The sequence below is a fragment of the Lontra canadensis genome, unplaced genomic scaffold (genome assembly GCF_010015895.1).
Source record: "Lontra canadensis isolate GAN:19392208 unplaced genomic scaffold, GSC_riverotter_1.0 scaffold23, whole genome shotgun sequence".
NCBI lineage: Eukaryota > Metazoa > Chordata > Mammalia > Carnivora > Mustelidae > Lontra > Lontra canadensis.
Window position 1 is genome coordinate 13,152,678 of NW_022631017.1, and position 59,799 is coordinate 13,212,476.

At 38.3% G+C, this 59,799-nt stretch overlaps 1 protein-coding gene across 1 annotated transcript; it reads left to right on the forward strand.

Moving 5' to 3' along the window:
• The first annotated feature begins 7,895 nt into the window (after positions 1-7,895).
• On the forward strand, positions 7,896-36,181 carry NUS1 (NUS1 dehydrodolichyl diphosphate synthase subunit). The gene is made up of 5 exons (XM_032862392.1): positions 7,896-8,434; positions 22,678-22,803; positions 23,743-23,892; positions 29,586-29,685; positions 33,356-36,181. The coding sequence occupies exons 1-5, from the start codon at positions 8,020-8,022 to the stop codon at positions 33,444-33,446; spliced, it is 882 nt and encodes a 293-aa protein (XP_032718283.1). The 5' UTR covers positions 7,896-8,019; the 3' UTR covers positions 33,447-36,181.
• Positions 36,182-59,799: the final 23,618 nt, after the last annotated feature.

Here is a 59,799-nt window from a genome sequence, read left to right on the forward strand (position 1 = left end):
AATTCCCAAGGTATGAGGGCCTTGAGAAAGAATCTAGTCTTTTACAGATGTGAGAATGCAGTCTCAGAGGGGTGAAGTCAAGGTCCAGTTCATACACATAGAAAATGGCAGAACTAGTACTTGACTGCATCTGTTTTTTGTTTTTGTTTTTGTTTTTGTTTATTTTGTCCAGTACTCCTACTACAGAATTTGCTGTTAAGATTCACTTAGGACACTCTACTCACAAACAATGTCCGGAATACTAGAATGTTCCATTAGATATGTGAATTCATCTGCTTTGGTGACCATAACAAAATACTACAGGCTGGTATTTTCTCAGAGTTCTAGAGGCTAGGAAGCCTAAGATTAAGATGTCATCAGCGGGGGTGCCTGGGTGGCTCAGTGGGTTAAGCCTCTGCCTTCGGCTCAGGTCATGATCTCAGGGCTCTGGGATCGAGCCCCGCATCGGGCTCTCTGCTCAGCAGGAAGCCTGCTTCTCCCTCTCTCTCTCTGCCTGCCTTTCTACCTACTTGTGATCTCTCTCTCTCTGTCAAATAAATAAAATCTTTAAAAGAAAGCATTAAAAAAAAAAAAGATGTCATCAGTGTTGGTTTCTGGTGAGGCCCCTCTTCCTGGCTTGTAGACCACTGCCTTCTTGCTCACAAGGTCTTTTCTCATGTGTGTGTGGGCATGTGCACACTGGGAAAAAGTGAGAGAGATCTATGGTGTCTCTTCTTCTTCTTTTTTTTTTAAAGATCTTATTTATTTATTTGACAGACAGAGATCACAAGTAGGCAGAGAGGCAGGCAGAAAGAGAAGTAAGCAGACTCCCTGCTGAGCAGACAGCCCAATGTGGGGCTCAATCTCAGGACCCTGGGATCATGACCAGAGCCGAAGGCAGAGGCTTTAACCCACTGAGCAACCCAGGTGCCCCATTGTGTCTCTTCTTCTTATGAGGATACCAGTCCTATTGGATTAAGACCCCACCCTTATGACCTCATTTAATGTTAATTGCCTCCCTAAAAGTCTTATCTCCAAGTACAATCACACTGGGGGTTAGGGCTTAATATAAGAAATGTGGGGGACACAATTCCGTCCATAACAGTATGTGTATGTACGTATAACGCATGTTTGTATCTACCCACCTACTTATACTATCTCAGTTTTGGGCTCTTGATTAAGTTTATTGATAAACTTACAAAAAAAGAAATAAGAAAAAGGTAAAGGCGGGGGAGGACAAAGTAGAAAAGGATTAGGGAACTTTAAAGCCTCGCTATCACACATTTATACTTACCTAGAGTTTTTTAAAGATCAGGTATTTAGCTACTACCCCAAGAAGGCCACTAGAGGGCAACGTTGAGCTATAGGGCAGGTAAAACTAAGAAAGATGAACTATAGACTGAGATGATCCTTCGTGATCCCAGAAGGTGGGTGTAGGTTGAGTGTCACTGGAGTAGGAGAAGGGACCGTCATCTTGAACACAAGGGTCCATTTAATGCCTGAAAAAGGGGATTCGTTGGTGGTAAATAAGGAAAAGAGGAGATAAACTTCCTGAGACTAGGTTTTCCTGTGTTACCTTTTAGTGCCACTATGCCCTTATTTGTAAAGTGGGGACTGTAATACTAGCTCCTTGCGCCAATTCTTTTAAATTAAACCCATCTGAAAGGAAAACATTTTCTTAATTGTCCCCATAATTTGCAAATCTTCCTCCGTCTTTAAATGGAGACATTCATTGTTCTATACCCCAGATGCCAATCATACAGTGGCATATGTAAATGACGCCTCCTGGGATTACACAGAGGATAGCATGTGTCTATTCTGAAAGTGTTTTTATTCTCTCACTGCTTTCCTTCTCTCATTTCAAAGTATGTCTGCTTAGACCTGCCAAAAGTCAGAACCGAACCACCAGTGGCTGCTCCCTTGGTGATACAAATCCTGGTTGAAGTCTTTAAATCGCCCACTGTAAGGGCTTCATTTGTCTTAGATGAAAGACTAGTATTCCACTCTGCCTTGGGGAAGGGAGTGAGAATAGCCAAAATGAATGAGTAACTGAAATGAATGATCTGAACAGAAGGCACGGATGCTCCTTTCTGGCACACACAGGGTCAAACATAAAAGTACTACTTTTATCAGGGTGGAGAGTCTCATTCAGGAGAATTCTTAGTTTCTACTTGGAAATGCTCAGAATGTATATAAACTTTAAAGAGTTTTTCCCTCACAGACTTTATAACTTTCTGTTATCCCTTTTTAAAAAAGATTTTATTTATTTATTTGACAGAGAGAGGGGGATCACAAGTAGGCAGAGAGGCAGGCAGAGAGACAGAAGGGGAAGCAGGCTCCCTGCTGAGCAAAGAGCCTGATGCAGAGCTCAATCCCAGGACCCTGAGCCAAAGGCAGAGGCTTAACCCACTGAGCCACCCAGGTGCCCCACTTTCTGTTATCCGATATATGCAATAGCAGGAACTCTGGACTTGCCTTCTTGAGATGTGTAGGCTTTCTGCTAATGCCTTTGCAAAGGGGCTCACAAGTCTCAAATTCTCTTTGTTGCATCTCTGAGACTCCTCCCTGACTTCATGTGGTTCAAGGACACCCTGGTTTTAGATGGGAAAGTTGTCTCTAAGGCTAATGCTCAAGAACTCTCCTTTCTCTAAAAAAGTCCTTAAAAAAAAAAAAAAGAAGTCCCTCTTTTTCTCCAGTTGATCATTATGTCCCCTCATCAAATAATGTGCTGGTATTGAGGCTGTAACCAAAAATGCTGGTCTCCTCATTATAAAACAACCATGTTGGGGGAGGAGAGGGTCAGTTGATACTTAATGCTTTCATGCCTTTTAAATACAGGCTGTATGGGTTTCACCAGGCCTTAATATCATTATTCTTTTAAAGCTCTGCTGTACCAGAGGTCACTGCTCAGTTATATCACCATCATTTAGTCAATTAGATATTTTGCTCTTAGCCCAGAGTGCTTAAACAAATGTCCTCATAAATGAGAAACTACCATCTTTACAAGTCAACCAGAAATTCAATGGTTTTCCATCGTATAATGGTGTAGTGAATGTTAAAAATTGGATTCTTACCAGCTTATCAGTCTGAAACTTCAGGGAAAGGTAAAAGTGTCCCAAAGCACAGTTTTTAAAGAATGAACTTTGTGGAATTTGTATCATCCTAGTAATAATAATGGATTATCTTAACAGTGTGATTTAGTAACATTACTAAGATTGTCTCTGAATTCTAAGATTGCCTTTATTCTATATGGTATCTGTTTTTGACAGGGAAGAGCTAGTATGATGGATTTCCCTATCTTTTTCTAAGGTAGAATATTGTTCTCATATTCCTATAGGCTTTCATAAAACACTGTTTTTAAGAATCCAATGCAGAGGATTTTATTTAATAGCCACTATTCAACTTTTAAAACAGTCACTGACAGTTGCCCCTAGAGTGTTCTTATTCTAATTTATCTTGGTTTTGGAAAAATACCTAGGATATAGTTATTCCTTCCCACCTATTCTCTTTCCACAACACAAACTTCTACCCCGTGTTGGGTCATTCTTATTGAGATTTACAGTACTCATTTCTGTTTTAGTATTAATTTACCAACCCCCGTTTTAAAAAATGTTTCACAAATGCCACTGAAAACAACACTGTCTGATAGACAATAAATGTCCATGTATTATATGAAAAGTAGCTCATGATAATTGTTCACTTGGAAATGTAACGAAATTTCAAAATGGATCCCTGTGTTATAGGCTATGTGTATTGTTAATTATAATCTATTCTACCAGATCATTTTACAACGATTACCTCCTCCAAAGGTATCAGGTCAGCAGCAATGTTTGTAGAGACCCATTTCTACATGGTCATCAGAATTTACCCTTGGTCTTTACTTTTTGCCAGTCTGGTGAGTGAAAAAACAGTATCTCGTTGTTTTGGTTTTCACTCTATGGACTAATTGGGAGGTCGAGCACGTTTTTATATGTTTGTTAGCCTTTGGGTTTCCTCTTCTGTTAATGACCTATTCATCCACTTTATCCATTTTTAAAAAATTCAGGTCTTTGTCTTTTCAAAAAAGCAATTTGTAGGATTTCTTCATTTAGTAGGAATATTACCTCTATTTTGCCGGATATATTATTAACATTTTCTCCAGGAGCATTGCTTTTGTTTTGACTTGGTTTATGATGTTTTTGGTCTTATAAAAAATTTAACCTTTAGGTAGTCAAATCGGCTCATCTTCTTTTTTAAAGATTTTATTTATTTGTTTACTTATTTGAGAGGGAGAGCGAGATTTCAGCTCAGGTTGCTCAGGAGAGCGAGAGCACAAGTGGGATGAGGGGCCAAGGGAGAAGCAGACTCCCTGCCGAGCAGGTGGGGGTTTGATCCTGAGATCATGACTTGAGCCAAAGGCATATTTATATATATATATATATATATATATATATATATAAAATGTGTATATACACTAAGATACATTTTAGTGTATATGTGTGTGTTTATACAATATGTGTATATGTGCATATATATAGTGTACACATAAGATATATATCTACTCTGTGGATAGCTATATAACCTGGTGACATATATTTCAGTATTCTATGTTACTTAGAAGTTTTCTGTGTAACTAATAACAATTAATCAAGTAACCTGATCTAATATTATTTCCAACTGTAAAAGTTAACAAAGGATCTTGGAAATTCTCTTTAAAATGACATACTACAGATCATAGTTAGTGTTGACATACAAAGCTCATCAGAATTTATATAGTGCTAAATTGTTGAACATATAATTTTGCATTTTTCTTAATTTTAAACATTACGTAGGAGTAAATGTATCTGATCAATAACACAGAGCAAGAACTCAGCAAGTTCATGTTAACCAGCCTCTTTATGAGAAGACAAGTCTAGGGAATAATCTTACAGACTTTTTAAAAACCCATACTATCAGACAAGTATGATTTACCTAAACATTTTGGGTACTTTTTTTTTGGATTTTGGACCTAGCAGTTTCTGTGAGAGAGGGACTTTTTTTCCCTTTAAGAACCTAGTACATAGTGTTGTTTTGTTTTCTGGGAATTCAAGGAAGATTAGACTTACGTATTTTATAGCCTCTAGAGACCAATCAGAATAAGGTTCCTTTTGTTTAAGTAATTTTGTAATCTAAGCCAGATTGGTCAATTTCTAATTTAAATGACCTAAGAGTACATATATGAGACATCATGGGCTTAAATCTCTGTTGTAACTACTCAACTCTGCCATAGACAGAGTCATAAAAAAAAAATGGGTATGGTTGTGTTCTAATAAAACGTTTTAAAACCTGGTAGCAGGTGTATGGTTTATGACCCATCATGTAAGGAGCTTGGAAGTTGTCAGTCTGTTGTAACAGCAAATAAAAAACCTGAACAAACTAAAAAATCAACCTTTTTTCATCTGTAAGAGGAGTGAGGTCACAAGGCAGACTGCTGCTCCCCACATTAGAGAGACAGGTGAATGCAGAGAATTGCAGTTTCACTGGAGCCAAAAGTCTGGAGCAGACACCTCGGCGGGAACCAGTGCTATGGCAGAAAAACCCGGACTGTAATTGATAAATTATTGGGATTTGTATCTGGTCCAGGGGAGGGGACATACCCAAATCCAGCCCTGTCTAGCCATCCTGGCCCACAGAAGAGAGAGTGGGTTAGGGAACTGAAAACATTGGTGGGTTCATGGACGACAGACACAGCCTCACTAAGAGTTTGAGTCCTGATCATAGGATTACAGAACCCTTCCTGCTTCCCGTCCTCTGCAACTCATTCACCACATTACTAAAGGACCGTTCACAGAGCAGTTGCTTTTCCCCAGTATATCATGTCCTATCCTCAAATAATAATTACAGTGCATTCTAAAAAGCAAAAACAATGAACAGAACAAAACAAAACCAGTTTGAAGACAGAGAGAGGAGGCATCAGAACCAGACTGATATACAAGGAATGTTGATAATATGACATATCAAGAATGTCATACACTTGGAATCACACAGTATGTATGTCCCCATAATGTTGGGGACTTAACTATCTTTCTGAGGCTGTGAAATTCTTCCAGCATTTTTCTATCCCTGGTAGGACTTGGGTGTTGGGAATTATGCTTAAGAAGTCCAAAATGTGTATTGTATTTATATAAACCCCTAACATTCCTAGAAATGTCACATTTGCTACTTTTTTGGAAAATGACAAAATAAGAAATTCTTTAGAAAAGAGAGAAGGGACACCTGGGTGGCTCAGTTGGTTAAGCCACTGCCTTCAGCTCAGGTCATGATCCCGGGCTCCTGGGATCGAGTCCCGCATCGGGCTCCTTGCTTGGCAGGGATCCTGCTTCTCTCTCTGCCTCTGCCTGCCTCTCTGCCTGCTTGTGTGTACTCTCTCTCTCTGGCAAATAAATAAAAATCTTTAAAAAAAAAGAAAAAAGAAAAGAGAGAAGTGCATAAACTTTGGATTGAGTGGATATTCAATACCTAACAGGATATTATGTTTTCCTGTTATTCCATAATTGTGGCAGAAAACAAAAGGCATCAAACCTAACTCCTTTTTAAAAAATTTTATTTTATTTAAATTCAATTAATTAACATAGAGTGTATTATTAGTTTCAGAGATAGAGTTCAGGGATTCATCAGTTGCATATTACACCCAGTACTCATTACATCACATACTCTCCTTAATGTCCATCATCCAGTTACCCCATCCCCCCACCCACCTCAGTTTGTTTCCTACAGTTAAGTATCCCTACAGTTATTTCATTTTTCTGATGGCTGAATAATATTCCATGGTATGTATATACCACATCTGCCTTATCCATTCATCTGTCGGTACACATCTGGGCTCTTTCCATAGTTTGGCTATTGTAGACATCGCTGTTAGAAACATTGGGGTGCAGGAAAACTACCTCCTTCTAAGCACAGAGAAGTAGCCAGAATTTGAGAGCAACCACCAGACACTGAAAGATGCCAAAGAAGAAAAGTGGGAGCCCCCTCCCTACTCCCTTGTAGAGGTTGAACATTTATTTATTTATTTATTTATTTGAGAGAGAGTATGGGGCTCAATGTGGGGCTCCATGTGGAGCTTGATTCCATGACCCTGAGATCACGATCTCAGCTGAAATCAAGAGTCAGATGTTTAACCAACTGAGCCACCCAAGCACCCGGGGAGGCTGGTCATTTTTAAGCCAGGAGACCTGTTAACCTACCTCTGGCTACTCTCGGAGGAAAAAACCAAACACTTGAGGAGAGGAACCAGGATCTGCATGTTGGGCGCTGTGGTGGGTACTATCAGATAGAGATGGGGCCAGAACCCCTTTGCTTAAGTTTGCAGTTCAAGGAAGTACAAAAGTTGTAGCCCACATGTGCCTGCAGACCTGGGAGTTGGCCATGGGGAGAAGAGATTGATGGCTTTAATCTTGTCTCAAGTGGCAAACACTGGGGCTAGAGTAAGTCAGAGAAATGTAGCAGTACTGACAGCGGGCTTCCTTCTATTCCTAGACTGTTTCTGGCGTTTGTAATTTCTAATCCAGTTGGGTCACTTCTACTCCTTAGAAACCGTTTCTGGCCGGGCCATGAAAGTAGGCAGTATAAGACTCCTAAGTCCCCCAGGGACACGGAGTCCCTGAAACCGCCCGATCCAATCTCTAAGACGTGTAACTTTCTGGGATCCTGCGGGCAAGGGTTGGCGGCGTCTGCACCTCGCCCTCCACACAGTAGGGGGTGTGCTTGGGTCTCTGGCCCGCTTAGTTCGCAGGCGCTCGCCCTTCCTTGCCGCGCCGGATTAGGCCACATCCTCGGACCCAGAGGCCGCGTCACAGTTTCGCACCGGCCAATCAGCACTGTCCATGTACTAGCGGGGGCGGGGCTGCCAAGGCAGGAGGAAGATGGCGGCGGGGGCGAGGTGAGGTGTTGGCAGCAGAAAGGGGTTCGGGCGTGGGGGGCGGGGGAACGTGGAGCGATGGCCCGCGCCGGCCGCAGGGCTGGATAAAAGCCGTCGCGCCGCGGGTGTAGGAGGGAGGGAGGTGAGGGCGCCACGAGAGTATGACGGGGCTGTACGAGTTGGTGTGGCGGGTGCTGCACGCTCTGCTCTGTCTGCACCGCACGCTCACCTCCTGGCTCCGCGTTCGGTTCGGCACCTGGAACTGGATCTGGCGGCGCTGCTGTCGCGCCGCCTCCGCTGCGGTCCTAGCGCCGCTCGGCTTCACGCTCCGCAAGCCCCCGGCTGCCGGCAGGAACCGCCGTCACCACCCGCACCCGCGCGGGAGGCCGGGCCTGACCGCCTCCCACCTCCGGCTGCGCTGGCGCGCGGACGGCCGTTCCCTGGAGAAGCTGCCAGTGCATATGGGCTTGGTGGTCACCGAAGAGGAGCAGGAGCCCAGCTTCTCGGACATCGCGAGTCTCGTGGTGTGGTGTATGGCTGTGGGCATCTCCTACATTAGCGTCTACGACCACCAAGGTGAGGTCCGGCGCGGGTAGGGGGACCGGGGCATCTTCGACCGCCGGGACCGCACATCCGGCAGATGTATCCGGGGCGTGCCGCTCACCGCGGCGTTCCAGGCTCTTCCAGTTGCCAAGTCCCGTGGCCCTAAAGTGCATATTACGGTGCCAGCGCTTTCGAGGAAGGGAGAGAGGATTTACTAACACCTCCTAAGTCCCTCTATTCGATTCAGTCGTTTTCTATGCATCTAAAAACATTTCTTGTTCTTTACAATGCCCCGGTAAGGTAGATGGTATTTGTATACCCTTGTTTCACAAAAGAGAGACCTGAGGATCGCCAGCATCTGTGCTTCTCCACGTACTTGCCCTTTTGTTGCACCGCAGTGTTTCTTCAGATTCCAGGAACCGCTCTTAAGTCATTGTCAGGCTGTGAAGGGTGAGAGACGTAAGCTGAGGGGTTGGGGCCAGGTAGCAGTTGAACTGGGCCTGCGAGACGTCTGTGAGACTGGATAGGCAAAAATGAAACTAATCACTTAGTCTTCAGAGTTCTGGGGTAGTGTGCAGTCCTTGATCCTTAGTGGTTAACACAGTCCTGGAGAGAATAGTTCCCTTCCTTAAGTTCTGATGAAGGGAATGAATTTCACCGTGGGGGATTTTGTTAAGTATGAGAGTTTAACACTTACTGGGTAGCGACAAACTTTCAGCACTGTGCTGAGCACATTCCTTGTGACTTTGCATTTGACTCCGTGGACTGTCAGGCTTATGGAGAGTAGACAAATACGTAAGTGACGGGGTTAATAACAAGAAGTGTTGAGAGTAAGTAAACACTATGAGATTGGGGGAGAGGAATTTCGAATGGAGGAACTTGAGATGTTCAGGCAGAGGAAATGGGCTTTCAGTGGGACATTTTGAGTTGGAGATAAGGTTGATGAATGTCAGGCTTGAGTTCAGTTAGATCTTGAAAGCAGTGGAATATTTTTTAGAGAAACAGGTGTCGTAACAATGATTTAGATGTACTGGTATGATGGAAAGGAAACTAATCTTGAAAGCAGTGGAATATTTTTTAGAGAAACAGGTGTCGTAACAATGATTTAGATGTACTGGTATGAAGGAAAGGAAACTAATATTTTATTCTCTGTTCAGTAATGTAAATTACTTGTATGCACCATGGAAGCTACAGTTTGATTTTTTTTCCTTAGAATCTTTCTCAGATAGGTGGGTGTCAATTGGGGGGTTTTGTCAGAAAAATAGGGTGAGGTCAGACATAACTCTTAGAGGGTATTAGTCTTTAACCTGGCATCTTCCTTGCAGTCAGCAAGGAATAGGGTGACTCAGCCTGTCGTCATCAAATGATTTAACCTGTAGGATAAAGTTTAATGGGGACTGACGTTTTATGGAACTTCCCAAAGAAGTCAGCAGACCAATAGAAATCACAAGACTGTTAGGAAGGGACACTATCGTTGCTTAAACCAGTGCAACACAAATACTGCCTGGGGAAAGAAGCGAAGCAGAAATGGAAATTAGTTGAAGCCATTAAACAATGTGGTGAATTGACTTATAAATGAATCCCATATGTACAGTTGATTCTTTTCAAGCAAGTACCTATATATTCCAGAAGGAAAGGCAGATGTATAGCTAATAGTTTAACTTGGTGATTGTACCTACAAAGATTGTAATGTTGCCACACTTCCTTGTTCCATCAGTTCCTGTTAACGAATTGCTGATGTGGTTCAGAAATATCTTGTGTTACATTTGCTAAAAGAAAAATGATTGTTAATGAAAAGGAAGAAGTCAAGCTAACCAGATACTGACAAAAAAAAACAGAAAGGACGTTTGGTTTGGTTTTTAGATTTTATTTGTTTGAGAGAAAGAATGAGCCAGAGAGCATTGGCAGGGGGAGGAGCAGAGGGAGAGGGAAAGGCAGACTCCCCGTTGAGAGGGAGCTCAAGGAACAGGACCTGAATAAAGAGATTTGCCAAACTTGTCTCCATGATTATAACTGAAGAAATGACCATAATTGGGGTGGCAAAAAAACTGGAGTTTAGGGGCTTTGGGGTGCTATGCTTGCCTGGGTCTCACTTGAAGTATGCTTAATTCCACTTTACCTGGGTATGTATTATTATCTTCAGTGATGGGACCTGTTCTTACTGCCCAGCTCTATTGGTACCATGCGGAGACCTTGCTGTAGGGCAGTATTTTTCAAAATGTGGCCGAGGGACCATCTGAGAATGAGTCATTGCGGATGCTTATAAGAAACAGAGATTAAGGGGCCCCTGGGCCACTCAGTCGGTTAAGTGGCTGCCTTCAGCTCAGGTCATGCTGGAATGGAGCCCCACATCAGGCTCCCTGTTCGGTGGGGAAGTCTGCTTCTTTCTCTCCCTCTGCCTGCCCTTACCCCTATACTTGTGCTGTTTCTGTCAAATAAATAAATAAAATCTTAAAAATTAGAGATTGAACAGTTATAAATCAGACTGAATTAGGGGAGTGGGACCTGAGCATCTTTGTTTTTATCAGACTGTCTATACACCGCCTCTGTGCACTGAAGTTTGAGGCTAGCACAAATTGAGGGATACTCTGCTACTTACCTTACTTCAGATTATTCATTCTTAATGTTCCTTTTCATGAGGGAGGCATTCTGGGTAGGGGCTTAATATTAGTTAGCATAAATTGGAATGTTCCAGAATTGTCTTCTGTGTGAAGATTCAGCAACAGGAGAACAGAATTCTTTTGTGTTGCTCTTTCTGGTGTTAACTTCCATCGTTGTAAAGTTGTAAGTCTGGACTAGGTATCTTCTGAAATTGTTTTTGGGTACAGATTTCTCACATTGGCATTAAAAATGCCTGCCCAGTGTACTCCCAGCCTTCCCAACCTACTTCTCACTATCTTACATATCTTTTGCTGCATCCATGTTTAGGTTACTTGATGTTCCCTCTCACTGTCTACTGGCTGTCTTCTAGTCAGAGGCTCTCATTGATCGTTGTAAGTCCATCCTTACTATGATCTCTTACCTAGCCTGTCTTAACTCTTCCATTCTTTTATCTTGCTTTATCCTTGGATATCCTCAGAACTTTGTACATCTCTGAAGGTATTTCTTTTCTAAAGTAGTAGTCATGTATGTGGGCCTGAATCATCTTACTAGATTGTAAGCTCCACAGATTTATCTGTCCTTTTAATTTTTGCTTCTCCTACAGTGTGTAGTTTGGTGTTGTACATGTAATTTGTTTCCCAGCATGAATACCCAGGACCCCTGAAATAATGGAGGGAAATGAATATAGTTTGTCCGAGTTGTATTTGGCACAGTGACACAGATGCTGTTGGGTGGTATGGTTTTACTAAGTACTTCTTGTTCTCCTCGTATTGAAATACAGAGTTGGAAGAAGTGTTGAAAGTCCAGTTGTATTGTGATTATATCTTGTTATAATGAGCAATACAAACTAGGGTGCTTGTCTTCCTTCATGGGGAAACTCATGTATGGGAGCATCTGTTCCCAGTCTTCACCTTTGTGTACTTTTTGTCCTGTACAGAATTTCACATGTACCTTAGCATCCTGGAATGTCCTCTCTTTGTGCCACAAAGTTAGGTACCCAGCGAAAGGCTACCATCAATCCTTATAATGTCCGCTCTGTTACTTTTAGTTAAGGTCTTGGTTATTCAATCCCCAATTTTGCTGACTTTGAAAAGCCTTACTCTGCTTTTGTTAACTTTTGAAATGACCTCATTCTCTTGAGTACCTTTCTTTTTTTTTTTTTTTTTTCCTCTTGAGTACCTTTCTGTTTAGGCATAGTACTGGACCCGTGTAATGGGTCCAGTTTATGAAAATAAACCTTGGGGCGCCTGGGTGGCTCAGTAGGTTAAAGCCTCTGCCTTTGGCTCAGGTCATGGTCTCAGGGTCCTGGGATCGAGCCCTGCATCAGGCTCTCTGCTCAGTGGGGAGCCTCCTTCCCCTCCTCTCACTGCCTGCCTCTCTGCCTACTTGTGATCTCTGTCAAATAAATAAATAAATAAAATTTTAAAAAAAATAAACCTTTACTTAATAGGAATAATTAGTCTCTGTTGAAGTCTTACTATGTACAGATACTATGCAAAGAAGTACATTAAATCCTTAGCAGTTTTACACATCAAGAAACTGACACTTAGAAAGCCAAGCACCCATATCTAGTAAGAAGCAACTCTAGAATTTCAACTAGATTTTCTTGTAGAGGTTTTGTACTTAACTGTTTTGCTATACTGACCTCCACTGGCAAGAGAATATGACTATAATATAGTCACTTTTAGTATTATTCCTAATTATGTTGGGTCATCTTAAAGCCTTTATTAAAGTGGTACTTATCTACAGGTAATAGAAATAATTTGTAACGTAATTGAAGGCAAATAGAATTTTCTTCATACCACTAATACAGAGGTTAATCCTATGAATTATAGGACATACTTTCTTTACTTTCAACCAAATTTAATTTTATGGAACTTCTGGTCTGTGTTGAATTATTTCTTTGTCAGGTAAGCAGAGTATGTGAAGACATTCTTCTCATTTTTAAGATGTGCACCGAGAGGCTGAGAAATCCCGTGCGGTTTGTTAATCGCACACGTCTCTCCTGCTGAAGAGCTGGGCTGGGAAGCACAGCACTTGTCACGTTTGCTGTGCCGCAGTCACAGGTCTCTTCCCTTGCTACAGTGTGCTCATTCCAATGAAGTATCCTGGGGCTCTCCCTTAAAGTAAAATTGTTTAATGGCATATAAGATTTATTTTGTTATGACTACTTCAGTCATGTAAAATTTTAATGGTAGTTTTTTAAAATTTTAAATAATTGCTTCATAAGTATATGTTTTTTTCTCTGAAGATTGCTTCTGATAGAGTAATTGGGTTGTTAGAGAAATTAAATGAGGGTAACCACTAGGTCACTTACGTGTCTAGTTTAAAAGGATAAAAGGCCACTTTGAAGGATGGACACTTAGTAATTCCATAGCTGGTTATGCTTTATAATTAGGAGAGATTATTTTAGTGTTTATCTCATTTTTCTCTCTTCCCTTCCCTCGTCGTTTTTTTTTTTTTTTTTTTTAAGATTTTATTTATTTATTTGACAGAGCACAAGCAGAGGGAGCCAAGCAGGGATCCCCATGTGGGACTTGATCCCAGGGCCCTGCCTTGTAAATACCTGCTGTAGATGTTTCTTGAAATCTGTTTCTATAGAAGGGAGGGGATAACCATGGTAAAAATTCTAATTTCAGATTTAAAAGAAGATACATTAAATAGGTGCTTTAAAAGTCTCATTTTATGGAATTGATTATTCATTTCACATAAATTTTTAAAAAGAAGCAGTGTTTAAGGAATACAGATAAGATTTGCTGAGTGAATACTTGTCTAATTAAACTTCTTAGGGGCGCCTGGATGGCTCAGTGGGTTAAAGCCTCTGCCTTCAGCTCAGGTCATGATTCCAGGGATCTGGGATTGAGCCCCACATCAGGCTCTCTGCTCGGTGGGGAGCCTGCTTCCTCCTCTCTCTCTGCCTGCCTCTCTGCCTACTTGTGATCTCTGTATGTAAAATAAATAAATAAAATCTTAAAAAAATAAAAAACTCCTTACTTGGTTACCTTAATTTGGAAAAAAGTATGTATGTCATGCTTGTATTACCCAGTTAATGTATGCATGCTTGAGTGAAAGCGTAGACTAAATATTGAAATCTATAATTCTTAAATGTCATTTTAATTAATATAGTAGAGATTTCAGGAAAACTACAGTAAGGGTCCTGAATATAGTATATACTCTAATAGGTAGTTAGAGCATGTAGAGCATACTTAATTCCACTCTCTTTGAAATATTTCTGTCTTGGCTTTGATGCTATCATATATGCTTGGATTTCTTCCTGTCTTGCTCTGTTCCTTCTGAGCCTTCTGGCTTGTCTTCATTTGTTCCACTTCTAAATGTTGGGGTGTCCTAGAGTTTTGTGCTGCTTATATGTATATATGCCTTGTCATTCTCTCATTCATGCCATCTTCTAGGTCAAGGGTCAACCAGCTTTTTCTTAAAGGGTCAGCTAGTAAATATTTTAGGCTTAGTGGGTTAGAGGTCTCTGTTAAAACTACTCAATTCTGCAAGTGAGTCCAAAACTCAGTCATAAGTGAGTGGTTGAGGCTGTGTTCCCAATAGCAGTAGTTTGTTGACCCCTATACTAGATGATTTCTCCATTCTTACCACTTTAGGTAGCCTTTAAATGCTCATACCCAGATTTGTATCTCCAGTCTTGATCTCTCCTGTAATTCCAGCTCCTATATCCAACTCACTGCCTAACAGGTTCACTTTTATTCGACATCTCAGATACATAACATTTCCAAAACAGTACTCTTGAATTTCCCCCCTACCCCAGACCTGCGTCTCTCAGTTTTTCTTATCTTAAAAAATACTAGCACCTTCCAACTAATTGCTCAACTAAAAACTTAGATGTCTTCTGTGAATCTCTTACATTATATTCCACCTGTAATTCATCAACAGGCCTCCTTGGCCTTACTTCTAGAATATGTTTCAAATTGGACACTACTTTTGGTTGTCCATTGCAGCCACCCAGTTTGAGTTATTATTTTTCACCTGGATTATTGCTGTAGCCACCTGATAGATCTTCATTTATATTCAGGCCCCTATATAATCCATTCTTCACTCACCAGCAAGGTGATCTTTTCTGTTAACATCATTCGAAACCTGAATAAAACCTTCCAGCAGTTTCCTGCTGTACTTGGAATGTTTTCTCAGCTCATTACTAAGGCCCACAGACCCTTTTATATGACCCTTTTGCCTACATCTCTGTCTGACCTCATATAATGTTTTTTGTTCCACTTAATTTCTGTGTTCACCAGTTATACTGGCATTTTTCTTTTCTTGAATATGATGAAAACCTAAATGCTGAGAGGATATGAAGTAGCTATAATGGTAACGATCTCAGTTTTGAAAGTATTGATTTTTGTATTTTGAGAGCTGAATAAAATCAAAGACTTTTTTGTTAAAAAATGCAATTGTTACAATAATCACGAGATTAGCACTGAGGAAGAATACATGTTACACAAGTGAAAAAAAAGTTGTATGATCCTATAAACCAGGATTACACATGCATGAACAAAGACTAAGAAATAGTAAAAATTGGAAGTGTAATGATGGTAAGGTTGGGGGCATTCAGTTCAGGGTGGATGGTTAGGGGACATTACCTTACCTTGTTGTCTATACTTTGAGCATTTTAAGTAGATTTGAATACTAGAATTTGGCCCCCAAAGTGCACAGCTAATGTTTATCAAGAAATACCAAAAACAGCCTTTCTGAGGTCCAGTTTTCTTAGCATAATATTTTATTTCTTATTGAAATTATAAATGTTCATGGGTGTGTGTACATGTGAATCTGTGTGTTTTTAAAAATAGTTCTTCCATATTTCTTTTCTGTCTATTTACAGGTAGTTTACACTTAGGAAGTTGAGAGTACATGATATATACTTGTAGAGCAACAAAACACAATACAAAATTCTTTAAATTATTATTATAAAAACTTATTTTAGATTCCTAAATAATTCTTAAAGAATTTAAAGAACTGTTAGCCCTGGGAAACCGTCTTAAAAACCTTTTAAAAAGGAGCTCTAGTCCTAGTTTTTTTTCAAAAGATGTGACTTATTTGTGAAAAGGCTAATTGTATATATTTAATAGAGTTCACCTTTGGGGGAGGGGAATTCAGAATGTAATGGGTATATTAGTAAAGTGGGTTTAACATTGTGTGTTTATCAGTGTTAGAAATAGTTACTGAACTGAGTAAGTAGAATCCAAGAGATCTGGATTTCAGGCCAACATTTTAAATACTCTTAACTAACAAGGACAATTGCTTAACCTTTTTAGGTCTATTTCCTCATCTGTAAAAAGATGGGATAAAACAGTTATTTCATTTTATTACTGTGTGATTCTGTAAAGTTTTTTTTCTCAAAATGTATTTCTCAAAAATGTATTTGCAGTTGTTTTTCCCTTAGGTAATCCCTTAGGTAAGTTATTTCTGAGTGATTATGGTCCCAACTTCCTTTTACATAAAATGACTTTTGTGATAGTTTCTTTTATTACATTTTCGCTTTTCTTTTCTCTTTTCTTTTCTTTTCTTTTTTCTTTTCTTTTCTTTTCTTTTCTTTTCTTTTCTCTTTTTAATTATGTTGTTAGTCACCATACAGTACATCAGTAGTTTTTGATATAGTGTTACATGATTCATTGTTTGCGTGTAACACCCAGTGCTCCATGCAATACATACCCTTTTAATACCCATCACTGGACCAACCCATCCTCGCACCCCCTTCTCCTCTAAAACCCTCAGTTTGTTTATCAGAGTCCATGGTCTCTCATGGTTCTTCTCCCCCTTCCAATTCCCCCCCTTCATTTTTCCCTTCCTTCTCCCAATGTCCTCCATGCTATATCTTATGTTCCACAAATAAGTGAAACCATATGATAAGTGACTTTCTCTGCTTGACTTATTTCACAACATTTTGGCTTCCGTTGAGAGCCTGTGAAGGCAAAAAAGATGAATTATGATATGAGAAAAAGAACTCCATAAGTATAAGTACTTGCGTAATATCATACTATGATATTACCAGAGGAATTGCCTGTCTTAGTCAAAGGCAGTCTTATATCTTGTTGCATTTCTTGTGTATCATGTGAAATACGTGTGGGTGCACATTGAATCCTGAAGTAAATTTTAAGTTGATAGTATTGCTTATAGGAAAGTGAGATGGGTGTGGTATACAATCGGGATTTCTGGAGGGGGCAAGCTATGAGGTATCAGAAATCCTTTTGCTGATACTGTGCTTTGTCTGTATTTAGCACTTCTCAGAAGCAATACCTGTATATTTAATTTCTCCATCCAAATCAGCCAAGACAAAGGTTGTGTTTAAAATAACTTTATGAGCATCCTTATAAAAGATATTTTGTAACTGTGCCTCTGTATTCTTCCCTCTTAACAGAATTTCTGCCTGTGTGCATTAAGGAAGTGCCTGCTTTTATTGTGAGAGGTTCCTGGAAACTTCTTAAAAATTCCATTCAGAGACCTGTCCAGTTAGGTTTTGTTGTTGGTGGCACTTTGTGCACTGATAATTCAGTTTATTAAATAAACATTGAACTCCTGCTATGTGGAAGGTGCCTTAGGGGAAAAGAGATGAATAAGACACAAGTTCATAAGTAAGACTGCAATTCAGTAGGGGGATTAAGCTATAATTAGAATAAAAAGTAGAATATTTTTTATTACGGAGTTTGAACAAAGTGTGTATTTGGTGAGGATGAGTCCAAGGAGGAATGGGGCATATCTGGCTGGGGAATTGGAAAGGGCTTCTTGAGGGTAAGTGATATTTTAGCTGGCTTATGTAGAGTTTTGGTAGGCATGGGGCTGGGAAGGTCACAAAGGATGGACGTTGGACTTACATCATATGTTTGGGTGGGGGGCATAAGGCAATTCTAATTTTGCTGGGAGTAGCATACTACAGAGAAATAGTCATTTGTTTCATAAACATTATTTCTACCTACCATGTGTGATAACATCGGCTGCAATCTTTTTTTTTTTTTTTTTAAGATTTTATTTATTTGTCAGAGAGAGAGGGCGAGCACAATACCAGGGTGAGCAGCAGGTGGGCAAGGAGCCCGACGCAGGACTTGATCCCAGGACATCAGGATCATGACCTGAGCTGAAGGTAGATGCTTAACTATCTGAGCCACCCAGGCGTCCCTAGGCACAACTTAATGCTGATCTGAGCAGTATGTTCTTAATACATTAAGCACTTGGGGGGGCCTTCGGAGATAATAAAATTGGAATATGTCATCGTTGAAGATGAACCCAACAATTAATCTAGTTGCCAACCTAGTAATAATACATGTTAGAAGGGGCAGGAAAACCCATTGGAAGGTGATTGTAATATTTTAAAGAAAAGAATTGCTTGACATAATTGGGGACAAGGAACAAATGGAAATGGATATAGGAAATACTGCTGTAGGAGAGATAACGGGTTTAGCATATTAGTAGGGCATTGGAGGTGGTAGTGAAAATACTAGAGAGTAGAGAAGATGCTTTGGTAACTGGGTAGGTAGTGATGCCTTTATTAGAAATAGAACAACAAAAAGGGCTATGGCTTTTTTTTTTCTTTTAATTATGTAAATAGCTTAACAACAGTTACAATTTCAAATCACCCGTTGTCCCATCATCCTTATACATTCACTATTCTTATATTGCCTGTTCCCTTCAGGCCGTGTCCCTAAGTGCATATAAGTTTTACATTTATGGTGCTGTCCCATTAAAACAAAGAAACAAACAAGCTTGATGTAAGTATTTGAGAACTAGCTTTAAAAGATAAGCTGCCAGGTTTTAGGTTTGTTAATTTTCAGATGTTTACAGAACTTCTAGGTAGAATTAGATATTTGAAAGAACTGGAATTGTTAACCAGATGCTAATCGTGTTTTTACTTAAAATTTTAATGTTTTGTTCATCGTGGATGTTTTTGCATTAAGTTGTTAAAGATATTGCATTAAGTTATTATTTATCTTGATAACTGAGTTTTTTGGTGCCCCCTTAAGTCTTGCCTCACTCATCTTACCCTTGTCCTGGTCCTGAGTGGTTGTAAAGTCCTGTGAGTGACTGGACTTAGAGAAGAAGAAGCACATGGACAGAAAGAGAAAGTGGAGATAGGAATTCTAGGAGTAATCTCCAGTTACAGGTGGGAAGAGGGAACGGATGCAGTGAAAAGGGAGAAGGTGCCATTCAAGAAACAGGTTGGGAGTAGAGCTAAGAAAGGGTATTCAGACAAGCTGGGGTAAGGATAGAATTTTGAAAAGGAAGCAGGGTAGTCATTAATGGTTAACACTTTAGAAAGATTGAGAAGGAAAGGTATAGATTGAGAAGAGGTGGTGATATTTTGGTAATAAAGAATATCACCCATTGATTTGGAGAGAGCAGGAGTTCCTGTAGCGTGTTACCACTCTCATCTGGAAGCTAAGGCAAAGATGAGTGAATTGGTGAGAACTGAAGCATAGATCTTCAGAGTATCAAAGGAAGGGACCAGTGCGGTGTAAATAGACAAAAGCAAGGGTTCCTACTGGTAGGTTACTGTTGAAATGAATAATCTTAGCTCATGTGAGAAATAGATTTAACATTTTAATAAGTTCCATATGTCCTGGCAGGAGTATTATGGAGATTTTGCATTGTTTTTAAAATTCATATGTCTTCCATAATTTATACCTATGATATAGACCAAAGTGTTGTCTAAATTATCTTTTATTTGCATAAATAATTGGAAATCTTATAACATTACTAAATCTGTATTATATAGTTGTTTTGAAGTATATGCCTTTGTGTCATACATGTGAATTTTGTGATTTACTCGAAGATGTTCATATCCTACACATCTCTGTTGATGCATAAGTATTATTATACTAAACATTGTTTTTCAAATAGCTTCTGATATTAATCACCTGCCTTAAAAAATTTTGGTTGTATTTGGGACTATATTTTTTTGTTTAATTTCACTCTGGGTATGGGTACTACTACACAATGTTTGCATAATTTATATTTCTTGGCTTTTGATCTTGTGATTGTGGGCTTTCATAAAGGAGCCACAACCTTAGCCCCTGCTCTCCCTCATGTATGTTTCCTTACCTTTGGAAATCTTTTTTTCTCACTTCTTGTGTGTACCCCTGAAGAATTTTCCTAATTCTTCCTGGGCCAGTTGAAATGTCATTTACCCTAAAGAGGTTTTTTGAAATCCCCTGGCCAGTCTCTGACCTGTTGTCTTCTTTCAGCAGACGTTTATTTGTTGTCTTCTCTGTGCCAGGCACTGTGTTGGCCCCCTTAGAGCAAAACAGTCAAGATCTAGATCTACCCACATGGTACTTACAGGACCTCTTTTGAATGACATTTCCTCATGTGTCTTAATCACTTTTTTGGTATCCCCTGCCTAAATATTCTGTCATCAGCTCTCTAAAACTAAGCTTATTCTCCTTCAAACCACTTTTCTGCTAGAATTTTCCCACTTTAAAAAAAAGTTACTATTTTCTGTTCGCTAGGATTAAAGTCTTGGAATTTTCTGTGTTCACCTCTAATTAAGTCACGCTCTTCATTCTGTCAGTTCTTCTTTTATAATGAACTCCTTCCATTGCTTCATCAAGTTATGAGTGGGCTCTTACAGTACTCTCCTGCCTGCCTTTCTCTGTAGTGTTGTCAGGTTAATTTTCCTGAAATTCTAAATTTCCACCATTACCACATTGCTTTGGAATTGTTCAGTAGACCCCATGAAGTGAAAAATTAGGTCTGTCTCCTTTTCTCAAATCCTTTGCACCAGCAACATTTGTCTGTCTTTTGAATTCAGGTTTTGTTTTGTTTTGTTTTTCCCTGAAAAACAGTATTCTCATTTTTTTAAGTTTCTCAAGTTAGCTTAGCTCAAGTCTTGCTTATTTTACAAACCCTTTCTTTACTAAATAAAGGAGACTGCTTTTTTATCTTTGAATTGCTGTAACACATAACACCACCAAGTTGACATGTGTATACAGCAGATTCTGTGTAATTTTATATATATTTACAGTGTTCTCTCTCCCAGTTAATCTTTGAAGTGCTTTCAAGTGAAATCTGACTGAGAGTACAGAGTAGGAACACTTTAGATATAAAGTAAAAAAACCACTGGCCATTGGAGAAATGCCCCTCTGAAAACAGCTAAAAATTTGTCACTTGTTTTTAGAGCTCTCTTTATTAGTTTTATATTAAACATACGTCACATAGTTCTTCATCCTTTTCAATGACCTAATAGTAATTAAAAGTTTTAACTTTTCTGTGCATGGTTGAAGGAACAAACACAGTTTTGTTTTTGTTTTTAAAGATTTTATTTATTTATTTGTTGGAGAGAGATCACAAGTAGGCAGAGAGGCAGGCAGAGAGAGGAGGAAGCAGACTCCCTGCTGAGCAGAGAGCCCAATGGGGGACTTGATCCCAGGACTCTGGGATCATGACCTGAGCTGAAGGCAGAGGCTTTAACCCACTGAGCCACCCAGGCGCCCCAAACACAGTTTTATGTAGTACATTTTCCATGCTTTGTTTGAATTTACTAAATTCTGGTTCTGTTACTTTGTGTATTCTCTCTGCTTTTTACATAATTCATACTAGTTCGTCTTATCATTAAAAAAACAAATAAAGGGGCGCCTGGATGGCTTAGTTGATTAAGCATCTGCCTTTGGCTCAGGTCATGATCTCAGGGTCCTGGAATCAAACCCCGCATTGGGCTCTCTGCTCAGCAGGGATCCTGCTTCTCCCTCTCCCCCTGCCTTCCACTGTGCCTACTTGGATTTCTCTCTCTGTTAGATAAATAAATCTTTATTAAAAAAAAAAAAACAACTAATCAAGGGGGTCCTGGGTGGCGCAGTTGGTTGGGCCTCTGACTCTTGGTTTCAGCTCAGTTTGTGGTCTCCAGTGTGGGATCAAGCCCACTGGAGCTCCATGCTCTCCCCAGAGCCTGCTTGAGACTCTCTCTCTTTCTTCTCCCTCTGTCCCTCCCTCTGAGTGTGCTCATGCTCTCTCTCTCAAATAAATAAATAAAAATCTTTTAAATTAAGGTAATAGTACTGAGTGTACATAGTGGATCCGCAAGGAAAGTTCATTGGACTGGGAGTCAGGAAGACAAGGGCTCTCTCCAGATCACTGCTGTAGTTTTTAAATTCTAGGACAAGTCTCTAAAGGACTTTGTGTCTCAATTTCTTAATCTGTAAGTAAAGGTTTCAAGTAAATGATCTCTTAAAATGTCTTTCTCAGGGGTGCCTGGGTGGCTCATTGGGTTAAGCCTATGCCTTTGGCTCAGGTCATGATCTCAAGGTCCTGGATCTGGCTCTCTGCTCAGCTGGGAGTTGGCTTCCCCCTCTCTCTCTGCCTGCTTCTCTGCTTACTTGTGATCGATGGATCTCTCTCTCTCTCTCTCTCTCTCTGTGTCAAATAAATAAATAAATAAAATATTTTTTTAAAAAGTAAAATGCTTTTCTCAGTCTAATTTTATCATATTCATACTGACTAAGTAATCACCCTTTTTTTTTTTTTTTTGTAACATTAGCCTGACTCTAGACTCTTATATTAACAAAGTTTTGTTGTGTTTTTCTTTTAGATTCTAGTTAGGTTCGGTCAGTCACTGTTTCATTTGGGATTTGTCCAATTCTGGGAGAAGTGTTGTTTTCACGACAAACATCCATTAATTGTTGATAAATTAACCTAGTTGGAATTTACTTGCTTTTTTTCTTTTTAAGGTATTTTCAAAAGAAATAATTCCAGATTGATGGATGAAATTTTAAAACAACAGCAGGAACTTCTGGGCTTAGATTGTTCAAAATACTCACCAGAGTTTGCAAATAGTAATGACAAAGATGATCAAGGTAAGCATGAGTATAAAATTGAGTATCTGATTTACGCAGATATGTTTTATGTTTCAAGGTAAATTCTGTCACTTTATTGTCACCATCTTTAATCATCAGATTTAGACTATTCTTTCTTCATCTTGTTCAAAGATAATTTTCAGAAAAGGATAAAATTATGATTTTCATAGATACTAAAAAATAAATACATGTTAAAAATTTCATTTAATTCATAGACAAACCAGGAACCAGGCAGATTTTGTAACCAGTTCAAAAGAGAGTCCAGAGAATGGACACACAGGTCAGAAATACTGAAATGAATATGTAAATGGAGGCAAAACTGGTTTGTCTTTTGGGTTACAGAGAAGATAATTGATCCTCTACTGGACAAGATAGAATTTGCATGTCAGTAGATAGGAATTTGGCATTGCTGGACTTTACTTACAAAAAAGAATTTTGCATATCAGTAGAAAGAATTACATATCAATAGATAAGATAGAATCCTATCAATTATAAAATAGGTCCAGTAGAATCAGAGTCTGATAAAGTGGACAATACCTATTCCATTGAAACACATTTTTTTTCCCTACAGTCTTCATTTTGATCTTCTCTTATGTTATTGCTAACTGTACTGTGATTGTAGATGACATTTTAGATGAGTGAAGATTGTAAACTAGCCTATAATTCCTGTTTTCTAGAGGATTCATTCAGAGATACAAGGTCTCTGAGCACTCAGAGAAAGGAAGGCGATATATAAATATACACAAATGTGATGTGTGAGTCCTTTTAGAGGAGAGTAAATAGGTATGTTTTGATATTGAATTTGAAGGACTTAAATGATTCCTGTTTACTAGAACAACTGTACTTTTATTTTAGTCTGAACTTAATGTTTCTTGAAACAGATTTTGAAATATGTCTGGAACAGGATGTTTTATTTAATAACTTTGGTTTTTCCTCCAGTTTTAAATTGCCGATCGGCAGTGAAGGTGCTCTCCCCAGAAGATGGAAAAGCAGATATTGTGAGAGCTGCTCAGGATTTTTGCCAATTAGTAGCCCAGCAGCAAAAGAGATCCACAGATTTGGATGTAGACATGTTCGACCGTTTACTTAGTAAGTCATACATACATACATACATGTATGTGTGTGTGTGTAGTTTTGTCCCACAAGGGTACAGTATGAAGGAGAACATCTAGGTTCCACTTGCATGATAACGCCTGATTTTGTTGTTTTTACACTTGTGGTGTTTCTGAAATTTTAAAGACCCACATGTGAAAATGGTTTTGAGATATGGAATTTGTAGTCAGCTCACTTGCATGAGGACTAACTGGTAAGGAGAGGATATGAGAGGATTTTGGGGGGCAGTGATGAATATTCTTGAATACATTGTCACCAGCCTTCTGGGACAGTGAGTTCTCCAGTTCTCCAGACACCACAGGAGTGTCTAGCAATTCAGTTCACTTCTGATGCTAACCACATGGAGTCCGTGTTTGATTCTCTGGGTTTAAAGGCTCAGTCACACAAGACTGTCCCCACTTCAGAGGCCAGTTACAGTTCTCAGCCACCTGGGCCGGCTACCTGATCAACTGCTTATAAATGGGGGGGGGGGTTCCCGTGATTGTCGCCTAAGGTTTGCTAGTTTGTTAGAGTGGCTCACAGAACTTAGGTGGGGCCTTCACTTCTGTTTACCAGTTGATTATAAAGGCTACAACTCAGGAGCAGCCCAGTGTAAGAGTCTAGGACAAGGTCTTGGCAGGGGAGGGTGCAGTCATTTTCTGTGCCTTCTCTGGGTGAATCACCCTCTCAGCACCTCATTGTGTTCACCAACCTGGAAGCTTTAAGAAGAACCCTGTCTTTTAGGGGTTTTTAATGGTGGTTCATTTATGTTAGCATGATTAATTAAATCAGTGCCTCTTAGGATTTGAACTCTGTCTCCTGCCTCTCTTCCCCTCCATACCTGGAGGTTGGAAGGGAAAGTGGAAATTTTCAGCCTTCTAATCACATGATTGGTTTCTTTGGCAATTAGCTCCCTTCCTAAAGTTATCTAGAGGTCTAGAGGCTCACCAAGAGTCATAATTAACATAAACTCAGGTATGGTGGAAGGGTGCTTATTATAAATAACAAAAAATACTCCTCTCCTATCATTCAGGAAATTGCAAGGATTTTAGGAGCTCTCTGCCAGGAACCTTGACAGAGACCAAGTATATATTCTTTATTATATTATAATATCATACTCTTCTCACTGTGTCTTTTTAGTTTGACCTATCTGATAAGTTTGAATTTAACAGCTTTTTAGGAGGCATTCCAAAGAATATGATGTTATCATTAATCATCGCTCTATTTTTCGGACTTTCTAATACGTGATACAAAATATACTTACTATATTTGTCATGTTGTACCAAGTATAACATTATACTTTTTTTTCCCTGTAACTATTTATAAAAAAGCCTTTAATTTGCTAATTCTCTGTAGAGCCCCCTAGGAACTTTTTGCATTAACTTTATGGTTCTTCTGCTTACTGGCATTATCCTTGATCCTTTTGAATAAAGGCAGCGCTTCTAACAAGTTCATGTCCATTGATAGCTTCTATAGCCATACAATTTCAGACATACCTTTTTTTGTTCATTCACATAGAGTTTCCACTTAACCTTACTCATTAATCATGCGTTTTCTGTCTAACTGAGTCATTTGTTTGACTCCGCATTCTTGTTTCTTCTACTTTGACACGTGTTCATCCCAGCACGTAGTCGCTCTCTGGCCATGTGGCCTCACTAAGTCCCAACTTACACTGACTGCTCACTTCTTCCCCGACTCTCCTGTTCTTTTCTCATTGCCTGTTGTATTCAGTATTCAGGCTGAATGAACAGACTTAAAGTAGACTGTTGCGGCGGCTCAGGGTAGGTTACTGGAGAGTTGACTGTTTCCTGGATTCTGTAAGGCCTCAGCCAGAGAATAATTTATGAGGGTATCCTGAAAGTGATGCAGGGACCAAAGGTAGCCTGTGGAGAAGTGCTGAGTGTTGAGCCCGGGTGCTGTCTTCAGGGTAGTAAACCCACAACAAGTGAAAATGTACACAATCCATACGTTAACTTACTGATCGGACAGAAGCGAACCCTCTGAATACGGTCACCCCCAAAAGTTCTCTTGTGACTGCAGTTAATCACCGTTCCTACTCCCACGCAAGGCAACTGCGTATCTGCTTTTTGACTATACTTTTGTCTTTTCTGTAAGTTAGATATAAATGGAATCATACATAGTCTTTAATGTCTTGCTTTGTTTCCTCGGCATATTATTAAGGTTCATCCATGTTGCATGTATTAATAGTTCATCACTTTGTGTTGACCAGTGTTCAGTTGTATGGATGTACATTTTGTTGGTTCATTCATCAGTTGATGTGCATTAGGTTTGTTTGCGCGCTGCTGCTGTGACCGGTCACATACAGTCTCTGGGCAGACCTGTTGTCCTTTCCTTGGTACATAGCTAGTAGTGGAATTGCTGGACTGCATGGTGAGTGAGTGTTTAAGAAACCGCCAAACTGTTTTCCAAAGAGGCTATACTGATGTTTATATTCCACCAGCAATGTAGAGGAGTCTAGATTCTTCACAGCCTTGCCAAGGCTTAGTATTGTGTGTGTGTGTGTGTTTAATTTTCGCTGTTCTAGTGGGTGTGTAGTATCTTATTATGGTTTTAGTTCACATTTTCCTAATGACTACTGACATTGAGCTTTTTTCGTGTGCTTATTTGTCATCTGTATCTTCTTGGTGAAGAATCTATTCAAAACATTCTGCCTGTCTTTAATGGGTAGTTTGTCTTGTTACTGAGTTTTCAGAAGTCTGTATATTTTGGGTACACATCTGTTTTCAGTAGTAAGGTATGATTTATGAATGAATACTTTCTCACAATCCATTGTTTTTTTTTCCTTAACTGTTTCTTTTAAAGTGTTTACTCTTTAAGAAATCCAGTTTATCATTTTTTTCCTTCTGTGGATCACACATTTGGTGTCATATTTAAGAAATCTTGGCCTAACTCTTAATCTTAGGAAGCAAACTGAGGGTTGCTGGAGTGCAGGAGGGTGGGAAGGATGGGGATGGACATTGGGGAGGGTATGTGTTGCGGTGAGCACCGTGTATTGTGTAAGGCTGATGAATCACAGACCTGTAGCCCTGAAACAAATAATACATTATATGTTAATAATAATAAAAATTTTTTAAAAAGAGAAATCTTTGCCTAACCCAGTTCTTGTTTTCTAGATTTTTATCACTTTGGCTGTTATGTTTAATTCTGTAATCCATTTCGACCTAATTTTTGTGAATGGTATGGGGTAAACAAAATCAGTTGTTCTTTTACCACCATTTTACCACCATTTTTTCTCCTTGAATTACTGTGACTCCTCTGTTGAAACTCAGTTTACCATAAATCCTTGAATTTATTTCTGTACTTCTTATTCTGTTCCATTGTTCTGTATTGTCTGTCCTTCAAATGCCACACTGTCTTGATTACTGTAGTATCTACTGTGGTAAACTTTGAAATCATGTAGGGTAAGTCTTTCAACTTTGATTTTCTTTTTCAAAGTTAAACAACTTTGGTTACTCAGGGCCCTTTCATTTTTATGTAAATTTTAGAATAGGTTTGTCAGTTTCACGGAGACACCCTGTTTTGATAGGGATTGAGTTGAATCTAGCTCAGTTAGGGGAGAATTGCCATCTTAACAATATTGAGTGTTCCAATCCATGAACATGGCATATCTCTCCACTTATTTGGGTCGTGATTTTTCTTTTAACAGTGTTTTGTAATTTCGGGATTTGGGTTTGTGCTTATTTTGTTAAATTTATTCCCAAGTATTTTATTCTTTTGGTTGCTATTATTGGATTGTTTTCTCGATTTGTTTTTGGATTGTTTGTTGGTAATATGTGGAAATATAGTTGCTTTTTAAATATTGATTTTGTATCTTGCCACCTTACTAAAATTCATTTAGTAGTTCTTGTAGTTCATTTTTCAGAGTCTTAAGATTTTTTAAACACAAGATGATGTTGTCTATATATAAAGATGCCAACTGCTATCTCTGCTCAAATTTTCTATTTTTTATTTTATTTTTTAGTCTGACTGCCTGTGTCTAGTTTTATGTGTCAGATTATGATATACACACTGGTTGTGCTCAAACAGTTTGTAAGGCTTCCCTGATTTCTGTGTGATGTGAGAGTGCATTCAGAGTTGCCACAGTTCTCAAGTCTTCTTGGCGGTTTGTTTTCACTGGGCTTTCTTGATGCCCTCTTTCCTCCTTTGCATGTATGCAGTGTCCTGGTCAGCTGTGGGTGTGTGGAGAGCTTATCTGAGCCCTTGTTACTGGGATCTTCCTGGTAAATTTCTGACCATTATACTGCTTGCCCTCACTGGGGCTACAACATCAGGCCAACAGGCTGTGGCTTTTCCTCATTTGTTCACTTCCGAGTTTTCCACTTATAGTTGGCAAAACCCTAGGTTTTCATCATCATCATCTGCCCCTCCCCCCCAATCTCCAGTTCCAAACTGAGTGTATACCTTTTGTCTACAAGCACCAAATCTGCTAGTTTTACTCTGAGCCCCATCCTGGTAAAAATGTGGTGCTCTCCATTTGACTGAGGGTAGAGGCATGGGGAGTTAGGACCATTCCCAGGCAGGAGACAAGGACCCTTACCACTGCTCTTACCTGACGCTCTGGCTGGTGTTTTGTTTTGTTTTGTTTTCTTGTTATTAAAAGAATGATTGTCTGCTTCTGGCCAGTACCCAGTCCCCTTAAATGTTTGGCTTTGTCCGGTTTTATATGTTTTTTATGGGGGAGGATTCATCACCTTCACACTACCATTCGTGAGAAGTTCCTTCTTGCCATTTTTAATTTAATTTTTTTTTTTTAAACTAAAGAGAATTTGCTTTTTACCATGCCGAGGAATATATATTCTTCTTAGTCCACTTCTTTACTAATATGGACTTTAAAGAAACTTTGTTACAGAAATAATTCTTTATTACTGCTGGATGAGCCTGTCTCATCTAGTCTCCTTACTTAACAAATGAAACAACTAAGCCCTGGGGAGGTTATGTGACCAAAAGTTAGTGGCAAAACTGAAGTTATTAGAAACTGTTAGAGCCTGGGTCTCTTGGATTATAGCATCTTTACTGTTCTACCAGTGACTACTTTAATTTTTTAAGTACTTGCACTATCCTTATCCCCTCTTTTTCTCAAACCAGGCCTTGTATGGAAACCGGGTTGTGAGACCAAGCGGCCATGCCTTTGTTGAGGCAGGTGTATAGTGTTTTCCCTCCAAGGGCAGGGGCTCTGGAGAAAACATTTATACTGGATATCTGGGAGCTGATCTTTGTGGGTCCTTAGCTATAAAATGGGTATTGGGGAAGGAAATATCGTAGTTACTTTTATAGTTCCTTTTCATATCTGAAGTTATATGAGTCTATGAACTTACATGATTCTGTAAGCACTTGTGCCCCCAAAGCAGTGTGCTTCCCAGAATGCCAGGAGAACTCTTATGTTGAAAGATGGATGGGATTTGGGGGCTACCTGTAGGGTTTAGAATGGGAGTGGGGTTAGCCCTTCTTATCAAGTAATCAGTTCAGTTAAATGGTCTTTAGAGAAAACTTTGACATATGGAAATAGCATAGATATTAAAGTATATGTTGGGCAGTGTGGTGGGGGTTGGATAAACCCTCTAAAGGAAACACCCTCAGAGCATAAAAAGCCAATTTGATTAACAGATTTTGCCTTCGGTCATTTTATCTGTAAGCAATGCATGTTAAATTCCTGTTTATTTCTTTTCAAGGTTCAACTGGTTTTCCTGATCCTGATTTAGTACTGAAGTTTGGTCCTGTGGACAGCACGTTAGGCTTTCTTCCCTGGCACATCAGATTGACTGAGATTATGTAAGTAATTAAAATGTGCTGACTTTGGTTCAATCCAGCAAGTGTTTCTCGAGCCTAGCACTGTACTAGGTATGGTGATAATTCCCAGAGACAGACAGTATTGCTCCTTTCCCTCAGGTATCTCACAGTATCAATGGTAAGGTAAAGATATATGTAGAGGACTGACACAAGAGAGTATGCTTGTGCAAGTGTTTGGTACTGATACACATTGTCATAGGAGACCAGGAGGGAGAGACACCTCTCTGGGCCAGAGTTGTTGGTTTTACAAAAAAAAAAAAAAAAGATGTAACTTGCTCTGGGGTACGTATGTAAAATGGATAGCATTTCTATAATTAGAAAAAAAGGTGAGAAGTGTAGGGGATGATGGTAGGAAAAGGAAGAAAACCTGGGAGGTGAGCAATGAACATCTTGTTTTCAAGAAATAGGGAACTGGTTGTACCAGAATGGAGACTTAGCATGATAGCATTAGATGGTAGAATAATTGATCCTTGAACAATGTGAGTGTTATGGGGGCCCCCTGATTTCAGTCAAAAATCTGCATGTAACTTGACCCCCTAAAAACTTAACTATTTATAGCCTACTTTTGACTGGAAGCCCAACGAATAACACCAATTAATACAATTACTGTATTCTTACAATAAAGTTAGCTAGAGAAAAGAAAATGTTTTTTAAATTATAGGGAAGAGAAAATAAATTAATAGTATGATACCGCATTTATCAAAAAATACCTTTGTGTAAGTGGACTTGTGCAGTTTAAACCCATGTTGGTCAGGGGTCACCTCTGTAAGGTGTAAACACATAATTTGGGGGTATCGATGCTAGGAAGGCTTTAAATACCAGCATGAAGAATATGTATAACAGTTTTGACAGGAAGTAGGAAGCCACTGAGCCTGTGGATAGCATGAAGTGTCTGATTTTAAAAGATTTGTTTGGCAGTGTGTACTAGAGTAGATTCAGTTTGGGAAAGGATGAGGTAGAGAGACGAGTGGAAGTCCATAACTATGATTTAGGAAATCATACAGTGATGAGAATGAAATTCCTTGTTTAGAAGAGAGTTGGCCAAACTTTTTGTATAAAGGACTAGGTGGTAAATATTTCAGGTAAGTATGTGGGCCATACAGTCTGGAGCTACTCCTCTCTGTTGCAGCTGCTCAACATTGGTAGTGTAGCTAAGCAGCCATGGATAGTACATAAACAAATATGTGTGACTCTTGAAGTAAAACATAAAACAGTATTCACAAAAACAGGTGGCAGGCTCTTGGGCTGTATTTGCTCACCCCTGATTTTATTTATTTTGTTTTAAAGATTTTATTTATTTATTTGACAGAGAATGCCAGTGCACAGCAGACGGAGAAGCACAGGCAGAGGGAGAAGCAGACTCCCCACTGAGCAGACTAGAAAGTCAAGGGAACATTGATTTTTGAAGAGAAAATGTTGAATTCAAGGATAAGTTGATTTTGAGGCCATAGACTATTTAGTGGAAACACTTAGGAGAGCAGGTGAAGATGTAGAATTGGTCCATGGATGAGAACTCAAGGCAAAAAAAGGATATTTGAAGACTGACAGTACCTAGGAAGTAGTAGTAGTTGAACCAGTGAGAATAAAGGAACTTTCTCAACTGTACATAGAAGAGCACAGTACCGAGGGATCTTTTGGTCTTTTAAGAAATGCTTCAAGTTCAGGGGCAGGACAGGGAAATGGTTTGTGGAATCAGAGGGCAGAAAAGAACGCATAGCATGCCAGGCAGAAAGAACTATAGACCATGTGTTCCTACCTCCTTATTTTATAAGTGAGGAGAAGGGGGAAGAGACATTGCTCTTATTATTGCTTGTAATAAAGTGGAATTAGAACCTACATCTCCAAACTCTGGGTTTTCTTGTGATGGGTGTCTATTTCTCTTATTTCTTTTTCTGAGTTTGGGTTTTCTGAGTTTGATTTCAGGTACCTTTGGGTTGGGCTCCGAGAAAGCTAGCAGTGATTTCTTGTGAAGTTGAGCATGGTTTGGAGGGAAGCTTATGTTATAGAACAGATGGATCTCCTTTCGAATCTTGGCAATGCAATTCAGTAACATGACTTTGGATAGTTGTGTAAGCTTCTCTGTATTTGTCAAATGGGTATTTTAATAAGAAGTTGAGGATTTAAGTCTGATAATGGATATCAGATACCTAACACGTAACAAACTTTCTCATGGATTTTTGTACATATTTCTGTCCTAGCTCTGTGTCACATTGTATTGAAGTCTGCTGCCCATCCGATGGAAGCACTGTGATGTCTTAATGTCTTAATTAAAATATGGAGAAGGAGATGGAGGAGAATGGCAAGACCACTTTGGAGGCACTGAGGGGTAGTGGTGCTGAGAGCTTTTTGAGGAGGATAGGAGAGGAAGCCATTGATAGGATAAAAGAGAAAGACTTAGGATAGTGGGTTGTTTGAGGAGGATATCTGAAGGATGCTTCAGCAAGAGGAGGGTCGCTGACTTTGTCCTTTGAGGAAACCTTGTGAGCTTATTACTGCAGTAAAGTGAATAAGATAAAAGTTTGAGGGCAGAGATTATTAAAAGATAAGGAAATGGAGGGAAAGGAGACTTCTCTCAGAATTTTGGGCAGTTAAAGGAAGGGACAAGATTGTTAGTCAATTGTATTTCAGTAAAGCCAGGGAAGGCAAAGGGAAGGATGAAGAAAGCATAGCTTTGAGCACCACACGGTCAGGCCAGCAGTTCGTTCATGGTAGTTTGCCCAGTGGTGCATGTGACTGGAACTCTGAATGTGGTTTGTACTCTGACCTGGGGTTTGGCTCTGATACAGTTTGGAATTTCCAAAGCCTCACAATAAAGCTGTATAAATTAGAGAATTGCTTATGTTAATTATTGAAAATTATATTAAGTATTTAAAATACTTAAAGGGGAGCCCTCTGGCTGTATGTTCAGTCTGCCTTTAAAGTGTTTGTCTTCACATCACACTCTAATTGCCTCCTTGAGCAATTCGAAATGGTAGAGATAAAAACTTACTGGTTCCTCACCACATGCTTTTAACATACAGTCATAGAAGGATCTGTGCTGTTCTGCCAGTGTTAATCCTGGCTTTCATAAACTGTTCAAGTAGTACTGGCTATAGTCTAAGAGAAAAGAGTTCTTTTTTTTTTTTTTTTTAAAGATTTTATTTATGTATTTGTTTATTTGAGAGAGAAAGAAAGAGAGAGAGAGAGCGTGCGAGCACTCATGAGCAGGGGGAGGGGCAGAGGGAGAAGCAGACTCCCCGCTGAGCTCAGTGTGGGGTTCAGTGTGGGGCTTCATCCCAGGACCCCAGGAGCATGACCTGAGCCACTACCTTGGTTGCCTCAGGAAGGAGTTCTTAAAGTGAATTTGAGTGAGATTCTTTATAAATAGATCTCCAGTTTTACATTAATTCAGACTTAGGCTTTACTATACATTCTGAATCGCTATCTCAAAATACAAGTTGCTCTTCTTATGGAAAGAAGGAGAGAAAGTTTTTTACTTGGGCTGTTTCACAGTGAGTTTAGCAGTCATTTAGTAGAAAAGGTTTGACATACCCTACACTTATAATGTACTTTCTTCTGTCCTTAACTTCCTTTGGGTCATTATCCTTCTGGTTTCCCGTCCAAATTACAGTGTACCATTTAATTGCTTTTTTTCCTTGTGCTTTCTTTTCAGCTCTTTGCCTTCCCATCTGAACATCAGTTATGAGGACTTTTTCTCTGCCCTTCGTCAATATGCAGCCTGTGAACAGCGTCTGGGAAAGTAGTGATCCCTGGCTGCGTAATTTGATTTCAGGCTTTTGGAGAAAAGGACCCAAGTGACTCTGATGTTTACAAAGCACCTATGAAACCCTGTACACACCTAGTTCATAATCCTCATAATTTATCAACAAACACAAAAAAGTGTCTTACTTGAGAGTAAGAGTATGTGTGAGTATGAGTGTGTGTGTGTGTGTGTGTGTGTGTGTGTGTTTGTGTGGAAATAAATTTATAAATGGGGGAAGTATTGGAGGAGGAAAGACGTAGACCTGCAGTTTGAGCAAATAGCCGCAGTGTTTTAGGAGCTGAAATGTCAGATTTAAAGGTTTCAGCCTCCACTACTTCCCCATTTTTGTGGGGAGCAGAGGGGGTAACTAAAGCTATTTGGTTGTTGTGTTGAGGGGAGGGGAATAATTTTTGTTCAGCCTTTCCTAGTGACCAAACTTAATTTTTAAGAATAATATATTGACTTATTAAATGGAACTGTTTTGAGCTCGAGGAATCTCCAGAAGAGTGGAGTTCTGTGTTGGTCACATGTTAAAAGTGCTTGCTCAGCGTTGGAGCAGAGGGCATACCTATTTCAGATATCCGTCCATTTTCATCTCATTGTAGTTGAACAGTGTGACTTCTGAGGGTTGCTCTGGTGTCTGTTCTGGGTTGTGAAGATCATCTGAAAAAGAACTCTCACTACACTGAAAAGCAAAATTTAAAAAATTTACATACTGTATTAGAAAGTCAAAAATTAAAAAAGTTATAATCTTAAAAGTAAAGTTGGAAAATTTCCTAAAATAGGGAAGAAAGTAATTTCCTTTTTCATTTGGTGGGCAGTGTGTGCCCAAAGTTGGTTTAAAAAATATTTCCATTAACTATTTTTATTTAAAATAAGCATTTGAGGGAAGTTACCAAGGCAGCTCTTTTCTTCAAAAGTAGTAACCTGTTCCTCTTTGGAATAGCATATTTCGGGCCGTGTTAGTACCCAGGATTTTTACTCATTTTACTCTAAATCCTGATGGTGACTTTGCCTAAAAGAACTTTAAGTAAGATTGAGTCTGTGTGGGTAATAAAATATTACCAAAGTCCACAAAAGTAATTTAAATTAATTTTACATGTTCTCTTTCATGACAGAGAATAGCACTGGTTCTGTTATTTTTTAAATAAATAAGTGATTTTTTGATAGGTGTTTAATATTTCTTCCCTCACTGCTGATCCTTGGACAGAAACCAGTCTTTATATTTGATGGACTGTTTTCAGAAAAATCTTAAGTGTACAATAGTTGTCTAAAACTGTACGTTTAGAATGGAGCAGCTTAAATACGAGGTCTCAGAAGTCTGAAAAATAGCAAAGAAGACTGGGTTTGGAAAGCAAGGTCTGAAGTTGCTTGTCATATTCTGAAGCTATGAAGAATAAATGTTTCCACTTTGGATTACAAAACCCCATTTATGATTTTAAAAATTACACTTGAAATAAAATGATTAAACTAAATTTTGGTCCAGTGACATTACTTTGCACTTCATAGTCCTTTGTACATTATAAGACTTTTTTTTTAAGTCTTAATTTATTGCTGAAAGTTTTTATGTGAAACTATAGCCTATCTCTGAACTTTACTAGACAATTTCTGATTTCTGTCCCACTGTACTGTGATCCATGTTCTATTGAGGCTTTTTTGCCTTAGTTTGAGACTGAATTTATGTCCTTTATAAACACGATATGTGTCTTTTGTAAACATTCTGGAAAATGTATGGCTTTAATGAGTTAAATTTAATGGGTCTGATTGAAGGGAAGAGATTTATTTGTTAAAATGAAATTAGCAAAAAAAAAAAAAAATTACCCACTGGGATATAGCCAAAGCTGCTAAAAGTTTAATGGTTGAGTCTTTGTACTTTTCTCTTTCCATTTCATAACAGTGTAGTATTTAGTATTACACATCACAATAAACCTATAACCTGTTACCTGAGTCTATTCTAGTCCTAGGAAGAGACCCTTAAAGCAAGTTGCTAAAGATTCTGAATTCAGATAACAGGCATTCCAGATCCTTCTCCTAAGGAGTTTAACTTTAATATCAGTCTCCACAACTTGAATGGCATTGGTCATTCTGTAATTCCTGCCAAAATCATCACAAGTTATGTATCATCAGGGCTCCCTTTGCACTCCCAAGAAGAACTGATAATCTTAAAGAAAACTGTTGTTTGTCTTTATGTATACTCAAGGTTTTTGTCTTTACATTGTTTCTTCTTGACACTCCCCACAATGGAAAAAATCACATTAAACCAACTTTAAGGATGGCAGCTTGGAGCATAGCAAAAACGTGGAGTGTTTGAATTCCATTCCCAATTCTGGTTGTATTTTGTTTCTTAAACCTGATTACTGTTATCACAAAGTTTGAAAGCTGCTTTTGATGTGACTAGCAAAATTCTGGCATATTGGGACTAAGGCTTAAGAATACCTATCTCTGAGAGGAAGGTGTTACAATGTTAATGAACAGTGCCAAATACACTGTGCGTATCTACAATTTAATCTTTGAATGTATGTTACTTGATTAGCTCCCTCCTCCTGTGTGATGGTACCATGCATAGAGTCAAATCCTTGTGGTGTTTTGTATGACTGTAGACTTTGGCAACATGTAAATAATGTGTAAAGCAAGTTTTTATGATTGAGGAATCAAATTTATTGAATTTTATTATTGAAAGTTGAAACTTAACATGTATGAACAAAAACAATAAAAGAATATACTCTTTTCATGGACTATAGTAGTATGTGAATGCTACATTTATTCTAAACATTTAGGGCCTGCAGAAATTTACTGAGAAACTCATGACTAGATAGCAGTACCTTTTTTTTTTTTTTTTTTTTGGATGGTATGTTCTTGATTGAAATGTATTCTCAGGTTAAACATTTTTTACCAGATAAAACATTTGCAGTCTTAATGGTATTTGCTCCTTGCTAGATAACAGCAAGATAAAATTCAGCTTTGCCATTGTTAGAGTTCTCAAAATTCCAGAAAAATTAAAATCTAAATTGATTTTTATTGAGTATGGAATGCCAAATTAAAAACATAAATGTGTACTCTTTTAAGAAATTTGACAGTCCTTGTTAAGCTAGAAAATAGAATGGTAAGAACCCTGATTTGTCTTGCTTTGCATAGACTATTCACCTGACTTCTAATGCATAATTTTTATATGAGATCAGGATTTTCAAAGGGTACATTTTAACTTTTGTTAATAGGAAATGCATTTAACAAAAATTAGGAGGAGTTCAGTATAGTTTGAAATAAAACCCAGGAAACAAGATTAAAGTCCAGTTGTCCAAGAATCCTACTCGATATGCCATAAACTGATGAAATTGGTGAGAAAAGGGGAGTACAAAAGAATTTTCATACGGTTTTAGAAATACACATTAATTGTAGAAAAACAAAATTCAGAGAAGCAAAAATAAAGGAAAATAATCTCTAATGCCATCACTCATTGGTTACATTTTTGGTGACAATCCTGAAATTTTTTGTACTTCTATTTGGAAAAAAAAAAAGAATTCTACTGTAAGAGGCTTAATAAAGAGATTCTTTTTAAGCCACAAACTATAAATTGAGAGTCTTGCCTTCTCTTTTGTATTTAGTTATTGTGTCTGGAAATAAACAGTCACATGAGCACATGAAAACATGTTTGGAAGAAATTAAAGTCCATATTCAGTTACCCTTAATTAGTATTTAACCTTGGTCTAAGTTCTTGTTTACACTCCTCTTTTTTACCCTCCATTTGTCTTATAGAGATTCGGGACCTAAAAATAAATTTTAGCATCCAGATTCATACATCCTGATGAATGCAAAAAATAAAAATTAGATAGACTCCCAGATCAGAATATTTGGGTTATCTGCCACAGACCATGTTTATACTTTCCCATCAGTAATAGTAATAATTTAAGTTGATTTAATGAGGACAAGGAAAAAAGACATTGTTTGGCTCAAAGAATTTGGAAAGCCTGAGCTAATGAAAAGATCTGAATGTAGGTTAGTCATTAACAACATAGTTAAACTTGTATAGAGTATCTGATATTTCCATTCTGAAGTTAACTTCAACTGCTACATCCTATGGATTTGGATTGATGAAACCTCCCCCCTTTTTAATATGTATTTTGCAGTATTATTCCTCAGTAACTGTTAAGCATAACTGCCTTAGATTTCTTATTTTTACAAAATGAAGTGGAGAAATAAATAGGGGTAATAGTAATCAACTGTTTTGACGAGAGAGGGACCAATATTTTAATTAGATTTCAGACAATTAGAAAATGGAATGTAAGAAAAACCTGGAAGTTACCTAACTGGAGATGTTTGGCAGCATTTGTCTAGTGCTGAGTTCTCAATTGGAGTGATTACACCCCCCCTGACAACATCTGGAGACATTTTTGTTTGTCACAAGTCAGGGAATACTACTGGTATCAAGTGGAAAGAGGCCAAGCTAGGGGTGGTGATGGATGGTGTCCAAAATATGCTATAGCACAATTTTAAACAATTTGAGTTTGTTTAGATTTGAATCTATAGATGAAATAAATGCTCACTTTTATATACATAGTTTCATTATGTGAAATATATAAACTTTTTTGTACTCATGAGTTCTAGTCATTACTTTCACATTTTCCCTTGATGTTTTGAGACACCAGTTTTCTAAAGCATGTCAGCTTGTTGTCTAAGCTTAATTGAAAGAAAGCAGTGTTTTCTGAAAATGGTAAAAGTTTTACCTACATACGATGTTATAAGAACTCACATGCTTCAGATCACCCACTGTATAAACATCAAGGTAGCAATTTCTTCCTTCATCCTGCAGGTAGTTGATTTCCACATTACAACCACTTACACTGTTCCGAAAAATGCTTGTACTATATCCTATGCTTGTTTTTGAGGTCATATTTCCAAGAATAATGACTAAATGTTATTTTTTTTTTTTATTTTTCACCCTTTTTAGTATTCTGAAAGTAATAGTGAAGTGACTTCAGTCTAATGTGATTTTCCTAAATATATACCTGTGATTCAAATACGTAATTAGAGTGCTTCTCACAAAGAGATTTTGGTTGGCCTGGAGAAAGATGTCTTTTCTGAGGGATAACTACAGAGAAATAAACCTGCTGACATGGGATATATATGTGTCTGTGAAACGGTCCTGACAAGTCTGTCACTTACTTCAGAGTTTGAGATGCAACACCAAATATAAAGCATTCAGGGGATTTAACAGGAATGCACAAAACATCCCCAGGCAGATGATTTCATTAAATATTAATTTATGAGTTCCTTGGAAGCAGAAACTCATCTATCCATAAATATGCAGAATATCTAATTGCTTGCAAAATCAGACCCTATCAGCTGTACTCTGAGGTCCTCAGCTTATCAGATGGGTAAGGCCAGCCATGATGCTCACAGCATATCAATTGGTGATACTTCTAATTAATTTAAAAGAAAATCCTGACTTTCCTGATGCTACTCCTGGGGACCCAGGAAAAGAAAAGCGCAGTTAACCAAAGGAGCATGTGTGTTTTGGAATGTGAGTTTTGTCATTATAAGAAGAAACAGATAACACACATAAACTGGCACTACTACTTGATTTCTGAACTGATGATTATATCCAAGAGTTCTCTGTATTTTTGTGACCTAGGAGGTTGTCCCAAAAGATGGACCTAAAATTTTGTAGGTAGGCCTAGCATGGGGAGGGCTTCTGCAATCTAGGTGTCAACATCATTCCTTTTTCTCTCAATATCTCCTTCTTCACCCCGTGTGAAGAAAAGACATTTCTTTTCCAGTTCACAACTAATACCCACACTGTGTCTCTGATACCGTCTCTTCCTCTCTTTGGGACTTTTACTTTTTCCTTCTCATTTCCAGTCTCTGCTAAACACAGGGGATTCTCGTCCTGAGTTCCAAATGCACTGGGCTTTTCTAATCCCTCAAGATATGGCCACTCTCCAAACTCTACTGCTTACCCTCTTGAAAGCTGCGCATCTCCTTATTTCCTTGGAATTCCTCATCCCTTTACCCCACTCCCATTCCACTTAAGAGCATCTGACTCACTTTATGATTTACTTAACATTTATTTTTCGTAGACTGCCTCCCTGGAGAGTGTAAACTCAATCCAGGCAGGAATTTTTGTTAGATTTTTATTCACATACCAAGTGCTCAACAAATATTTATTGAATGAATGAATATCTACTTTTTAAAATATTAACGTATAATGTATTATTTTCCCCCGGGGGTACAGGTCTGTGAATCATCAGGCTTACACATTTCACAGCACTCACCATAACACATACCCTCCCCAGTGTCCATAACCCAACCACCCCATCCCTCCCCCACTCCCCTCCAGCAACCCTCAGTTTGTTTCTTGAGATTAAGTCTCTTATGGTTTGTCTCCTACCCTGGTCCCATCTTGTTTAATTTTTCCCTCCCTTCCCCCTAAAAACCCCCTGCCCTGCCTCTCAAATTCCTCATATCAGAGAGATCATATGATAATTGTCTTTCTCTGATTGACTTATTTCACTTAGCATAATACCCTCTAGTTCCATCCACATCATTGCAAATGGCAAGATTTTGGGATTTGGATGGCTGCATAGTATTCCATTGTATATATATATATATACCACATCATCTTTATCCATTCATCGTTGATGGACATCTGGACTCTTTCCATAGTTTGGTTATTGTGGACATTGCTGCTATAAACATTTGGGTGCACGTGCCCCTTCGGATCACTACATTTGTATCTTTAGGGTAAATACCCAGTAATATGATTGCTGGGTTGTAGAGTAGCTCTATTTTCAACTTTTTGAGGAACCTCCACGCTGTTTTCCAGTGTGATTGCCCCAGCCTTCATTCCCACCAACAGTGTTGGAGGGTTCCCCTTTCTCCACATCCTTGTCAACATATGTCATTTCCTGACTTGTTAATTTTAGCCATTCTGACTGGTGTGAGGTGATATCTCACTGTGGTTTTGATTTGTATTTCCCTGATGCCAAGTGATATTGAGCACTTTTTCATGTGTCTGCTGGCCATCTGGATGTCTACTTTACAGAAATGTCTGTTCATGTCTTCTGTCCATTTCTTGATTGGATTATTTGTTCTTTGGGTGTTGAGTTTGATAAGTTCCTTATAGATTTTGGATACTATCCTTTTATCTGATATGTCATTTGTGAATATCCTCTCCCATTCTGTCATTTGTCTTTTGGCTTTGTTGACTGTTTCCTTTGCTGTGCAAAAGCTTTTGATCCTGATGAAGTCCCAATAGTTCATTTTTGCCTTTGCTTCCCTTGCCTTTGGTGATGTTTCTAGGAAGAACTTGCTGCAGCTGAGATCGAAGAGGTTGCTGCCTGTGTTCTCCTCAAGGATTTGGATGGATTCCTGTCTCACATTGATGTCTTTCATCCATTTTGAGTCTATTTTTGTGTGTGGTATAAGGAAATGGTCTCGTTTCATTCTTCTGGATGTGACTGTCCAATTTTCCCAACACCATTTGTTGAAGAGACTATCTTTTCTCCATTAGATATTCTTTCCTGTTTTGTCGAAGATTAGTTGGCCATAGAGTTGAGGATCCATTTCTGGGTTCTCTATTCTGTTCCACTGATCTATGTATCTGTTTTTGTGCCTGTACCATACTGTCTTTATGATTACAGCTTTGTGATAGAGCTTGAAGTCTAGAATTGTGATGCCACCAACTTCTTTTTCAACATTCCTCTGGCTGTTTGAGGTCTTTTCTGGTTCCATATAAATTTTAGGATTATTTGTTCCATTTCTTTGAAAAAGATTGATGGTACTTTGATAGGGATTGCATTAACTCTGTAGATTGCTTTAGGTAGCACATACATTTTCACAATATTTGTTCTTCCAATCCATGAGCATGGAACATTTGTCCATTCCTTTGTGTCCTCCTCAATTTCTTTCATGAGTACATTATAGTTTTCTGAGTACAGATTCTTCACCTCTTTGGTTAGGTTTATTCCTAGGTATCTTATGGTTTTGGGTGCAATTGTAAATGGAATCGACTCCTTAATTTCTCTTTCTTCTGTCTTGCTGTTGGTATTTAGAAATGCAACTGATTTCTGTACATTGATTTTATATTCTGACACTTTACTGAAATCCTGGATGAGTTCTAGCAGTTTTAGAGTGAAGTCTTTTGGGTTTTCCACAAAAAGTATCAAATCATCTGCAAAGAGTGAGAGTTTAACTTCTTTTTTGCCGATTCAGATGCCTTTTATTTCTTTTTGTTGTCTGTTTGCTGAGGCTAGGACTTCTAGTACTATGTTTGTTGTTGTTGTTGTTGTTTAAGATTTTATTTATTTATTTGACAGAGATCACAAGTAGGCAGAGAGGCAGGCAGAGTTTGGTGGGGGAAGCAGGCTCCCTGCTGAGCAGATCAATGCGGGGCTCGATCCCAGGACCCTGAGATCATGACCTGAGCCGAAGGCAGAGACTTAACCCACTGAGCCACCCAGGTACCCCTTCTAGTAATATGTTGAATAACAGTGGTGATAGTGGACATCCCTGCTGTGTTCCTGACCTTAGGGGGAAAACTCTCAGCTTTTCTTTCCTTTTCTTTCTTTCCTTTTCTTTTCTTTTTCTTTTCTTTTCTTTTCTTTTCTTTTCTTTTCTTTTCTTTTCTTTTCCTCTCCTCTCTTCTCCTTTCTTTTTTTTTTCTTTTCTTTCTTTTTTTTTTTTTTGAGAATGATATTCACTGTGGGTTTTTCATAGATGGCTTTGATGATATTGAGGTATGTACCCTCTATCCCTACACTTTGAAGAGTTTTGGTGGAGAAAGATGTTGTACTTTGTCAAATGCTTTTTCAGCATCTATTGAGAGTATCATATGGTTCTTGTTCTTTCTTTTTTTAATGTATTGTATAACATTGATTGATTTGTGGATGTTGAACCAACCTTGCAGCCCAGGAATAAATGCCGCTTGGTAGTGGTGGATAATCTTTTTAATGTACTGTTGGATCATAGTGGCTAGTATTTTGGTGAGAATTTTGCATCCGTGTTCATCAAGGATATTCGTCTGTAATTCTTCTTTTTGATGGGTCTTTATCTTGTTTTGGGATCAAGGTAATGCTGGCCTCATATAATGTGTTTGGAAATTTTCCTTCCATTTCTATTTTTTGGAACAGTTTCAAGAGAATAGGTATTAGTTCTTCTTTAAATGCTTGGTAGAATTCCCCTGGGAAGCCATCTGGTAGTGGGCTCTTGTTTGTTGGGAGATTTTTGATGACTGCTTCAATTTCCTTACTGGTTTTGGGTCTGTTCAGGTTTTCTATTTCTTTTTGGTTCAGTTTTGGTAGTTTATACATCTTTAGGAATGCATCCATTTCTTCCAGATTGTCAAATTTGCTGGCATATAGTTGCTCATAATATGTTCTTATAATTGTTTGTATTTCTTTGGTGTTGGTTGTGATCTCTCCTCCTTCATTCTTGTTTTTATTAATTTGGGTCCTTTCTTTTTTCTTTTTGATAAGTCTAGTCAGGGGTTTATCAATCTTATTAATTCTTTCAAAGAACCGGCTCCTAGTTTCATTGATTTGTTCTACTGTTTTTTTGGTTTCTATTTCATTGATTTCTGCTCTGATCTTTATTATTTTTCTTCTCCTGCTGGGTTTAGACTTTCTTTGCTGTTCTTTCTTCAGGTCCTTTAGGTGTACGGTTAGGTTGTGTATTTAAGACCTTTCTTGTTTCTTGAGAAAGGCTTTTATTGCTATATACTTTCCTCTCAGGACCACCTTTGCTGTGTCCCAAAGATTTTGAATAGTTGTGTTTTCATTATCATTTGTTTCCATGAATTTTTAAAATTCTTCTTTAATTTTCTGGTTGACCCATTCATTCTTTAGTAGGATGCTCTTTACCTTCATGTATTTGAGTTCTTTCCAACTTTCCTCTTGTGGTTGTGTTCTAGTTTCAAAGCATTGTTGTCTGAAAATATTCAGGGAATTATCCCTATCTTTTGGACCAGTTGAGACCTGATTTGTGACCCAGGATGTGATCTATTCTGCAGAATGTCCCATGTGGACTAGAGAAGAATATGTATTCTGTTGTTTTGGGATGAAATGTTCTGAATATATCTATGATGTCCATCTGTTCCAGTGTGTCACTTAAGGCCTTTATTTTCTTGTTGATCTTTTGCTTGGATGATCTGTCCATTTCAGTGAGGGGGGTGTTAAAGTCCCCTACTATTATTATATTGCCTATGTGTTTCTTTGGTTTTGTTATTAATTGGTTTCTATAATTAGCTGCTCCCATGTTAGGGACATAGATATTTAAAAATGTTAGATCTTCTTGTTGGACAGACACTTTAAGTATGATATGATGTCCTTCCTCACCTCTTATTATAGTCTTTGGCTTAAAATCTAATTTATCTGATGTAAGGATTGCCATCCCAGCTTTCTTTTGATATTCATTAGCATGGTAAATAGTTTTCCATCCCCTCACTTTAAATCTGGAGGTGTCTTTGAGTCTAAAATGAGTTTCTTGTAGACAGCGTATCGATGGGTCTTGTTTTTTTTTAATCCATTCTGATACCCTGTGTCTTTTGATTGGGGCATTTAGCCCATTTACATTCAGGGTAACTATTGAAAGATAGGAATTTAGTGCCATTGTATTGCCTGTAAGGTGACTGTTATTGTATATTGTCTCTGTTACTTTCTGGTCTGTTACTTTCAGGCTCTCTCTTTGCTTAGAGGACCCTTTCAATATTTCCTGTAGGGCTGGTTTGGTATTTGCAAATTCTTTTAGTTTTGTTTGTCCTGGAAGTTTTTTTTTTTTTTTTTTTTTTTTATCTTTCCTCCTATTTTCAGTGACAGCCTAGCCGGATATAGTATTCTTGGCTGCATATTTTTCTCATTTAGTGCTCTGAATATATCATGCCAGTCCTTTCTGGCCTGCCAGGTCTCTGTGGATAGGTCTGTTGCCAATATAATATTTCTACTGTTGTAGGTTACAGAACTCTTGTCCCAAAGTGCTTTCAGGATTTTCTCTTTGTCACTGAGACTTGAAAGTTTTACTATTAGATGACAGGGTTTGGACCTATTTTTATTGATTTTGAGGGGGATGCTGTGCCTCCTGGTTTTTGATGCTTGTTCCCTTTGCCAAAGTAGGGACATTCTCTTCTATAATTTACTCCAATATACCTTCTGCCCCTCTCTCTCTTTCTTCTTTTTCTGGGATCCCAATTATTCTAATATTGTTTGTCTTATGGTATCACTCATCTCTCGAATTCTCCTCTTGTGGTCCAGTAGTTGTTTGCCTCTCTTTTTCTCAGCTTCTTTATTCTTCATCATTTGGTCTTCTGTGTCACTAATTTTCTCTTCTGCCTCATTTATCCTAGAAGTAAGAGCCTCCATTTTTTATTGCACCTCATTAGTAGCTCTTTTGATTTCAACTTGGTTAGATTTTAGTTCTTTTATTTCTCTAGAAAGAGATTTTATTTCTCCAAAATAGTATTCTCTAATATCTCCCATGCTTTTTTTGAGCCCAGCTAGCATGTTTATGATCAACTTCTGAACTGTAGTTCTGACATATGATTAATGTCCATATTGATTAGGTCCCTAGCCATTGATACTGCCGTTTGTTCTTTTTATTGTGTTGAGTTTTTCCACCTTGTTATTTTATTCAGATAAGACTAGATGAATGAGATAACAAAATACTAAAAGGGTAGCAAAATCATAAGAGACCCCAAACCTGGGGGAGAAGAAAGGGGAAAAGAAGAAAGAAAAAAATAAATATGTGTATATATATTAGACTGGTGAATTAAAGAGAGCCACACACTTGATTTTACATGTATTTTGTTCTGTTGGAGGAAACTACCTCCCAAAATTTTAAAGAAAGAAAACTTATATATATATATACATATATATGTATGTATATGTATATGTACATATATATATAAGTATATGTATGTATATGTATATGTACATATATAAGTATATATATGTATATATATCTAAGTAAGTATATATATGTATATATATATATAAGTAAGGGTAAACATGATGAAGGGATGGAATATGACTGTAAAGATGAAAATTAAGAAATATTCTAAAAAAGGAATTGATAAAATAAGTTGGTTAAACTATGGAGTATTATGCCTCCATCAGAAAGGATGAATACCCAACTTTTGTAGCAACATGGACGGGACTGGAAGAGATTATGCTGAGTGAAATAAGTCAAGCAGAGAGAGTCAAATATCATATGGTTTCACTTATTTGTGGAGCATAACAAATAACATGGAGGACAAGGGGAGTTAGAGAGGAGAAGGGAGTTGGGGGAAATTGGAAGGGGAGGTGAACCATGAGAGACTATGGACTCTGAAAAACAATCTGAGGGTTTTGAAGGGGCGGGGGTGGGAAGTTGGGGGAACCAGGTGGCAGGTATTAGAGAGGGCACGGATTGCATGGAGCACTGGGTGTGGTGCAAAAACAATGAATACTGTTACGCTGAAAAGAAATAAAAAAAAAAAACTAAAAAAAAAGAAGAAGGTGGGATATATATATATATATGTATATATACATATATATATACACACACACATATAATCATATGTATATATGGTATATATAACACTATATATGTGTGTATGTACGTGTATATATTCATTGTGTCTATGTATATGTATGTGTGTTTGCATACACACACACACACACACACACACACAATGAAATATTACTTGGCCATCAAAAAGAATGAAATCTTTCCATTTGCAAGGATCTGAATGGAACTAGAGGATATTATGCTAAGTGAAATAAAGTCAGAGAAAGACAAATACCATATGATCTCATTCATATGTGGAATTTAAGAAAGAAACATGAACATATGGGAAGGGTAAAAGAAAAAAAAAAGGAGAGAAGGAAACAACGATAAGAAACTCTTAATAATAGAAAACAAACTGAGGCTCACTGGAGAGGAGGCGGGTGGGGGATGGGCTAAATGGGTGATGGGTATTAGGAGGGCACTTGTTATGATGACCAGTGGGTCATGTAAGTGATGAATCACTGAATTCTACTCCAGAAACCAATATTGCAGTGTATGTTAACTAAATAAAATATATTTTTTTAAAAAGAAAAAAAAAATAAGTTGGTTAAGAAAAGAAAAGAAAAGAGGAAAGAATGTGATCAGGCTGAAGACTAGAACAAAGGCATGTACTAGATTTAGGGTATATTTTGATCTATTAGAAGAAATTGTATCCCAAAATTTTAAAGAAAAAAGAAACCATATATATATATGGGTGTATGTATATACACACACCCATATATATATAAATATAAATATATAATACATATATATATAAATATATATGTATAAATAAATTTATATAAATATAAATATATATAGGTTAAATACATGAAGGGATAAAATATGACTATAACAATGACAATTTTAAAAGATTTTTTTAAAGGTATTAATAAGCTAAAGTAATTTTAAAAAGTTAAAATAGGAAAGGGAAAAATTTTTAAAAAAATAGAATAAGAAAAAAAATTAAATTTAACTTTGAAAAAATAAATGTTCATGGGGAAAAAGCCATGAATGCTATGTGTTGCTTTCCCCTAGCTCTGGAGTTCTGCCATTCTCACTTATCAGTGCATTTGGTCTTGGCTTGATGTTCTTGCTGATCTTCTGGGGGAAGGGCCTGTTGCACTGATTCTCAAATGTGTTTGCCCAAGGTGGACTTGCACCACCCTTGCCAGGGGCTGGGCTAAGTAATTTACTTGGGTTTGCTCTTAGGAGCTATTGTTCCCTGGACACTTTCTGTAGAGCTTTGGAGGATGAGAATGAAAATGGTGGCCTCCCAGTCTCTGGCCTGGAGGAGGCAAGAGCTCAGGGCCCACTTCTCAGTGGGCCCTCAGAGAAAAGTAGTCAATCCCTCCCATCTCTCTGGTCTCCAGCTGCACTCTGTGCTCACCTGGCTTGTGACCAAGTGTTTCTATCTCTGGTGCCTGATCCCACCGGAGTCTCCAAACCCAGCTGATTCCCGCAGTGCGCTCCTGCACCGCTCCTCCTGGAGAAGGAAGGTGAGTCTCCCTGGATCTGCCACTTTTTGGGTCCCTGCCTGAAGAGCAGTGGCCCAACTGTGCCTCGGATCACAGTTTAAGGTAACCCTTAGCTGAGAGCCCAGTCCACAGCTCCATCTCTGTAGCTGGCTTCCCTGCTCTGATACCTAGCAGGTCTGCCACACTCAAACACCCCTGGACTTTCTGTGACCCTGTGGGTCCTGAGATCACACTGTCCCCGTGAGGGCTTCACCCCCACCACTCTTCACACCCCTACCCCCACTTAGCCTCTGGAGTGATGTCCCTCAGTGGAGCAGACTTCTAAAACTTCCGATTTTGTGCTCTGCTGCTCTCTCGCTTGCTGGGAGCTGGCCCTTCCCCCCTGCAGTCTATCTTCCCGTCACTTTGGATCCACTTCTCCACATGTCCTACCTTCCAGAAAGTGGTCGGTTTTCTGTTCCTAGAATTGCTGCTCTTCTTCTCTTTTCTCTCCTGTTGAGTTTGTAGCTGTTCAGAATAGTTTGATAACCATCCAGCTGAACTCCTGGGACCTGATGATATTTAAGCCCCCTACTCCTCCACCATCTTGCTCCTTTCCTTATGAATATCTACTTAAAAAAAATGTTTTAAGTAGGCTCCCCACACAACGTGGGGCTTGAACACATGACACTGAGATTAAGAGTCACTTGCTATAATGACTGAGCCTCTCTACTATTTTTTAAATCTAACTTTTGCCAACCTGCTCTGTTAAACCAATTATCCTGAAAGGTAACTAATGCCAAATCTCATAACTTACGGTTGTATTTTATAATTTTACATTTAGGCTTTTTTGTTTTGTTTTGTTCTTTACATTTCTAGTTTCTAAGATTCTGTATTCTCCCACTTACTTGGGGCTTACTTGTTGAATGAATCCCACTTTAGGATTCATTTGTTTAACTAAGTTTTATGCGGTGGCAAGATTGTGGTCAATAAGGTTTATCTGAGGCACAATTATTAAATGAAAACTTCTCATTTGTTTTCTTAAAAAGGAATCCTAGAAAGATTTAGTATTACTTCCTCAACCTGTTTCTGTTGTTCAGTTAAAAAATCTGCAAACCATCATGGCCATCTCTTCTATTCCGGGCACTATGCTAGATAACTGGGGGGTCAGGATGAATGACAAAAGGCCCCACCTTAACACATACAATGTGAGATTAGTCTTGACAAGGAGAACATTTTTACCCCAGAGATAGGTCAAGATATGCTGAGGTCTAGGGAAATGGATACCTATATGGATCATCAGGCTGCAGTGTGATAAGCAAAATCACGGTCGCTGTACCATTTTGGAGTAAGGCTACCTACTCCAGAGGGTGGTTGGAAGGACAGGAAAGGATTCCAAAAGGTGGTGTCTGAGCTGCATTAAGAATTCCTTATTGAAGATGAAGGCAGCTGGGGCAAGTACAACGTCTCAGGAAGAACAAAGAGAAATGAACATGGGAATAGAATGCATGAGGCAGAAGGTAATAATAGGAAGGCTCCAGATGGACCCAGTCCTGAGTGCTGAGTTTCAAAGCTTGAACCTTTCATAGGTGATAGGTTAGGGAGTGAAATGGTCAGAATCGCACCTTGTATCATTCAGGCAGCTGTGGGATGGAGAGACCTAGGAGGGACCATACAGAGAGACAGCACACTCTGGGGCAAGGAAACCAGTCTTTGAGCCCCTCTCATGTCTACATGTGTTCTTTGGACCATCTCATCCATTCTCATGGCTTCCGTTACCACTTTAAATAAATGATTCAGTCTGTATTTCTACCCACAGTGTCTACTGAATCCCAGGTGCCTAATTCAACCACATTTTGGACATCTTCATGTGAGGTTTTCCAGACACCTTACCCATCTCACCCAGTCTTCACTTATATACCCCTTACCCTGCACACTCTGATGTCTGTCCCCCATAGTTCATATTAAATCCATCCAGTCATCCCCGTTCAACATCTCAGAGTCACATTTCTAATAACTATTCTTTTTTTTTAAGACTTTAATTTATTTGGGAGAGAGAGAGAATGAGTGGGGAGAGGGAGAGAGAGAAGCAAACTCCCCACTGAGCAGGGAACCCAGTGAGGGACTTGATTCCAGGACCCTGGGATCATGATCTGAGCCAAAGGCAGACACTTAACCAACTGAGCCACCCTGGCACCCTGTGATAACTATTTCTTTGTCCCCAAATTCACTTAATTTTGATCAATTCTTCATTTCCCAAACTTCTGGTTTTCAGTTTCCATGCTCAAGACTTTTGCTAAATCATTATATCTTCTTACTAAACCATTATAGTTAACTCCCAATAATTATCCAGCCTTACAGCTCCCTTCCTATGTCTTCTACAGACTAGTATCAGAAGAATTTCCTAAATCATCATTTTTCTTTCTTTGTTACCTAACTTAAGGCCTCCTATTTTCTACTCAGTAAGTTCATTTGCTATACCACCATTTGAGATTCCTTCATGTGAGTCCTAGAGGAATCTAGGCTTGTGTCTAGCTATATTCCCTCTTATTTTCTTTAAAAACACCCAATAGTCCCACCATGAGGTACCTCTATCTCCTAACGACCTGTAATGACTCCTACTTTCTTGCATTTGCTCAAATTGTTGCTTTTAATTGGAATGCGCCCCTTCTGTTTCTGCCTATCACAGTTTTTTCTCTTTCAAAATCATCTCACCAGTGCTACTTCCTCCATGATGTCTTGTCCACTTCTTCAAACTAGGTACAATCTTGTCCTCATCTGATCACCACCCTAGAACATTTTCCCCCTTCTTCCTGGACTTACTTTACAATGATAAAGTAATTTACTTTTTATCCCATATAAATGAAAGCTTCATGAGAGCTGGAACATTATCTTGCTTAACCTCATATCTGGCACATACTAGGTTCTCAATAAATATTTTTTTAAGATTTTATTTATTTATTTGACAGACAGAGATCACAAGTAGGCAGAGAGGCAGGCAGAGAGAGAGAGAGGGAAGCAGGCTCCCTGCTGAGCAGAGATCCCGATGCGGGACTCGATCCCAGGACCCTGAGATCATGACCTGAGCTGAAGGCAGTGGCTTAACCCGCTGAGCCACCCAGGCGCCCTCTCAATAAATATTTTTAATGAATTATAAGTATTTTGCGAACAGAGATCTAACGTTATTTTTCTGTTTCCTGCCATATATAACATGGTGCTTGGCATACAGTAAGATATCAATAAACTTTAAAATAACTTGATGCCTTGGGATCTCCTATGTATATAGTGCCATATTCATCTTTATAAAATGTTCTTTTCATATCACCTTCCTACCCAAAGGCCTTCCTCTAATCTACAATATAAAGGCAAACTCCTAAAACAGGTAGTCAAAATTCTGGATACCTAAGTCCAAGTTCTCTAACTCTTCTGAAAAGTTAATGTATTTATTGATGACACCATCACTGGCTATTGTTCCTTGCTACCTTGCTACCTGAGTAAGTTATGGCCAACTTCATGACTGGGATGTCACAATATCTTCTATGTCCATGCCCTTCCAAATTCTATTCATCTCCAAAGTTGGGTGCAGCTCAACTTTTATCTCAGTTACATTGTCTTGCCTGACCATTTTAGGCCACTTTTTCTCCTCTTCAGCATGGTCTAATAGAAATAGCAGGGACTCTGGACCCTGTTAAACCAAAGTTTAAAAACCAACTTTACTGTATGATTGTGGGCAAGTTACCCAGTCTCTATCAGACTCTCTTTTCTTATCTGTATAGTAACAATGTAGTGGTCACAAAGCATGGCTATGGGTTTAAGTGATCCATCTAAGTACTTAATACATGCTGGTTCATCCCCCTTCTTTTTCATTTCATTTCATTTCCATTTCTTGAGAATGGACATTATTGCACTATCGATCATCTTTCTTTCTTTCTTTCTTTTTTTTTTTTTAAGAGCAAAAACTTTTCCCCAAATACTTTCAATAAAATTTTCAAACTTTAAAAACATTGAAAGAATGGTACAATGAACAGCTGTATATCCTCCATTTAGATCCAAAAATTTTTAAATATTTTCCATTATATGATTTATCTATGTATCCATCCTGTGTGTAGATAGATAGATGTATGTGTACATACCTACACTGCGTGTGTGTGTGTGTGTGTGTGTCCACTTCCATGTGTATGTATATGGTAGTAAGTCCCCCTTATCTGTGGAGGATACATTCCTAAACTCCAAAACATTGAAACTGAATTCCAAAACACTGAAACTGAATAGAACTGAACCCTTATATATACTATGTGCTTTTCTATACATCAAACCCATGATAAAGTTTAATTATAAATTGGCACAGAGATTAAAAATAATAACTAATAATAAAATAGAACAATTATGACAATAATCTGTAAAAAGTTATGTGAATATGGTCTCTCTCTCAAAATACCTATAGACTGACCTTCTTCTTGTGATGATGTAAGATGATAAAATGCCTATGTTATGAGATGAAGTGAGGTGAATGACATAGGCATTGTAATGTAGTGTTGAGCTATGACTAAGTAGTACAAATACTAAGTAGTACTAAGTACTTTGTGACCATATGTCAGAATGATTACCAGCTTCCAGACCATGGTTAACTGCCAGTAACTGAAACTGTGATAAAATATCACCACAGATAGAAAAGGGACATGCAGACCTAAGACACTATACACATAAATTCTTCAGCAAGGATATCCTAAGAGTAGAAGCATTCTCCACAGAACTATAATATTATTCTTATGATTCCCTCACCCAGACCCAGAATGCCCTAACTTTTAGTGGGCCTGGTATTTAAAAACCAAGAAACGGACAAGAGATATGCTTATTATTGTTGTCATTACTTCTAGGTCCTTTCAATGTACAGAGCAAGGAAAGAAGTTTGCTTTTTTTGTTGTTTAAATACCAGACAAAATTGATATTTCTAATATCAGTGGGGTTTTTTCTGCACCTTGCTCTTTTGACTTCTGGAAATATTTCTTTGCTATTACATAGAAATCTTCCTAATTATAGCTAAATGGCTTTGTGTGGTTTGGATGTTCCAGAGTTTATTCCAGTGATCCCCAGTGATAAATATTTGGGTTGTCTAGTTCTTTGCTATTACAAGTAATACCACCTACATTCTTGGGTGCATATTCTACTCATGGAGGTAGAAGTAGGGTTGTGATTGCTGTATCAAAGTGTAATGGTTGCCAAATTCCTCTTGTTGGGACCTTTCACCTGCAATATATAAGAGTGCCTATATCTTCAAAGGCAGTTGCCAACTTGTAGATTTTTGCCAATTTGATGAGTGGGAATTTTTTTTTTTGTAGTTTTAATTTACATTAAATGGTAAATTGTATTTCCAAGGATGGTTGTGATAATAGTTCCTGCCTACATGCTTTTTTTTTTTAAATAATGTTCCCTGCCAATTTTCCATAAGGTAGTAGAGTCTGTTTCCCCTTTCCTTGAAAGTGGGCTGACCCTATGACTGACTCTGATGAATCAGCAATATGCCAGAAGTGACGCCCTGTAACTTGCAAGACTGTGCCTTAAAACTCTTGCTTCCTTTTCCTTGGTCTTGGAGTCCTGAGCTATCACATACTGAGATCTATCCTCCTGGAGAGGGCACAGGAGGGAGAGGGAAGAGAATAGAGCATAACAACAAAATAAGTATTAATACCAATTAATGAATTAAAAAATAAAAACTTGCAGCAAGGGGCGCCTGGGTGGCTCAGTGGGTGAAGCCTCTGCCTTCAGCTCAGGTCATGATCTCAGGGTCCTGGAATCGAGCCCCGCATCGGGCTCTCTGCTCAGCAGGGACCCTGCTTCCACCTGCCCCTCTGCCTGCCTCTCTGCCTACTTGTGATCTCTTTCTCTCTGTCAAATAAATAAATAAAATCTTAAGAAAAAAAAAATGAACTTGCAGCAAACAAGGAATAGAAGGTGGCTCTCTTAATCTGATAAACAGCCAACATCATACTCCATGGTGAAATATTGCAATATTTCCATTAAGCCTGGAGAAAATAAGGATGTGAGTTCTGTCTAACATGGTGCTGGAAGCCCTAGCTAGTTTGATAAAGCAAGCAAAAGAAATAAGAAGCACAAATATGGGAGAGAAAGAAGTAAAACTATCTTTAATCACAAGTGGCATAATTGTGTATAAAGAAAACACAACAGCATCTACAAAACAATTAGTAAACTAATAAGTGAACTTAGCAATATTACAGGATATCAAAAAAAAAATCAATTATCTAGAAATAATCCTATTAGATGTACAAACATATACACTTAAACAAAACGTTGCAGACAGAAATTAATGAAAATCTGCATGAATAGACAGATATCCCATGTACATAGATTGGTTGTCTCCCAAACTTTAAGATTTGAATTCTTCCCAAATTGATCTGTAGATTCAATGAAATTCCAATCACAATTCCAGGAAACTTTTTTTTTAAAGATTTTATTTATTTATTTGATAGAGAGAGAGACAGCAAGAGAGGGAACACAAGCAGGGGAAGTGGGAGAGGGAGAAGGAGGCTTTCTGCTGAGCAGGGAGCCCAATATGGGGTTTGATCCCAGGACCCTGAACCAAAGGCAGAAGCTTAAGGACTGAGCCACCCAGGCACCCCTCCAGGAAACTTTTTTTAGAAATTGAAGAACTGATTCTAAACTTTATATGAAAAAGAAAAAGGTCTAGAATGGCCAAAACAAACTTGAACAAAGTTGGGGGAATTACACTCTATGATTATAAACTTAATATAAAGTACATTTATCACAACAGTGTGGCATTGGTATAAGCTTAAATAGATCATTGACGCCGAACGATGAAACTGGAAAACAATCCACCTATATATAGCCAATAATTCTGATCAAAGTGCCAAGGTAAATCAATGGGGGAAGTATAATAGTCTTTTTAAAAAACATGCCTGTGGCAACTGGATATTCATATGTTAAAAAATGGACCTCAGCCCTTATCTCATACAATATTATTTCAAAATGGAAGTACAAAAACTAGTCCAAAAGGAAATTGACCTATATAAAAGCTTAAAGCATAGAGTATCTACCCAAAACCTTGGAAAAACACCTTTTCTGACCTCAGACTTTTGAAATATTTTAGACAAGACAGAAAAACACTAACAATAAAATTAAAAATTTATAACTTGGATTTAACCAAATTGAACATTTTTTATCATCCAAAGAGATCATTAACGAAAGAACAGGCATGTCACATACTGGGGATAAAAATAATTTTAACACATAGCGCTTGTTTCAGAATATATAAAGAGCTATAAAAATGGGAAAACACCTTAAAAATACTTGACAAAAGAAAGCATGCAGATGACCAATAATTACATAAAGAGGTGTCTGACATATTTAGTCATAAGAGAAATGCAAAAATAAAACTAAATGCTAAAGAGACTGAAAACACCAAAGGTTGGTGATAATATAAAGTAATTAAAAATACCTCTCGTCATTACTGTTGGGATTATGCCATCACTTTGCAGAACTCTCGGCAGTTTATTGTAAATTAATATACATTTACTCTTGGACTCAGCAAGTATGTGTATGTGTGTAAGAGAAAGGGAGGGGAGGGGGAAAGGTACAAGAATGTGTATAGCATCCTTATTTACAGTAGTCAAAAAACAACAAAATTGTCTATCAGTTCAAAAGCAGCATGGATAAACAAAATGTGACATCTTCATAAATGGAAAATTACTCATTAATAAAGGAACAAATAATAAAGGAACCAATTACTGAGACGCCAACTAAACAGAGGCATTTTGAAACATCTGTGAGTAAACTCTAATCACAAAAGGTGGCAAAATCTATGCCATTTACATGAAATTCAAGCACCAGCGAAACTAACTTCCGGTCATAAAACAGAACAATTGCTACTTTTGTGTAACAGTCGCTCACTGGAAAGGGGCATGAGAACACATTCTGTGGTGACAGAAATGATTTATGTCTTGTTTTAGGTAGTGTTTACATATGTGAATGAAACTGACAAAACTCAAGATCTGAGAATTGTGTTTATGTTAATTACACCTAAAATTATATTACATAAATTATACTTTAAGAATGATCGTTCAATAAAGGTGATCCATAGGACTTACCTATTCCTTTTCTTTGAAATTTATTCTCACTTTGCTCTGATCTGTCTTTTATTTTAAAGATAAAGCACAGTTTGTTGTCCTAAATTCTGCATTGACCTCCCACCAAAGTTATGACAAATCGGATCTAAGCCAAAGAAAAAATAATAGCATGATACAAATGGCATACGAAGTACTTATCTTTGCATCTGTGCAGAGATAATTGAATAAGGATCTGAACTTTTGTCAAATGTTCAGATGTACATGCACATAATGGTTGGACCCAAAGGCAGCTAAAATGCTCCCATGACACCACTGGTGCACTTTGGGGTGTTTTCTTTGGTGACTGCCAAAGGAGTCCTTGTGTAATCTCCTTCTTTTGAATCTGAGCCAACCCAGTGACCTGCTTTCACCAAAAGGGCAGAAGCCCTAGTGGCTATTGCTTTCATAGCCCGGGGAGCCCTGAGCTGCCATGTAAGAAGTCTGGCTACCCTGCTGGAGAAATCACATAGAGAGACCATATGGAGACACCATTTGGAGAGGAAAGGTCTTGAGATTACATGGAGAAGAACTGGGAGCACAGCCAGCAAGAAACACAAGGCACTAAACATGACCCCAGCTGAGTCATTCAAGCCCTCACCATAACGACTTCCAGGTAGAGGCATGAGACATGCCAAGTCAGGAAATCACTGGCACACTGCAGCTCTAGGAGAGAAGTCCTCTCTGCTTGCCCACTCTGAATTCTTGCTCCACAGAATGGTGAGAAATAATCAAATGGTTCTTATTGTCCACCAGTAAATTGGGGGGGGGTGCCTCACTATATAACACACCTCGTGGGATAAACTCTAGAGGGAAAGTTGGGGCCAGGAGGAGAAGGAGGTAAGAGACAATTTGAGAATGAATAGAAAGTGAAAGAACAAAGAAACCGAAGCAAATGGATGCTCCTGAGGAAGCAGGAGGAGCCGGGATCATAGCCTTATGTTTCAGACAATCCACTCGGCCGATGTGAGAAGCCTCGAGCCCCCCCACAATAACGAGGTGAACTATCATTGGGTCAAAGTATGGGACAAGGACAGAACAGCCTTAAAAGCCAACTGTGTCTACCAGTTTGACCACGAAACGTAAGCCAGGCTGACTTTAAAAATTAGTGTTAGTCTGCACCTCTGTATCGAGATTCTCCATATGGTTTTCGGCGGAGCTACAAAATGGAGATTGCCTTAAGCAATCCCAAAGGATTTTCTAGATGAAGAAGGTGTTTCTTAAAAAGAAAAAATGATACATTAAGATAACACACTACTATTCCTTCTAAATAACCGTTCATAGCTGTAGCAAGTTAAACTACAGATTAATTTTGGAAATTCTTCAGATGACTTCAGTCCACATCCACTAGGCCAGCCATACCATCTCTATGTGCTGCTGTTCTGAGAGCACTTAAGCAGTAGGTAAAGGACATATAAAGTCTTGCAGTGCCCGAATTGTCCAGACCTGGTTGCACCTGAGAAGTCGGAAAGTCTTCCAGAACTGACCTACTAAACTGGTTAAAGTTGTGAGTGCTGGGGAATAACGGAACTGTTGACTGCCCTCCTCACTGCCCGCTCCGCCATTCTATCTTTCCCCAGTGTCTCTCTATTCCCTTGAAGAATCGGAATTTTAATGGTACCTCCCTCATAAGATTACTATGAGGATGAAATAAGATACTATGTTTATACCCCTTCAGATAATGACTGGTATGAAGTATGTATTATTTGTTAACAAATTTAATCTATCATAGTGTCTTGTTAATCAACAAAAATACCTTATCACCACTATCTTAAGCAGATTAAGTATCAAGTAGAATTCCAATTATCCTGAGGGGTAATAAGGATACTGAAACACTTGCTAGCTTGTCACAAAGACCTGCGCAGATATTTCCATTACCTTATTCACTTCAGTATATCTTGAAAGGATAATCAACATTAATCATTTTAAGGCTGCATTTTCACTGTCTCTGAGTTAGGAATCCCATTGGATTAAGGAAGTCTACCTGCTAAAAAAATACCAAGATATGAAGAGAGATACGAAAATACTAAGACCATTATCTCTGTTAGAAACCTCCAAACTGGAAAGAACAGAACTGACACCAGTTGTCTCACGTAAAAAGGGAATTTATCAGGAGGATACTGGGAGTTCATGTCATTAGTTGGATTCTGGGACACCGAACTTGGAATCTGGGTGAACACCAGGGCAGTGATGAAGGGCAGAAACAGGAAGCTTTGGGCAGAGGTAGCTGTCCCTGTGGCTCTGAGTCATGCCTCAGTGTCCCTGTGCAGAACATTCAGTCAGAGTCCTGGGTGGGAGTGTTTGATTAACTAAGCCTGGGTAATATGACCACATCATATCTCCTGGGGAAAGAGGAGAATCAGGCCATTTTGGTTACTATAATGGAGGTAGGACCCTGTGCTCCTTCGAGACCGTTGGTGAGTTATCCCAAACAGGAGCGGAAGTTTGGAAGGTGAGCAGCCATAGAAATGCTGACTACTTACTACAGCTTTGGACTGTTAGACAGAGCAACATGAGACTGGCATCCACCTTATAACTGGTTGCTCAAAGGTAATTTTCTCCAGCTGCTTGTCAATGACCTTTGACAGCAAGCCATGTGTATCTAACCGAGAAAGCCAAAGTCACATTTCCTTCAGCCTTAAATGAACTCTGCCTTTTAAGCAATTTGTCTTAAAAACTTTGTCTACATTAGCATAATAGTTTGAATCAATTCAGTGATAGTAGAGTTGCAGATTATATAATTTTTTTAATGTTCATTACAGAGTAAGACAAATGGGTTCTTTGTAAATTTGTTCCACACCCACATCAGTTGACATACCTACGTTGAGCAAGTCAGCTTATTCCCTCCCACCATGATTATTTTGAGGATTACTTTAGTAACTTTTCCATTTTTTTCCCCATCTGTACTTGTTGCCTCTGACTGTTGCAGTGAATTTGTTCTTTTGTAGTCAGTGAAAATACCAAGCACCTTTGATTTTTTTAACTGCCAATCAAAGAAAACTACAAAATCATATAGAACATTTTAAAATAAAAAATACATAAACTTTATATAAGTAAAATAAAATATATACCATATACAGAAAATATCAACCCTTGGCTCTTTTAATATAAAATACATTTACTATATTTTTTGTTTTTTAAATTTATTTTTATAAAAAAATACATATTATTGAAAACTTAGGAAGCATGAAACAAAGAGGATTACCAAAATTTCATTTTTTCATTTATATTTTACTTTCAAGTACATGAAGAAATTAACTAAAAAACCATCCTCACCAGATGCCCAAAGTGTCTTCCTTTCTGATTTCTTATCCTGAATCAGTTTATAGTTTACTAATTTATCAAAATTATTTTACCTACTACTGTCTGTTAGATTAATTGAATTGCAACAAGAGCTAGATTTAGCAACTTTACAGAAGCATATTGTGTGCAGAAAATTATTTGCAGTAAGCAAACTATGTTTTGCCCACACAGAAGCAGACTGGCCATCTAAAGCTTTCTTTACAACAGAACTTGCATTTTTCTCCTTTTCCATACTAAAAACATCCAAATTTAGGTCTTACTATCAAAAATAATTTTCTCACATGGAGTGAGATTATTATTTTGATAATTATTTTGATAGTAAGACCTAAATTTAGATTATTCACCTAAAGTGACATCATTGGAAATCATTTTAAATATTTAATAATTTTTATAGACATACATTGAAGTAAATATTAAATGATAACATAATGGTCTTTGTTAGTTTTTCTAGTATTTATTTCCTAGAAACCTGCTCCCAGAGAGGGAATTGGAACATGAAAAATTCCACAGACACTGGCTATGCCTTGTACTTAAGGCAATCATTCCCAGTCAACCCCAAACCCTGGACCTCTGTGTCCTGGTTTCATCAAGAGAGAGACAGGTCAATCTTGCTATTAGCTTACGACATAGGACTTGGACTCAGTCCTTGAATATAAAAGAGGAGAAATACTTCAACCCACACCCTCATATATACAACTGGACTCAAGCCTGACCTCTTGGGATGGGACTGATATTAATGTTCCCTTTGGCCCTGATAACACCAATGGAAAGCATAGTATTTCAATACTCATCTAACCTGGAAGCAAAGTGAACTAACTGACCTTTTCTGGGAATACAATTTGGCAATCATTACACTTTGACACAGCAATCACAACCCTACTTCTACCTCCATGAGTAGAATATGCACCCAAGAATGTAGGTGATATTATTTTTAATAGCAAAG

Excerpts from the sequence above, each read along its gene's own strand:
- NUS1 (XM_032862392.1), top strand. The coding sequence starts at position 8,020 with ATGACGGGGCTGTACGAGTTGGTGTGGCGGGTGCTGCACGCTCTGCTC. Across the intron at positions 23,893-29,585 it reads CATGTTCGACCGTTTACTTA|GTTCAACTGGTTTTCCTGAT; the intron begins GTAAGTCATACA and ends TTTCTTTTCAAG. Across the intron at positions 29,686-33,355 it reads ATCAGATTGACTGAGATTAT|CTCTTTGCCTTCCCATCTGA; the intron begins GTAAGTAATTAA and ends CTTTCTTTTCAG.